The following is a 72,089-nucleotide window of genomic DNA, read 5'->3' on the forward strand; positions in this document are numbered from 1 at the left end:
AACGAGGGGTTGCTGCAGCTGCACAGAGAGGAGCAGGATCTGAAGGAGGAGTTCTGCCCTCTCTGCTGCCGACTGCTGAGACAGGGGGTAGTGGACTGTGGAGATGAGGGGAGTGCTGCAGCTGCAGGAGAGGTGTGAGGGCCACATGAAATGACGTGGAGGGTCCAATTCGGCCCGCGGGCCTTGTGTTTGACACATGTGCTCTACGGTATGAACGTGGAGTGGGATGTTATTGCTTTTTATCAACAATGCTTAACCCTCTACTTTGATGTTTCCCTATCCATAATTGTTAATTTATTTATATGTGAATATTTGGTACATTTTACCCAGCAGGGGGTTCAGATATTTTTATCATATTTTTATCATGTTCTTTTTATTGATATATTTGTTTCATTTTTAATACATTTTTCTCTATTCACATCTTTTTTTTATAAATCATAAACATTCATAATTTTCATCATATATTTTTTAAAGATTGTGGCCGTCTTATAGCCTCCTCATGTTCCATCTTCATATATAATGCTTTTCATTAGGTACTCCTAGATACACATATGCGCGTATAGCCTTTTGCCCAATCATATGTGTGGGCATTGACAATTGCGTCGACTGACCTCCGTTGTTATGATAACAAGGTTTGGTTATGGGCTGGGCGGCCATCTTTTGTTTCCCAATGAGGCCTGGTTTCTTAGTATCAACTATACAAGGCTCCAAAACAAGGCTTGGAGCTTACTGATGGCCATTTTTTATTATGTAATGGTTACAATACATTCTACTTAATACGTTTTTTTTAAAACAAGGTTTGAAGCCCATCGGCGGCCATTTTACCAAAACAGAATTTAGGCTTGATCGCGAACCGGTCAGATGTAACTGAGAGCTGGGCGGTAATGCCCCTGGCTGTATCAGTTGACTCATCTTCATATCGAGGCTTGGTTCTTCAAAGCAGCCATCTTTTGACCACTAGTTTGATAATTACCATTTAAATACAAGTTCTCCCTTGCTAGATGCATATAAATATAGCGTGGCTATTAACGACACGTACATGCCCCTGATGACTGGGTTGGTTAGAGGTTATGATGAGGTTGAGGATTACATCTGGGGTTGCTTAGTCATGTCTACTTCTCTTAACCACTGTGCTCTGACCTTGCCTTCGTTCCTGACCATGTCTCCTGCCTCATCTTGCCAGCTGTTAACTGTCTGCACTCCCCAGAGCATCATCCTGGATCAGCTGCTTCCAGTGCCGGTTTGCACCTGAAGAGGCATTAATACTGCAGATCCATCTGACTACCATACAGCTGGCAACACGTGCTTTGGGCTCAGTATCTCCTTTCGCCATCTCCAGGGGTGTTGTGCACTCAGCTGCAAGGGAAGCCTTATCATCTCAGCCTCAAGACCAGGTACGTTTACCACTTTAGGTTCACCCTATAGCAGTTTTACTGCTAAATGGCAGCACCTGTGCGCCGGATTACTTATATATATGCGTGATTCAAAACTTCCAGCTAGGTGGCAAGCATGTGCATCACCAGCGGCTCGCTTCCACTGTGATTACACACAGCGGAAGCCGATCGGTGGGTGCAGGGTACCCGATGTCCTCCGGCACCCTCTGATCGTCAGGCAGAGAGACAGAACTGAGATCTGCCCATGTAAACAAGGCAGATCACCCTTCTGACAGGGGGGAGGCATGGATCCTGTGTCTCTGCAAAGCAGGCAATAAATTCCACAGTATAGTAAAATACTGACTGGGTGCACATTTAACCCTTCGATCAACCCTGATGTTAACCCCCTTCCCAGCCAGTGTTGTTAGTACAGTGACAGTGCATATTTTTATGACTGATCACTGAATTAGTGTACCTGGTCCCCAAAAAGAGTCAGAGTCAGTAAAGCATGCTTGTTATACTCACTGTGGAATCTAAGGGGTTAATCCTCTGCATTGTGTAAAAAGGCTGTTTGATCCTGTCTTCTCTGATCCTCCCCTTCTTCCACTGTCCCCAATCCATCTGCTGATAGAACACCCGATAGCACATAATCAGTTTGATGTGTATTGCTAGGGAGTTTTTTGTTTTGTTTTTGGAAGCGTGGATGTGATCAGTACAGGGCCAGAAAGTCAGGGGTCCTGCAACCTCATAGGATAGTCAGAGGAGAATGAAAACCCCTCCCACATCTTTAACCAGACACTTATAGACAGGGCTGCTGTTTGAAATCACGAGAGCCCCATCCAGCCTACCTGACAGGGCCTCCTGGCCGAAAGTGACTGAGGTCATAGATTTATCGGTCCCTTTCTCTACAGCCTCAGCTGCAAAGATGAATGAATAGGAAGCACTCTGAGGCTTCCTGCTCATTTACAAGCTGAAGCACAGTAAACAATGTTTACTATGCTTCAGTGATGAATGGACACAGGAGTGATCGGTATCACTGTGTTCATTCTAGCAAGGAAGGAGCCAGTAAATTACATCTCCCTGTGTGCCGGGGGGAGAGAAGGGAAGCCGGTAATGCTCTCGGGGGAAAGAGAGGGGCCCGGGCAGCAGATAGAAGTGGCACTTGTGCTAGAACCAATCCCCTTGTAGTCGGAGGGAGAAAGAGGAGGAGAAACTGGCAGTACTGTCGGGGGAGGCAGAAGAAGATTGGTACAGCCGGCCCTCCTGGTCAGTAGGTGCCCGGGCCCCCCTTTTGAACTGATAGGGCCCGGGCCCAGTACAGGAGGGCTGTCTGTACTGCTTTATCAGTGGCCCTGCTGATAGAAGTCACAAGACTGCTATATACTGCCTATGGGAAAAGGCATTTAGCAGTTTATATTTACAAAAGTAATTGCATTTCCATGTTTTGTGTACTGTTGGAGAGCAGATATAGGGAATGCAGGCTCCTGGGGAGAACAGATATAGTGACTGCAGGCTCCTGGGGAGACCAGATATAGTGAATGCAGGCTCCTGGGGAGACCAGATATAGTGACTGCAGGTTCCTGAGGAGACCAGATATAGTGACTGCAGGCTCCTGGGGAGACCAGATATAGTGACTGTAGGCTCCTGGGGAGACCAGAAATAGTGACTGCAGGCACCTGGGGAGACCAGATATAGTGACTGCAGGCTCCTGGGGAGACCAGATATAGTGACTGCAGGCTCCTGGGGGGACCAGATATAGTGACTGCAGGCTCCTGGGGAGACCAGATATAGTGACTGCAGGATCCTGGGTTTAATAACACTTTAAGATTCATGGATTTCCTCTCACTTCCTGTTTTGGCTATGGGACAGGAAGTAAAGCTAAATCTCTTTTATGGGACACAGATATTAAAAAAATGACAGGGGTTATAACCCTTCCTTTACTCTATCAAAAAAAAAAAAAAAAAAGTTTTGCCTTTAGTTCTACTTTAAGCTAAAATATGCAGAGGGTTTAATATTACTTTACAAGGATCCTAATGTCGCCTATACATCAACTTATATTGTCAAATGTACTTGTTATAATGACAGTGTTATCAATCTATAATGATGTATAGGCAGCATAAAGAAAGTTTTAAAAGTAATAAGAATTTGTAAATGGTTTTAAGTAATTTTAATTGTAAGATTAATACAGCTGTAAATGTTTTTTGAACACAAGCCAGCTTTCCAATCTCTGAAATCTATTAATTATAGGAATAGAGTGTGATAAACAAAGTGAGGAGGAGGAGAAAGAGGAGGAAGGACTCCACAAATCAAATGTATTGTACAAGTGTAGTAAATGGCGATACTTCTGTAACCATTGAGATATACCGCAATATGTTTGCTGCATGTTACATTTTTAGTAGTAAATAGAAAAAAACATTTAATAACATTTTGCATTACATTTTTTTGCATCAGTCGTTGTTGTTCAGTCACATTGCAACATGTAAATTGAAAAATATTCAGCTTGTTCAAATAACCACTTGCTGACTGCCCGCCGCAGATATACTACGCCGGCTGGCTCGGCTGGACGAATCGCCATATCTATACGGCGATCCTGGGGGCGCGCGCCCCCCATTAGCCAGCAGGGAAGCTGAATCATGGGGCCGGCAGCTGCAATTGCCGCCGGGCACCCACGATCGCTCCCCGTGAAGAGAGAATGGCGGTCTGCTGTTGTAAACACAGCAGACCGTTCTCTCAGAAATCAATGCAGAGCTCCTGTGATCCTCCTATATAGGATCACAGGTCTCTGTGTTGATTCCACAAGCCCATCCCCCTCACAGTTAGAAAACACCCCCTAGGCTCACACTCAATCCTTTGATCATCCCTGAGTTAACCCCTTCCCTGCCAGTGTCATTAGTACAGTAACAGTACATGTTTTTAGCACTGATTACTGTAGAAATGTCACTAGTTCCCAAAAAATTTCAAAAATGTCAGTTAGGTGTCCAATCTGTCCGCTGCAATGTCGCAGTCCTGCTAAAAATCGCAGATCGCCGCCATTACTAGTAAAAAGAAAAAAATGACATAAATCTTTCCCATAGTTTGTAGACGTTGGCGAAAACCAATCAAAATACGCTTATTGGGATTTTTTTTTTTTACTAAAAATATGTAGCAGAATAGAAATTGGCCTAAAAGGATGAAAAAATTTGATTTTTACATTTTTTTTAATTGGGAATGTTAGATAGAAGAATGTGAAAAATATAGTTGTTTTTTTTTTTTTTCAGAATTGTCGCTCTTTTTGGTTTATAGTGCAAAAAATAAAAATCGCACAGGTGATGAAATACCACCAAAAGAAAGCTCTGTTTGTGAGAAAAAAAGGACATCAATTTTATTTGGGTACAGCGTTGTATGACCGCGCAATTGTCAGGTAAAGCAACACAGTGCCGAATCGCAAACAATGGCCTGGTTCTTAAGGGGGTAAAACCTTCCGGGGCTAAAGTGCTTAAAGTGTTGGTTGATAAAAAAAAAATATATAGCAATTCGGCCAGTGAAATTGCATTTACTTTGCTCTGCGCTGATTGAATGTTTTGCATTGATTTAATATGAAAAATACCACATTTGGCCACTAGAAGGCATTAAGAACCATAGGAAATTCTTGTGATACTTAGCACTATCTAGAGGCCAAATGTGATATTTTCAGTTATAAATCACTGGAAAACATTTGACCACCATAGGAAATTGTTTAATAATGTTAGTTTTTGAGTATCATTCACACAAAACAAATGTACAAGCCAGGGGTGTAACTACAGGGGTTGCAATTACAACTGGGCCCCATGCTCCAGGGGGCCTGTGCGGCTCCCCTGTACACCTGGATAGGAGGGGTGTAAAGCATGTAGAGAAATCACTGTCCTTCTTTTTCCCTCCTGTAGCTGCAGGAGGAAAATTGAGGAGATTGGTTCCTCTGTATGCAGCCCCCGCCACTCTTCCTATCCAGTTCACTTGTGTTATGATGTCTCTGGGCCCCTGTGTGCTCCCCTGTTCCCCGAACCCCCTACTGTGCTCCCTCCCCTCTCCTGCCATCTGCTGCAGGGGATGTGTCACAATAGAGAACAAGGAAGAGGTCGGTAAATATGTAATTTACCAGCTCCTCCCTTTTCTGAATGGACAGAGTCATAGTCAGTGACATTGTAAAAAAATCATATAAAATGATAAAAAATAATACAATTAAAATAACAAAAAATAAAAAATGCTGACACCAGTGGGTGAACTTCCAGGATTGCAAAAGTCACACTTGCCACCGGCCCTGGCATTCCACCACCGTGGGGAGGCCCCAAGATGGCAGGAAGGGGGCCCACTGCCAAACTAGTGAAAGGGTCCCGCAATGAAAGTAAAGGGCCCCAGGATCAGTGGGAAGAGCCCCAGGCTTGAAGGGAAGGGCCCCGGCCAGGGGTCTGGGAGGGGCCTGAAAGAGTGTATCAACGTGCCTTACTGAAATATTATATTTCATAATACATTTCAGCTCATGCCCACTTTCCAATGGAATGTGGTCCCTTGTAATTACATATTAACGAGGCAGACTAACACACCTCATTCACACACCCTGGACACTTAACAAGTTAGGTTTTGCATATAGACGACAGACAACACCTGAACACAATTGACAATTGCTTACATTAACACATCAAGACAGCTGAACACAGACGGAGCGGCTCTCCCACAAAACACAATTTTGACAGAGATGTATGGGGAACGCAAGGACCTTTTCATGTATTGTTTCTGTGAGATATGTTCTATTGTTAAGTAGGGATGATCGAACTTTTGAAAAGTTCGGTTCGACCAGAACACCCGAATTCTCCAAAAGTTTGGTTCGGATTTCAGAACCCCATTGAAATCAATGGGACCCGAACTTCGGTAATCAAAAAACACAATTTTTAAGCCCTAAAACCCAATAAATGCCCCTAAAAAGTGCCTAGGGTTCTGGGTCATGCCCCATTAACTATTAATCACACAAAAAAAAGTTCTTAAAAATTGTCATTTTTGATAAAACAGCCAATTATTGAAAAAAAAAAAGAGAGATTTTTTAATTTTGACTTTGGATTTAGTATCTGGGGGGTCTAAAAAGTGTACCTGTAAAGTTTCAGCTCTGTAGCATGTCCAGAACCATGAAAAAAAAAAAAAGATAATTTTTCAGTAGAACAGGGATGTGGGACCCTCCTTTAACACCTATATGATCTTTTTTTCTGGTTCTGGACATGCTACAGAGCTGAAACTTCACAGGTACACCTTTTAGACCCCCCAGACACAAAATCACACAAAAAAAGTTCTTAAAAATTGTCATTTTTGATAAAAAAAAAGCCAATTATTGAAAATTAAAAAAAAAAAAAAAAAGAGATTTTTTGATTTTTACTTTGGATTTAGTATCTGGGGGGTCTAAAAACTGTACATGTGAAGTTTCAGCTCTGTAACATGTCCAGAACCATAAAAAAAAGATCATTCGTATTAGAAAACTTTCAGCTCAGGGGGTTGGCTTCGCTGCTGTAACACCTTGCCGGTTTAATAGAAGGCATTTTTTTGGGTTCTTTGCAGTCAGGAAAAACATCTGAACTTGTGTATAGTGGTACTGTGCACAAGTTCAGATGTTTTGCCTGCCTCCAAAACCCCCCAAAAAATGCCAGCAAAAACACACCTGGGCATTTTTTTTTGACGCTAGCGTTTTTTTGGCATTTTTTGGGGTTCTTTTGAGGCAGGCAAAACATCTGAACTTGTGTATAGTGGTATATATACACACATACATATATTTATATACACACCTAGACATATATAGGTGTGATAGTAGCAGAAATATATTACTGTAAATGATTTCATTAGCGCAAGCATATATTTCTGCTACTATCACACCTATATATGTCTAGGTGTGTATATAAATATATGGATGTGTGTATATACACCACTATACACAAGTTCAGATGTTTTGCCTGCCTCCAAAACCCCCCAAAAAATGCCAGCAAAAACACACCTGGACATTTTTTTTTGACGCTAGCGTTTTTTTGGCATTTTTTTGCTTTCTTTTGAGGGAGGCAAAACATCTGAACATGTGTATAGGGGGTATATATACACATATATGTCTGAATATATACCCCTAGACATATATAGGTGTGATAGTAGCAGAAATATATTACTGTAAATGATTTCATTAGCGCAAGCATTTATTTCTGCTACTATCACACCTATATATGTCTAGGGGTATATATTCAGACATATATGTCTATATATACCCCCTATACACATGTTCAGATGTCATGTCTGACATCAAACATGTCCTCAAAAAAGCACTGGCAGTGGCAGCCCCTGCAGCATAAAAAATGCTTGGCTGGTGAGAAGCCATATGGGTGTGCCGAAGCAATTCAGAGAAATTATCATTTCTCTATAGCGGTCACCCTGCTATGGAAGGGTTTTGTCACCCTGCCATAGCAGTCACTGCCAGTTAACCCTACACTACACTACGGTCCCCTTACACTTAACACTTTCCCTACAGAAACTAAATTTTTGAAGCTAACTTAAGTGTAAAGGAGCACTCTAACTACACTAGATATCCCTTTCCTCACACTAATAAATAGCTAAATGACACTTTTAAAGTAAAATTAACAGAACTGCTTCTACTCTCTTCCATGTCCAGTATAACAATGCTAGGAATATGGCGGGGGCGATCTTATATACTGAGGGGCGTATTCACTAATGATTGGTCTAGGGACCCCCTAGTCACTCCAATCACATTCCTAGCATTCTCCTGCCCCCTCAATTGGCTTTTGCTAATGGTTCTGGTCCAATCACGGGCTTTTAAAGCCCATTTCCTGAAGCATTGCATTTTGGGCGGTTCTGGTTGCCGAATTCTGAACTTTTTGGGCAAAAAGTTCTAAATTCGGCCGAACCTCGAACACCCAATGTTCGGGCCGAACCGATGGTCGACCCGAACCGTTCGATCACCCCTATTGTTAAGTTGACCCATGAATTGTAACCGGTTTAAAGCAGTTTTTGCCACTCAAACTTCCTTTAAATGTGAGCGAAACTTGAAATAAAATCAGATGTGTCTACGCTTTGCTTAAGTGCTCTGTGTCGTCGCATCTCCTGGCCAGCGGAAGGAGAATTCACTATACAGGGGGAGTTGGGACTGAAGGGCTGTATATCATCTTGTAATTGCCTCCTGACAAGATTGAGCTAACAGCTTGGTGTCAAGAAGTTGGGATCTGCCATAACACAGTATTGGGTAAGTAATTCTATTTTTTATCTATTATCACCCTATACTGTCAGAGCAGATTAACGGTACCCAGTTACCGCTATTTTTAGCGCCTCCCAGGAATCTGATATTCCTAAAGAAAATAGGGGTCTGAAGCCCCAAAGAAAATAAGGGGTCTGACACCCCAGGGTCTGACACCCGGTTACAAAGCAGTACTGTGTGTGATAGTGAATTCTCCCTCTAAACCTTGTATATTTGCTGTATAGACATTTAAGTGTATTTTTAGTCGTTATATAAGATTGCATGCCATTGTATAGATGTATGTGGAGATTGTATGTGATATTAAGCTGAGCTTGAAGGTATAAACTTGCCCACCAAGGATAGTTAACAGCAAACCATAAATTGGGTGTATATAAATCTGATTATAAAGACACAGGAAAACCACATAAGTTGGAAAACTAGGTTTTCCAATAAAGTCTTAATACTGACCTCACCATCCCTATATATATATATATATATATATATATATATATAAACCTTCAAACTCAGCTAAATCTCACTTTATATTCTGAGCTTAGATAATGGGCAATTCTCAAGGTAAGGAGAATCCCAAAGGAAAAAAATGAAATTTACGTTTAGGAAAATTGTATGAAAATTGTATCGTGTATGGGCAACCTTAGTTGTGTAGAGGTGTGTGAGATCCATGGATCATTATATTGTGTTAGTTTTAATAATGTTCCTAAAAGTGCTGTATCGGCAAAGCATTTGATAACACTGAATGAATACTGGTTGCATAATGATTTGTTTTGTGTTTATTACTTATGTTTTGGGGCAGAGGTCTTCGAACTGTGGCCCTCCAGTTGTTCAGGAACTACAATTTCCATCATGCCTAGTCATCTCTGTGAATGTCAGAGTTTTACAATGCCTCATGGGATGTGTGGTTCCGCAACAGCTGGAGGGCCGTGGTTTGAAGATCCCTGTTTTAAAGTGATGTGACTTTGCCACAAGTACAACTAAAGGTAACAAATCCGTGCTATGCTGGTCATGGCAGCTTTTAGAAGCAAGAAAATATATTTGGTGTGTAAAGTGTGACCTTAAGGACTAAAATTGTATTTCTATCCTTAAAATCGTGAGCAATTTTGAACGTTATCATTGAGGTTTTTGTCACTGACTTTTTATCTTTATCACTGGCTTTTTAAAACAAAAAAAAAATTTGGTGCCTTTTTCAGCACAAACCCCCCCCCCCTTCTCCCGTCGGTGACACAGAAAAAAAACAGTTTTGAAGAATGTTCAAAATGGGTGAAAAATGGTGACGTATAATGTCTTGTAGCCAAATGGGAAATTACTAATGTTTATTTTTGAGCTGCTCATTTTTTAACCATGGTGAACAATCATAATTTTTTCTTTAAAATTATGGTATACCATAACAAAAAAAAAAAAAAATAGAAATCCACGTGGTAATAATTAATTTGACGTCAACAATTTTTGGTATTAGAGAAGTGCACTGTTAGGAAGGAAAATGTTTGACATGCTTAATGTATGCTAAATTCCTCTAACCGTTGGTTTATATTTAGGAGGAAAAGTAAAATGTTTTGTTACTGAATTTTTCTTGATGCTTATTTCTCAGATAAATTTAATTTGAGACTTTTCAGAACGAAGGACGATCACAGCCTTCAACGACAACTCACCAATGGGAGTATTGTTTACAAATTGTTTTTTTCTGATTGATTAGACTGTTTTTATGGGTGTTAGAAAGTTCTTATTTATTGGGTGTCACATATTTGATGTGTTCTAATTTGACATATATGAGCTCTGGCATTAATGAGGTGCTATGCCTTAGATAATTAAGCATCTCTTGTCTTATAAAGTTTTTCATTATATTGTGAGATGGAAGAATAAGATAGAATTGGGTAAATTGTTGCTCTATTATTACACCTATAGTGTGCTAAGAATTATAATGAATTTATGTCAGCGTTACTACTTTGGTATTGTTAAAGATTTAAACTTTAAGCCTGTAACGCTCCTGCGTTTTACGTATGATGTGGATTTTCAGCTGCAGAAATATTCCACTTCAGTAGTCATGTAGAGAAACGCTGAGACACCTATCCCAACTCTCAATGACTCATCATGTGTGGATGATCTCAATTCAGCAAGTAAATACACACACTCAATAAGATGTTTCCTAGAGTGACTTATGTATATAGTAACACAGTGATGATAGGCTGAAGAGACAGGTTGGGTAGAGATGGTAGATGACAGACACTTGAAAGGAAATGTTCTTGAAAGTAAGATAGTAGCAGATGGGATGCAGATAGGTTTACCAATCATGTATGGTAGCAGATGACAGAGTAGCAGGTGGACATACAAGAGAGATCAACCCAGTGCAAGAACAGGTGGTAGTAGGCTCAAGAGCTAGCAATCTTAGATAATGCAGATGTAGTAATAGTCCTTAGTATGCAGAGCTAGATAGTGTAAGCTTTAGTATAAAGGTTATAGAGGTTTCCCCTGTGGGGTACTTATCACTAATAGCAATGTAGCAGAGGAGAGGTTCGGCAAGAGCGGATGATCCGGTAGCGGGATACAGGGATCAGCGCAGCGTGGTTCCGACAGCGAGGTATGCTTGCAAGCATGAGAGCTTCAAGACAGGTTAGCATCAAGGCACAAAGCAGTGTAGTCGTGAGAAGGGTGAAGGTGAAAACAGCATGCCAGGGGTGATCGGGTGGCGAGACACAGGATCCGAAAACAGAGGTTCAGGTAGCGAGATACAGGAACGTGTAGATTTGACATGCTGAACTCAGAGATCAGGACGCTCCAACCATGGCGGTTGAACGAACACATGTGAGTGAGAGCCGGCGATCTAAATAGCCATCCAGTCCGGTGATGACAGCATCAGTCTTAAAGGTGTATGTGCACCTTACCAAAAGAGAATGGTGGGGCGCATACACTTATGAAAGAGTAACTAGGGTACCCAAAGGTACCAGAACATTACAGTACCCCCCCCTTAAGGCCGGCTCCTGAAGGCCTCTGGAGCTGGTTTGTCTGGGTACTTCGCATGAAAATTGCGGATTAATCTAGAGGCATGTATGTCAGAGGTGTTTAGCCAGGTGTCGTCTTGGGGCCCATAGTTCTTCCATCGAACCAAGTACTGAAGTCTTCCTCTGTGGATACGAGAATCCAGAATCTCTTTTATCTCATATTCTTCTCCACCTTCAACTTGTACAGGAGGAGGAGGTGGGATAGTAGGCCTTATTCCTTGGTCAGGAACATGGGGCTTCAGTAGCGACACATGGAAAATGGGATGTATTTTGAGGTCTATTGGCAATGTAAGCTGTACTGCAGCTTTTCCAATAAGTTTCTTGATTGGGAAAGGTCCCAAGAACAGAGGTCCAAGCTTTTTGCTAGGGATTTTCAGTCTTAAATTTTTTGTTGAGAGCCAAACGAGGTCCCCGATAGCATACTGAGGAGAAGGTCTTCTGCGAAGATCATAGTACTTCTTTTGTTGACTATGAGCGTGTGCAATGGTAGTATTAAGCAAACCCAGAGAGTCCTTTATTTGGGTAAGATAGTCTGAAGCTACTGGGTTATTTGAAGGAAGGATGCGTGGTGGAAGAATAGAGGGATGAAACCCATAGTTCAAGTAGAACGGACTCTGCTTGGTCGTACTGTGGGTTGAGTTGTTGTAGGCAAATTCTGCCAGAGGGAGAAGATCCACCCAATCATCCTGTTGGTAAGAAGTGTAACAACGTAAATATTGCTCGATGCATTGGTTGACTCTTTCAGTCTGTCCGTTGGTCTGCGGATGGTAAGGAGAAGTGAGCTGCCGCTCGATCCGTAGTATGTGACATAGTTCCTTCCAGAACTTGGAAATAAATTGTGATCCACGGTCAGACAGAAGAGTTTTTGGGATACCATGTAAAACCTCTTCCTTCAAGGAACGGACAACTCCAATAATTCGTTTGTGAGGTATTATAGGAACGGAAGGGATTTCAAAGTAGTTTTCTTCAGTTAGTCGTGATAGTGCATCCGCCTTTTTGTTCTTATCTGCAGGTGTGTAGGTCACTAGGAAGTTAAACCTTAGAAAGAATAGTGACCATCGTACCTGTCGGTGCGAGAGAGTTTTGTTAGTCTGAAGATATTGGAGATTTTTATGGTCCGTGTATATAAGTATTGGTAATTGGGCGCCTTCGAGTAGATGTCGCCAATTCTCCAGAGCCAATTTTATAGCAAGCAGTTCCTTTTCACCCACGGGGTAATTTATCTCGGGACTGCTTAGGGATTTAGAAAAAAAGGCGACTGGATGAAGTGGTGAAGTGTGAGTTGGTCGTTGGGAGAGTATTGCTCCTACTGCCATGTTTGACGCATCTACTTCCAGAATGTATTGGAGGGATGGGTCTGGATGGCGTAGTATGGTAGCAGAAGTAAACCTTGTCTTTAACAGGTGAAAAGCTTTATTTGCTTCATCTGACCATTTGAATGGTTTTTTAATGCTAGTGAGCTGTGTGAGGGGTCTCACAATGGCAGAGAAGTTTCTAATGAACTTCCTGTAGAAATTCGAAAATCCAAGGAATCGCTGTAGCGCCTTGCGTGTGGTTGGTGTAGGCCAATCCTGAATGCAGGATATCTTACTCATGTCCATCTCGATTCCTGTTTTGGATATGATGTAGCCTAGAAAGAGTACCTCTTCTTTATGAAACAAGCATTTTTTCAGTTTCACATAAAGGTTGTGTGCAAGCAATCTCGATAATACTAGTCTTACATGTCTTATGTGTTCAGACAGGGATCGTGAATATATAAGTATATCGTCCAGATATACCACAACACAGACATCTAGTAAGTCTCTGAAAATATCGTTTATAAATCGTTGAAAAACTTCAGGGGCGTTGCATAGCCCGAATGGCATTACAAGATATTCGAACAATCCGTATCTGGTTCTGAATGCAGTCTTCCACTCGTGTCCATCACGGATTCGAATGAGATTGTATGCTCCTTTCAGGTCCAATTTTGAAAAATAGGTAGCTCCACGCACCTGCTCAATGAGCTCAGGGATAAGCGGTAGAGGATAGCGATCTTTTATTGTAATAGCATTCAATTGCCTATAGTCGATGATAGGCCTGAGACTTGAGTCCTTATTGCGGACAAAAAAGAGTCCTGCTGCTGTGGAAGAAGTGGAAGGTCTAATAAAACCTTTTTCCAAATTCTCATCCAAATAGTCTTTGAGATGGGAAAGTTCATCCTGTGAAAGAGGATAAACATGACCGAACGGCAATTTTCTATTTGGGAGTAGATCAATGCTACAATCATAGTCTCGATGGGGAGGTAGTGCTTGAGCATTTTTCTCAAGAAAAACCTCAGAGAAATCCTGATAACATAGTGGTGCAATCTCATCTGTCACCACAGACAGGATCTTCCCGAAAGACAGGAGGTTACACGTACCCTCGCAATAGCAAGAGAGGAAGGTCAGGGTCCGTTCCTTCCAATCTATGGTTGGTTGATGTGTGTGCAACCAGGGAAGTCCCAAAACAATAGTAAAGTGGGGTGAAGGTATTAGATCGAAGGTAGTGGTCTCCATATGAGACCCGTTAGTAGTGACTAGGAGTGCCGGTGTCTGATCAGTGATCGGACCAGAGGATAAAGGAACACCGTTAATAAGACTCACTGAGACAGGTTTAAGTTTAGAAATAATAGGAACTTTATTTAAAGCAGCAAAACGTATGTCAATATAATTTCCACAAGATCCTGTGTCAATCATGGCCTTAGTAGTAATCCTGTTCTGGTCCCACTGTAATGTTAAGCAAACAGAAAGGTAAGGGTTAGTGATTGAAGTTGTCAATCCCTCTAGGAGGACATGTGAACACCCACCCTTCTTTTTGTAGACTAGGGGACAGACGTTTATCTTGTGATCCGGGGATGCACAGTACAAGCAGAGATTACCAGATCGTCTTCTGGCTCTTTCCATAATTGATAGAGGTGGGCGTATGGTTCCTACCTTCATAGGAACGGAGTCAACGGCCGAAATCCGAGAAGAACTGGATAATGGCATTCCCATTTTCTCAGCCTTTCTTTCTCGTAGTCTTCTATCTATGGTGATACTGAGTTGTATCAATGCATCCAGGGTTTTTGGCAGATCCGCTCGGGCGAGCTCGTCTTTAACGGCCTCTGATAGGCCAAGCCTAAATTGGGTCTTCAGAGATGCATCATTCCATTCTGAATCAAGGGTCCATCTCTTGAATTCTGCGACAAAGTCTTCTACAGGTCTCCCACCTTGTTTCAAGGATCTTAATTGAAGATCGGCAGTACTCTGCCTATTGGGATCATCATATAGGCTAGTGAGTTCTCCTAGGAACAAGGCATAGGAGTTGAGAAGCTGATCGCTTTTCTCAAAAAGAGAGTCTGCCCAGGCCCGAGGATCGCCTGTTAGGTAAGAAATAATAGTACAAACCTTAATGTGATCAGTAAGGTAGGTACGGGGTTTTAGCAAGAAAAGTAACTCACATGCGTTTTTAAATTCGTGAAATTTTTTGCGATCGCCTGTAAATACCAAAGGAGGATTTATTTGGGGTTCAGGGGACTGAGCAGTGGTAAGTTGTGTCAGTCTAATTACCTGCTGCGACAGAGCCTGATTGTCTTCTTTTAATTCAGCAAGTGCGTGTATTAACGCAGTTACTTGCTGTTTTAATTGTGTCATCTGAGTGGTTATTTCTGCTGAATCCATTTGTGGTTCGTTCAATCTGTAACGCTCCTGCGTTTTACGTATGATGTGGATTTTCAGCTGCAGAAATATTCCACTTCAGTAGTCATGTAGAGAAACGCTGAGACACCTATCCCAACTCTCAATGACTCATCATGTGTGGATGATCTCAATTCAGCAAGTAAATACACACACTCAATAAGATGTTTCCTAGAGTGACTTATGTATATATTAACACAGTGATGATAGGCTGAAGAGACAGGTTGGGTAGAGATGGTAGATGACAGACACTTGAAAGGAAATGTTCTTGAAAGTAAGATAGTAGCAGATGGGATGCAGATAGGTTTAGCAATCATGTATGGTAGCAGATGACAGAGTAGCAGGTGGACATACAAAGAGATCAACCCAGTGCAAGAACAGGTGGTAGTAGGCTCAAGAGCTAGCAATCTTAGATAATGCAGATGTAGTAATAGTCCTTAGTATGCAGAGCTAGATAGTGTAAGCTTTAGTATAAAGGTTATAGAGGTTTCCCCTGTGGGGTACTTATCACTAATAGCAATGTAGCAGAGGAGAGGTTCGGCAAGAGCGGATGATCCGGTAGTGGGATACAGGGATCAGAGCAGCGTGGTTCCGACAGCGAGTTATGCTTGCAAGCATGAGAGCTTCAAGACAGGTTAGCATCAAGGCACAAAGCAGTGTAGTCGTGAGAAGGGTGAAGGTGAAAACAGCATGCCAGGGGTGATCGGGTGGCGAGACACAGGATCCGAAAACAGAGGTTCAGGTAGCGAGATACAGGAATGTGTAGATTTGACATGCTGAACTCAGAGATCAGGACGCTCCAACCATGGCGGTTGAACGAACACATGTGAGTGAGAGCCGGCGATCTAAATAGCCATCCAGTCCGGCGCTCAGTGATGACAGCATCAGTCTTAAAGGTGTATGCGCACCTTACCAAAAGAGAATGGTGGGGCGCATACACTTATGAAAGAGTAATTAGGGTACCCAAAGGTACCAGAACATTACAAAGCCAAGGTAACCTCCTGTGGTGAATTCAATTAGTTGCATGGCTAGCCAAGCCACCTCTTTTCATTCTGAGGTGACTCATTGCCCCAGGCTTTGCATATAAATGGTCCTTGAAGTCAGACCCTGTATCTCCAAGGCTATTTGGTTTCAATTTCCTGCTCGGTGTCACTGAGCAACTGTGCAATCCCTTATAAATTTATGTTTGCATGGGTACTCACTTCTAGCTGTTTTGTGTGTCTCTGTGTGTCCATGTACACAAGACAGCTTGAATTTTACTCCCTACTGTTCAGTGATCACAGCATCTTAGCCATGCAAGGGATTCTCAGTTGTCTATTTGCCTTTAGTTCTAGATAGCTGCCTGCTTGGGTGAGTAAGAGGACTGCAAGTTAACCCATCTCCACCTTTGGAGAATACAAGGCAGTTCAACCCCTCCAAGGGCCCTCACCATTGTTGCATGTGTGGACATGCTGTGGCCTCCCAAGATAGTGCCATTAGGTATCCTTCCTGTCTTAGGGTTACCTGCCTTCCTGTAGGCCCTAAACCCCAGTACTGCAAATGGTTCTTACTAGCATTTATTTTGCTGCCTGCCTGTGAGACCAGAAGCCCAGGGCCGCAATATACTCCTGCCATTCTTGTAAAACTTGTATTCTTGTCTCTGTATTTACCTGCTATTCTTGCTGAAGTTAGAATGACTCCAGACCCAAGTACCAAGCTATCTCCCTTTGAAATTTTGATGGGGAGACCCTTCCCAACCCCATGAATCCATTAATTCTCATATCTAGAGATTTGCAGCAGATGCAAGAGGAATAAGTGGCAGAATTAATTGAAAAATTAAACAGTGATTATGGTGATATTTCGCTCTCGTTTCCTTTGCCAACAGGTGTACCAACCCACCCATTCAAGCCTGGAGACAGAGTCCTGGTGAAGGCCCCCCATAAGCTGACGTCGCTAGACCCACCCTACGGACCTCCTGCGACAGTTCAAGCAGTGACCAGAACAGCGGTATTGACAGATGACTCCCCGGTTTGGATCCACGCATCGCGACTGAAGGAAGCCCCACCTCTGGACCCCACGACTGCGGACTCGAGATTGTGACGAGCACCAGACGAATTCCAGTTGGATCCAGACAGACGCATTGATACAATGCCAACGGACACCCCTACTCCTGGAAGACTTCACATTCGTGCAACAGTGGTACTCTTTGTAGCAAGCTTAACACTAGTAGCCACTGTCTGGTTACTTGCAACATGTGCACACCACCCGGAGAACCTCTCCTCATTTTGCCCTTCCTCACCCCAGGAAAGGAGAGAGACACGAGACATTCATGTCTCCACTTTACAGTTGAAGTCAAGCCTATTGGACACAAAGGACATTGTTTAACGTTGTAGCCGCCAGGGATTTAGTCTGACCGCTCTGACGATACGAGGGTCGAAAGGGAATTTTTTCCTCCCATTGAACGGGGGGTTTATTTTTGCCCTTTCCTGGCAAAGGCTTTAGGTGATGTTGAAGATTGACATGCTATAGTCAACAGGTGGTATGTGCTGCCATGGTCTATTTGTAGTGACTTTATTGCCATAATATGGAGTTTAGATTTTTAAGGCCATAGATTCTTGCAAGCTTCCCCATTGAACATGTCTGTTTTTGATTTGATAGAAGTCTAAGAAGTTATATCCCTATGTGCACACAACCAAGTCGCCAGCCTACATACACCTTAGAATATAATGTCACCTGTTTTGTGCAAGTCAGTCACCAATAATATGACATGCACTCATACAATAACACCAGGTATGTTGGACATATATCCCAGGAGGGCACATAGTGCTATTCACAGACTCTAGGTGATCCCACCCTTATGAATAAGGTTGGGATCAAAGGTTGGGTTGAAAGAGTGTATCAACGTGCCTTACTGAAATATTATATTTCATAATACATTTCAGCTCATGCCCACTTTGTCCCCTTGTGGTCCCTTGTAATTACATATTAACGAGGCAGACTAACACACCTCATTCACACACCCTGGACACTTAACAAGTTAGGTTTTGCATATAGACGACAGACAACACCTGAACACAATTGACAATTGCTTACATTAACACATCAAGACAGCTGAACACAGACGGAGCGGCTCTCCCACAAAACACAATTTTGACAGAGATGTATGGGGAACACAAGGGCCTTTTCATGTATTGTTTCTGTGAGATATGTTCTATTGTTAAGTTGACCCATGAATTGTAACCGGTTTAAAGCAGTTTTTGCTGCTCAAACTTCCTTTAAATGTGAGCGAAACTTGAAATAAAATCAGATGTGTCTACGCTTTGCTTAAGTGCTCTGTGTCGTCGCATCTCCTGGCCAGCGGAAGGAGAATTCACTATACAGGGGGAGTTGGGACTGAAGGGCTGTATATCATCTTGTAATTGCCTCCTGACAAGATTGAGCTAACAGGGCCCTTCACAGTTTCTTGCACCGGTGCCCTGAAGGTTCTAGTTACGCCTCTGGTACAAGCACTTTTACTAGGTGAATTGCTATGCAAATTTTTTATAAATACACCATTTATTATTCCCTGGAATCAATCTCAAATTTATTTATTATTTACATGATAATAACACGTAACGTCTCACCAATGATTGTTGAACAGAAAATCTGGAGAAAGGGGGCAAAGATTTGGCATTCCAGAGGTATAACCATTTTCTTGCACCTTGCGCCTTTGGGGAAAAAAAAAAAAAAACACCTACTTGCCATCACCTTGTTTATTTACACTGACAAAATGAAATAAAAGTAACCGCATGATAAAATCTGTGTTCTCTCCCGAATTCAGGACATCAATTTTCATGGGAAACATTTTATTTTTAGTTTCACTCCAGAAAAGTACTTGTATCTTTATTATTGATGTTGTGCAGTTCCACAAAATAAATATTTTTATGCTCCATCGTTATAGGTGATATTCCCAGGTGGGGTTGGTGTTTCATGCCAATTGAGATATGAAAAGCGCAATATAAATGGTAAATATCGGAAAGGAGGTCTGCAGGGAAAACACAAGTCCTAAGCAGAACTATTTACCTGCAGATACATTTTGTTTGAGTTTTTGAGCTTAAAAGGTAATAATCAAAATCAAATTCAGTTAAGTTGCCAGATGTACTTTTGCAGCAGTTACTAGGAGCAGAGATAGTTATTGGTTGCCTTTAACCAATCTTGGTGATTGGGTCCTGGATTATAAATCACCTGACCTTGTTAAGGGTCAAACTATTGATATTTTGGTAACCGGGCAGTCTGTCGGTTTTGGTAGTCTAATAAGAAGAGAACTGTTTTAAGAGTCAGTAGTCATTTATCAATGGTGACCATATCAAAAGTGAAAGGCCACCCCTATGACGTCTTTGACAAAACGCGTAGGTGGGGGGTATCTGATGTGACGTGATTGCGCAATGTTCTACAGGAAGTGAAGGAGTGTCTTATTGATTAGATTATCACAATTGCAGCATTTTAATGATTTATAATGTAAGTGCACACATTTATTTAATAAATTTAGTTGTGTTTTAACTCTATTAACCAATGAGCATTGCTCTTTTATGTGGTATTGTATGGGGGGGGGGGATCTGAGCAAGCTTTCTAGATGTAAAGAGATTATTCTCCCACTTTACAAGACTCTGGTCCGGCCACATCTGAAGTATGCTGTCCAGTTCTGGTCTTCAGGAAGGATGTGCTGGAACTGGAGAGAGTCCAGAGAAGGGCAACAAAAATAATTAGGGGAATGGAGGACATCAGCTATGAGGAAAGACTACAAGCACTGAACTTATTCTCTCTGGAGAAGAGACACTTGAGGGGGATATGATATCAATGTACAAATACTGTACTGGTGACCCTGGCATAAGGAACAAACTTTTCAGAGAAAGTGAATACAATAAGACACGTGGCCACTCACTAAAACTAGAGGAAAAATGGTTTAACCTTAAAGTACGTAAGGGGTTCTTTACTGTCAGAGCAGTAAGGATGTGGAATTCTCTTCCACAAGCAGTGGTATCAGCAGGGAGCATTGATAGTTTCAAAAAACTATTAGATGGGCACCTTAAAGACCACAACATAAAGGGGTATACTATGTTCGGTTAACAGCAAACACACACACACATCATAGGTTGAACTGGATGGACTGATGTCTTTTTTCAACCTCACTAACTATGTAACTATGAGGTCAGCACCTCCTGGATGATGAGAATTTAACCCTACTTACATTGTTTGACCATTTTTTCATAGTGGTCAAACGCATCTGGTAGGGATCCTGTGTGGTACAGGGTGTGAGACACAGACTGCTGGGTGTTTCTTCCATTTATTTACCTTCACAGAAGAGTAGAGTGGGTGAACACAATTTTGGATGTGAAGCTGAATTATTAGCACTTTATTTCTGAATCCACAGATATTTTAAAAGCACTTTGATTTATGGTATTTGTGTTTGCACTATATAATGCTGATTCACAATAGATTTGCATATATATATATATATATATATATATATATATATATATATATATATATATATATATTAATTTGATTTGGTCACATGTATATTTATTTTTGATATTTGCTTTTTGGTAGTGCTGCACTTTTTGTTAAGAAAACCAGAAGATTATCATCCGGTTTTGACATGTTCACCATCCATACTTTAAATGATTATGGACTCTTAAGATGACCCTCTGGTGCACTCACTTCAGTGACCATGAGCTTTTTTCAGAACTGTTCAGCAGACCCTACTGAACAAAACTCTGATCAGCGAATAACAATCTGATGATCAGAGCTATTCTCCCAAAATGGTCTGTCTTTAGTCTCTTTCTCTGTCTACAAAAATAGACATTTGAGGTCTGGTTAGACTCCTAATGTCTCTTCAAAGCCCCCCTGGCCAAAAAAAAAAATGTATACATTTATATATATATATATATATACAGTATATATATATATATATATATATATATATATATATATATATATATATATAAAAATAAAAATCATAGTAAGGGTACATTTTGACATGCGTCTAAATCTCCCTGGCCTCTGAAGCCCAAAGCTACTCTACAGAGGCTACTGACAGGTGGTGGGGAAGCGATGCGATGTCTCCTCACTGCCCTTTTTTTACCACATTTTGGCCGACAAATGCGCCGTAACTGCATTTTATTTCTGCACTGATTGATTTTTTTGGACTGTATTTTTTAGTGCATGTGGCATTTTTGCACATTTACACTCCGTGAACTGGATTGAAGAGCCGTTAGTGGTTCACTCTTCAGAGGACACTTTATTTTATTTCACTGTTATTTGTGAATATTCCTTCGATATTTTTTTCACTTTTTATTAGGATTTGTTTCACTTGTGTGTATTTACACTTATGGAATGATATTGAAGAGTTGACAGCAGTTCACTCTTCAGAGGACACTTTTTACTATTTTTATATTTTTTTACTTGATGTTTATTCTTTGATTTGGATACATCACTTCTAGATTTTTTTCACGTTTAAGATTATATCACTGCATCTTTATTCCACATAGGAAGTTTATTGGTTCACCTTTCAGAGGGCACCTTTCTACTTTAGAAATATTTTGATTTCTTCTATTTTGTCCAATTTTCTGACACTATTCAGAGTGTCTTATTGTGCACAACCTATATCTTCACTACTGCTTGCACTTCCTATCCTTCTATTGGATGCACTGTCACTTCCGTATTTTATTCTACTGTAATCATTTGTGCTAACGTATTAGATGATTGTCTAAGTGATTGACTTAGAGTAATGGACCACCATTCATAGAGTACTTGCGCTGATATTTTTGACTTATATATGCAGGGCACTTGTGGCCCTTCCCCATTAATTTGAATAAGTAGCGCTTGGCAGGAGGCATCGCTACAAGTCAGGTCAGCTTTGCCACAGACGCAAAGCATCACGATCCCAGCATGTAAACACCCCCATCCACTGCCTATTGCAGCTTAAGGGAGTGTGGTTGGAGCAGCTCAATCATGCATTTTTGCCACCCCCCCCAAATGCAAGTCCAAACAAAGCCTAAGGCCTTGTTCACATGGGGCATACTACTAAAGGGCCATGTTTAGCTGTAGAGGGATGCACAGGTCAACCATGCATCTCCATGCAGACACCTATTGATGTAAATTGGGATGCAGTGGCTGCAAGAACACCTCCACTGCTTCCAACTTGACATATGTGTGGGTGCATGTCCCTGAACTCACACTGTCTGCATTTGGGGCCATGCACCTACACCCGCATGGATGTCAGATCTGTCCGTTCAGCTGCTGCGTCCCCATTCACATGAATAGGACTGCTGGCTCAGGGATGTACACAATACCTGTGCATCCCCGTACAGGTAAACACAGGCAAAATCCGGGGGGGGGGGGCTTAAAAATCAGTAGCACCTTCTTTTTATTCTATTGGTCATGTGCTTTCAGAAAATATATGGATTAGGGGGTCTTTTACAAACTCTAAAAGCTGCAAGTGAAAAATGAAAACCACCAGATTTTTGGAGAAATTGGGATATTTATATTTTTGCATACGTTCGATTTTCACCATTTCGCAACCGGAAGTTGCGGTGGAACGCACGCCGGGACCAAGGACCCATCCCGAGCGCACACCGCGGCTAGGAAGCCACATAGGATCCGCATCCACGTATTTTAAAGGCCTGATTTCATCCAACCAAATGTGAGTGTAACTTTATGTCTAACCAATAAATATGATATAACGGAATTACACTATTGTGAGCTTTTTCCCTTTTCTATATGAATGCATACCAGGGCATTATACCTGTTGGGATAATTATATACCAGACTTCCAAGGATTTTTCATCCGGTTCCTTACTGGGACACAAGCTCTTTTGACCCTTATGCTATATTGCCCAGGGGAGATTTTAGTCCGGTAAGTTGAACATCCAAAGGGGGGAAGATTTGCACCAACCACTGCACTGGATTGATGGCATGATTTTGCACTTTTCCATTGACACTAAAGCACTTTTTGGATTCTTTCACTGGACACTTGCTGAGTGCACTTTATATATATATATATATATATATATATATATATATATATATATATATATATATATATTGATTTTGGATTGTCACGTGGAACTTTTTTCACATCATTGTCAGTGTGATACCTTATTGTCGTATTTCATATGATTGAGATTTATTCTCACATCAATTTTTGCACAAATTTTGCACATTGCACATACTATTTATAACTACTTGGTGATATATATATATATTTTTATATTTTAATATTTTTTATCTGATGATATATTTTGTGTTTTATCACATACCTTTTTGCGCTGTGTATTAGCACTTTTCCTATTTTAGGTAAAATACCAGGTTGCCAGTAGGGATGATCGAACTTTTCAAAAGTTCGGTTCGGCCAGCACATCCGAACTTCCCGAAAGTTCGGCCCGGATTTCAGAACCCCATTGAAATCAATGGGACCCGAATTTCGGTAATCAAAAAACACCATTTTGAAGCCCTAAAACCCAATAAATGCCCCTAAAAGGTGCCTAGGGTTCTGGGTCATGCCCCAGGGACTATTAATCACACAAAAAAAAGTTCTTAAAAATTTTCATTTTTGATAGAGAGACAATTATTGAAAAAATTAAAAAAAATAAAAATAAATAAAAAAAATATTTTGATTTAGTGTCTGGGGGGTCTAAAAAGTGTACCTGTGAAGTTTCAGCTCTGTAGCCTGTCCAGAACCAGAAAAAAAAGATTGTTTGTATTAGGTCACTTATAGAACTGGGATATGGCTCCGCTATTTTCACACCTTGCAGGTTCAGTAGCAGGCGTTTATAGGGCATTTTTTGGGGTCTTTGGAGGCAGGCAAAACATCTGAACTTGTGTATAGGGGTATATATTTAATTAGCGCAAGCATAGATTTCTGCTACTTTCACACCTATATATATGTAGGTGTATATATGCATATAAGTATGTGTGTATATATACCCCTATACACAAGTTCAGATGTTTTGCCTGCCTCCAAAGACCCCAAAAAATGCCCAAAAAAAAGCCAGCTACAAAAAGGCCCAGGTGTGTTTTTGCAGCAGGCGTTTTTTTTGGGCATATATAGGTGTGATATACTATCACACCTATATATGTCTAGGTGTATATATACATATAAGTATGCGTGTATATATACCCCTATACACAAGTTCAGATGTCATGCCTGACTCCAAACATGTCCTCAAAAAAGCCCTATAAACGCCTGCAGCCAAAAAGCAGGCTGACAGGCGAGAAGCCATATCCCTGTTCTGTAAATCACCTAATAGAAACAAACTTGTTTCTATTGCGGTCACCCTGACATGGAAGGGTTTGGTCACCCTGCCATAGCAGTCAGAGTCAGTTCACCCTACACTACACTACGGTCACCCTGGCACTTAACACTTTCCCTACAGAAACTAAATTTTTGCATCTAACTAAAGTGTAAAAAAGCACTCTAACTACACTAGATATCCCTTTCCTCACACTAATAATTGCTAAATGACACTTCCGAAGCAGAAGTAACAGAACTGCTTCCACTCTCTTCCATGTCCCTGTATTACAATGCTAGGAATTTGGCGGGGCTATCTTATATACTGGGGGGCGTATTCACTAATGATTGGCCTGTGGACCCCCTAGTCACTCCAATCACATTCCTAGCATTCTTCTGCCCCCTCAATTGGCTTTTACTAATGGTTCTGGTCCAATCACAGGCTTTTAAAGCCCATTTCCTGTCCCATTGCATTTTGGTCGGTTCTTGTTGCCGAATTCCGAACTTTTTCAGCAAAAAGTTCGTAATTCGGCCGAACCTCGAACAGCCAATGTTCGGGTCGAAACGATGGTCGACCCGAACCGTTCGATCATCCCTAGTTGCCAGCAGTGGGGGTAGAAGAGCCGTATTAAAGGTCAACTTTGCCAATGTTGAAGTTGTCCTTTAAGGTACACATATCATGATACAAATACAGAGACTGCCTTAGTCCTTATCTCTAAAATGGACCTGACTAGCTCCTCATTAGCCAGTGCATTGGTGCTGTGGCCCCATTCATCCATGTTGGTAATCATGGTGGCTATACGCAGTATGGCGCACCCATTGGTGCCATGGCCCAAATGCATTGGCTGAAGAGGAGCTGGCTGGGTCTATGTTAGAAAAAAGATTGAGAAATTGTGACTGAAAAAAGAGACCTCCACAATTCCAATGTACTTTAGGTATAAAACCAGGCTGCTGGCATTTAGAGTTTAGGAGGGCCATATCAAAGGTCAACTTCCTTGAAGGCAAACTTGAGTCCTTATCTACATCCTTGATTCAGGGTGGGGGTGTTTCCATTCTTTGCAATTATAGATTTTTATTAACATAAAACAGCCACATAAATATCTGTGTTGCGTAAGAGCAATAATGTCTGGAGGAAGCGCGGTTACAGACGCCCTCCTTGCAGTATAGTGTCACCACCAAGATCTAAGCGTAATATTGTATCTGAATATCAGCTCTGTTTGTATAGGAGCAGCGCAATTATGTTTCAGAGAAAATTCTAAATTAAGTTTATTCACCATTTATGCTTTTGTTTGCTCTCTGTCACCGTTTGTAGGAAGCATTTATTTCCTCCACCCACCATTCCTTGGCCTTTTATGGTCACTTTAATGTTGAGTCTCAGATCTTCATGCTCTCCGTGTTGTATATGAATTGCGTCGTTTGTCTTGCTGGAGGGTCAGGTTGTCTGTTTGCAGCTGCGTGATGGAGAATTTATATATATATTCTGGTCAGGATACGGTCTTCATGAGGGAAAGAAAGGCGTTAATTCCTTAACCCCTCCCAAATAGAACACGACTAGCCTTTTGTACTGAGTTTCTGAAATGTCAAATTTCCATAAAGATGATACACTGGAGCTGTAGAACATGCATTCAATTACTTTGTAGCCGTAACAGGAAATTCGGCCCCCAACTGCCACCTCCTCCAGTCTACCATCTCATTAACTCTTTCATTTTCCTCATGCCAAGAGTGAAATAGTAATATGACCCAATGGACCCCGATGCAGGAATACACCAGGCTGACAATACCACTGAAAATGAAGCCAGCTTGGCAAGTACCACCCAAAACAACTTGACTGGCTTCTTCCTGCAATCAACCCTTCTCTCCTGTTCCTTATACACATACATCACAATAAACCACTTTATGTTCGGACAGGTTTTTAGTACATACTTAGAAATACAAACAGAAATCTGTTCTGGGATGCTGCCCTGGGAGAAAGTAGCCTCAGAAGGATTCTCATTGGTCATTATGGTCTTGTGCCCAACTCTGACCAGAACTTGCCAGTACTTACATTATCCTGTTACACTATAAAATTAGTAACCTCCTGGGCTGTCCTAAGTGAATATCTAGTGATCCTTATACACTGCTCAAAGAAAATTAAAGGAACACTTTGAAAACACATCAAATCTCAATGGGGAAAAATCTCATGCTGGATATCTATAATGATATGGACAGGGGTCGGGGATGTGCTAGGAATAAAAGGATGCCACATGTTTGATGGAAATTAAAATTATCACCCTACAGAGGGCTGAATTCAAAGACACCCTGAAAATCAAAGTGAAAAAATTATGCAGCAGGCTAATCTATTTTGCTGAAATCTCATTGCAGCAACTCAAAATGGTACTTTGTAGTTTGTATGGCCCCCACGTGCTTGTATGCATGCCTGACAACGTCGTATAAGGACGCCTGCCTTTACACGCACATGAACTTTAATGGCATTCCAGTCTTTGTCCGTAGGGTTCAATAATGAGTTGGTCCACCCTTTGCAGCTATGACAGCTTCAACTCTTCTGGGAAGGCTGTCCACAAGGTTTAGGAGTGTCTATGGGAATGTTTGACCATTCTTCCAAAAGCGCATTGGTGAGGTCAGGCACTGATGTTGGATGAGAAGGCCTGACTCGCAGTCTCCGCTGTAATTCATCCCAAAGGTGTTCTATCGGGTTGAGGTCAGGATTGTGCAGGCCGGTCAAGTTCCTCCACCCCAAACTCGTTCAGCCATGTCTTTATGGACCTTGCTTCAAGTCTGGGCTTAAGCTGGGCCACTCAAGGACATCCACAAAGTTTTCCTGTAGCCACTCCTTTGTTATCTTGGCTGTGTGCTTAGAGTCGTTGTCCTGTTGGAAGATGAACCCTCACCCCAGTCTGAGGTCCAGAGCGCTCTGGAGCAGGTTTTCATCAAGGATGTCTCTGTACATTGCTGCATTCATCTTTCCCTCGATCCTGACTAGTCTTCCAGTTCCTCTTAGTGAAAAATATCCCACAGCATGATGCTGCCACCACCATGCTTCACTGTAGGGATGGTATTGGCCAGACGATGAGCGGTGTCTGGTTCCCTTCAGACATGACGCTTGCCATTCAGGCCAAACAGTTCAATCTTTGTTTCATCAAACCGGAAATTTTCTTTCTCATGGTCTGAGAGTCCTTCAGGTGCCTTTTGGCAAACTCCAGGTGGGCTGTGATGTGCCTTTTACTGGGGAGTGGTTTCAGTCTGGCCACTCTACCATACAGGCCTGATTGGTGGAGATCTGCAGAGATGGTTGTTCTTCTGGAAGGTTCTCCTCTCTCCACAGAGAAATGCTGGAGCTCTGTCAGAGTGACCATCAGGTTCTTGGTCACCTCTCTGAATAATGCCCTTCTCCCCCGATCACTGAGTTTGGCCGGGCGTCCTGCTCTTGGAAGAGACCTAGTGGTTCCAAACTTTTTCCATTTATGGATGACGGAGGCCACTGTGCTCATTGGGACCTTCAAAAATGTTTCTGTATCCTTCCCCAGATCTGTGCCTCCAAACAATCCTGTCTCTGAAGTCTACAGACAATTCCTTGGACTTCATGGCTTGGTTTGTTCTCTGACATGCACTGTTAACTGTGGAACTTTATATAGATACAGTAGGTGTGTGCCTTTCCAAATCATATCCAATCAATTGAATTTACCACAGTTGGACTCCAATCAAGTTGTAGAAACATCTCAAGGATGCACTTGAGCTCAATTTTGAGTGTCATGGCAAAGGCTGTGAATACTTATGTACATGGGATTTTTTTCATTTTTTTTTTTTAAATAAATTTGCAAAGATTTCAAACCAACTTCTTTCATGTTGCCATTATGGGGGATTGTTTTTAGAAATTTGAGGAAAATAATGAATTGAATCCATTTTGGAATAAGGCCGTAACATAACAACATGTGGAAAAAGTGAAGTGAATACTTTCCGGAAGCACTGTACTTTATTTCAATAAACATCAATGAAAAAAATAAATAATAAATAGGGTTAGATTTTAGCGAAGAGCATTGACTTTTTTAATGAAGAAGCTTTGATGGTCTGTGAATAGCCCACAGACACCAATGCTGGCTGATTTATATTGTCCCTTTTAAATTCAATTTGTGAGTCTCCAATTGTTATTTAACCAGTTTCTGTCCAATCGATCCAAGCTCATCCTGAACAGATCCAGCTTGGAGAGAGAGGAGCTGCCGAGTGTCGGGGAAAAATCAACAAAGTTAACTCAGTGGACAAAGCCTGGCCTCGGGGTGTGATAGGGCTGGAAGAAAGGATGGCGTCGTTCGGATGGGCCGGGAGGGGGGTGGCGGCCGGCGAGTGCTGAGCCAGGATCTTCTGCTTATAAATTTATCAAACTTGTCCAACGCTTCCATCGCATTTAGTACAGATTACTTTGAAAAGGTGTCATCCCTAATATTAAATAGGCATTTTTTTTTTACGCTATATGCTCTCTCCGGTGTTTTCTTTCAGTTCTAATAGTTAAAAAGCTGAACGTACATTTTTGTTGTGGATGAGACATTAACCACTTAAGCCCTGGAAGATTTTACCCCCTTCCTGATCCGGGCCTATTTTGCGATTCGGCACTGCGTGACTTTAACGGACAATTGCGCGGTCGTGCGACGCTGTACCTAAACTAATTTGGCGTCCTTTTTTTCCCACAAACAGAGCTTTCTTTTGGTGGTATTTGATCACCTGTGCGATTTTTTGATCATGCGCTATAAACAAAAAAAGAGCGTCAATTTTGCAAAAATAAAAATATTTTTCACATTTTTTTATATGAAATTCCCAAAAAAAAATGTAAAAATCTAAATTTTTTAACATTTTAGGCCAATTTTTTTTTTACCATATGTTTGGTAAAAAAAATCGCAAAAAGCATATTTTGAATGGTTTGCGCAAAAGTTATTGCGTTTACTAACAAAGGGAAAGATTTTTGTCATTTTTGTTGTTTTTTTTTTAACGAGTAATGGCGGCGATCTGCGATTTTCTTTGCGGGACTGCGACATTGGGGCGGACAGATCGGACCCTTGACTGACATTTTTGACACTTTTGGGGGTACCAGTGACATTACTACAGTAATCAGTGCTATACATATGCACTGTTACTGTAAAAATGACACTGGCAGGGAAGGGGTTAATTTTATTGGAGAGGGAGGGGTTAATGTATGCCTGGTGCTTACTGACGTGTGTGGGGGGAGGTGACTGAGTGACACAAGGACAGATCGAGGGTTCAGCTATGCTGAACCTTGCAATCTGACCCTGCCTGTCACTTAGGAGATCCGCCCGCTTGTGTTTACACAGGCGGGCGGATCTCCACACTCGATTCCCCGATGATCGGGGAAGAGCAGCGGCGATCGCCGCTGCTCCTCCCCTGGCCCGATTCCCGCTGTGACTGAACACAGCGGGAGCAAGCCTCCGGCGGCGCGCGCGCCGCCAAGAAAGGGGAATGTCTGGTGACGTAGTACTACGTCGCCAGATGTTATCGAGCCACTGTGCCGCAGTACTGCTCTAGTGAGCAGACGGCAAGTGGTTAAATAGGCATTTTTTTTTTTACGCTATATGCTCTCTCCGGTGTTTTCTTTCAGTTCTAATAGTTAAAAAGCTGAACGTATAGTTTTGTTGTGGATGAGACATTAAAGCGGAAGTATACTCAGCACTTCGATATCTGTAAATCCAATCTAAGCCGGTAACATGTAATTTGCAATCAAATAGCATGTAAATAATCTATTACAAATTTTCCTTACATTAGTAATTTTCTCCGTTCCGGTCTGTATTTTCTCGTGTTCGCCGCCGCCATCCTTGCTGTGGTTTACGCCTCCTGAGCATTGCAGTATTTCCGCCCACATTATGTGTAGTGTTTGGAAATCCCGCGCATGCGCAGTAGCCGCCACTGTCGCTCTGCAGTGCCTCCACGCATCTTCTTCTCTCTCCACTAGCACTCCCCTGTGACGTAGCAAGTCACATGGGGTAGTGGAGAATTTTCTGCAGGGGGACGGTCGGAGTCTCTGACGTCCAGCAGAGGAAATGACGCAGCCCCGGCATAGACCCTGCATTATTCCGCCAGCATCATTAGCTTGCCGGAAAATCAGGGTAAAATGAGCATGCGCGGGTGACGTCATTGACCCAAACAAACGAAATATAAAGAGAACGGCAGAAGTGACAGGCAAGAGAAAAGGTTAGAGATGTCATAAGGACAAATATGATTTAGGGCTCTTTCACACGGGGCGGACCGTATTGCGATCCGCTCTGGCACTTTTTTTTTTTTTTTTCACGGACACGCTCCGTGTGCCCGCATATCATCCCATCCGTTTGCGGATGATATACGGACATAATGTATGTCTATGGGCATTCCGATTTTGCATCCGTTCCGTTTTACAAACGGAACAAAAATAGGGTTCTGTTCCATTCCAAAAAACGGAACAGAACTGAAAGGACAAAAATTGGATGTCAGCGGATGGTCATCCGCTGACATCCGCAATCCCATAGACATTCATTATGTCCATATATCACCCGCAAACGGATGGGGTGATTTACGGACATACGGAACGTCCATGTGAAAGAGCCCTTATATTGTGAAAAGTACCGAAAATGAGTATACTACCGCTTTAAATAGTAGATGAGACAAAAAACATAACAACTGTTGGCTACATAGTTTCAGTTTCACAGCCTAAATTTAAAAGAGGAACTCAACTGTATCTGAGCACCACCAATTGAAAACGCTATTTAACCAGTTCTGGAACGGAAGGATTTGCCCCCTTAATGACCAGGCCATATTTTGCGAATTCAGCACTGGGTTACTTTAAAGGACAATTTTGCGGTCGTGCGACGCTGTACCTAAATGAAATTGATGTAATTTTTCCCAACAAACAGAGCTTTCTTTTGGTGGTATTTTATCACATGTGCAGTTTTTATTTTTTGCGCTATAAACAAAAATAGAGCAACAATTATTAAAAAAAAACAATATTTTTCACATTCTGCTATATAACAATCCAAAAAAATAAAAAAATAAAAATCAAATGTTTTCATCCTTGTAGGCTAATTTGTATTCTGCTACATATTTTTGGTTAAAAAAAAAAATCGCAATAAGCGTATTTTGATTGGTTTGCGCAAAATTTACAATCTACATCTATAATCTAGGGGAAAGATTTATGTAATTTTTATGTGATTATTTTTCTTTTACTAGTAATGGCAGCGATCTGCGATTTTTAGCGGGACTGCGACATTGCGGCGGACAGATCAGACACCTAACTGACATTTTTGACACTTTTGGGGGGACCAGTGACATTACTACAGTAATCAGTGCTAAAAAATATGTACTGTTACTGTAATAATGACACTGGCAGGGAAGGGGTTAACCTAGGGGTGATCAAATGGTTATTTGTGAGCCATGGGGAGTGTTTTCTAACTGTGGGGAGAGGGACTTGTGAAATGACCATAGAGACCTGTGATCCTATATAGAAGGATCACAGGCGCCCTGTGATTATTTCAAAGAAAAGAATGGTCGGCTGTGTTTACAACAGCTGACCGTGATTCTCTCTCAGCAGGGAGCGATAGCGGGTGCCCGATGGCAATCCTGTGGATCGGCATCACCACTAGGCAGCGCCCCTAGCACCACTCCCGCAAACCGACGTAACCCTACGTCGATTCGCGCAGCCAAGCCAGCCTGAGGCAGAGAAACTGCGGCGGTGGTTAACTACCTGCCGACCATTCACAGTAAATATACTGCGAGTGGGTGGCAGGTACAGGCACAGTCACATACATCTACGTGACTGGCCTTCTTCCGGGTACATGCGCACCCCCTGCTGACCCATGCTGTGATTGGACACAGCACGAGTTTGGCAGCAAATTTCAGCCAATGAAACCTGCTGATCAGCTGTGTCCTATCATACACAGAGTTCTGTGTTTATAAAAACGCAGAACTCTGTGTGCAGGGAACAGAGATCTGGCTGTTTCTTCTTCCTGAAAAAAATCAGAAAAAATCAGACAGATCAGAAACTAAAAGCAGCATGCATTACACATTGGGGTTCATTTACTAAAGGCAAATAGACTGTGCACTTTGCAAAGTGAAGTTGCTCCAGAGTTTAGTAAATGAGGTAAAACTTCCCTTTGCAAAGAATACCCAATCACATGCAAGGAATATAAAAAAAAAACAGCATTTTTGCTTGCACATGATTGGATGATGGAAGTCAGCAGAGCTTTTACTCATTTACTAAGCTCTGGAGCAACTGCACTTTGCAAAGTGTACAGTCTATTTGCCTTTAGTAAATCAGCCCCATACAGTGTTACATTGTATAATCCCTCAAGTCTTAACCACTTGACCCCTGGATAATTTTACCCCCACTCGCGATGAGGCTACATCACTTTGCCCTCACCCTAAATGTTTTGTCTCACATAGACATCACCAGGTTTGGTCCTTATAGACTTTTTCAGGAGCCAGAAGATCCTGGCTTGGTACTCCCATCATGGCCCATCCGCACAACGCCATCCTAACTTCCAGTCCTACTTCACCCCGAGGCCAGGCTTTGTCCACTGAGTTAGCTTTGTTAATATTTCCTGACACTCGGCGGCTCCTCTCTCTCCAAGCTGTATCTATTTAGGACAAGCCTGAATCCATTGGAGAGAAACTGGTTAAATAACAATTTGAGACACACAAATTGAATTTAAAAGACAGTATAAATCAGCCAGCCGTGGTGTCTGTGGGCTGTTCACAGACCATCAAAGCTTCTTCATTGCCGCCCTTGACTTCTCCAAGCACAGGGAGGGGGCAACCGGCTCCGGCCGTGCAATATCCTCCACCCCTGATTTATACTCTCTCTTTAAGTTTTCTTGAAGTTTTTTCTTCTCCTTCTCTTTTATTTAAATTGATTTTTCTTTAATATTGATTTTTTCTTTGCTCTCTTGCTCTATTTTTTTTCTCTTTTTAGCTTTCTCTACACCTGTGGAGAAGCAAGCGGAATGTGGGTTGATACACAGCAGTACTTAAAAAGAAGAAAAACCTCCACGTGTACAGTGGTCTTAAAGGGGGTCCACACAGTATGCTGAGACTTGTAGAGTCCTGCAGTAAATAGCTCAATCAGACCACAAAGACTTTTCATATTAATCTGCAAACCCCTTAGGCAGCCAGCTAAATACACTTTATAAACAATATGTGGAGTTGTTTTATCTGCTAAGGTATTTGTTATGGTGTTTGACCTCCACTACAGGTAAGCAAAGCTGCCATGCATAGGGCATGCCTTGGTGTGTGATTGGGCAATACAGGAGCAGAACCATATAGAAGAGGTGATCCTTGTGTGCTCTCCTGCTGAATGCATTTGTAGAGAACCAGCAATATGTAGTGAAATGGAGCCCCGCTTGTCTCAGAGTGCTGTCGTGCCTCATTCCTTGTAATAGAAATAGGCACAACAGGACCTCTTTTTTGTGAGATCTGGGGTCAAAAAGTCCCCAGATCTCACAAGTACACTAAAAGATGAAAAAAAATAAATAAAATGAAAAGAAAAAAGGGACCTTTAAACCGGTTGCTAGGCAACGACGATTGCCGTCGCTTTGGTCCTCCAAGACCATAGAGTTGAGTGAGGGCAAGCTTGCCCTCACTCGACATCCTGTCTGTGAGGATCCGGGACCGGATTGTTTTCCCCGCTGCCGGCGGGTCCGGTAAGCGGGGAAAAGCACTGGGACGCAGCGGGAGGGGAAGGGGCACCTCTTCCGCCCCCGTGGAAGGGTGATCCCGCGGCTATCTGCTGCCATAACAACGGTATTTAGGTTTAAACGGCCGACGTAAATTGTCGTTGGGCGGTCATTAAGTGGCTAGGGAAGAGTTATTCTTTAAACACTCAAACATTGATTTGTGGCCACTCTCGTATTACACTTAAATAGTGTATTTTTAAAATTACCAAGCATTAATCCTTCAATATATATATATATGTTAGGATTGTTCTTTTGATCCTGAGTGCTGAATCCTGTTCAGTTATAGGTTGGGGTTTCAGGATCCATTTGATCATAAATGTTCTTGTATTGATTGTTTTATTGGTACTGTTTGTGCATTTTCCTAAACTCAAACTAAAGATTAGTAAACCTGTACTTTATTGAAAACTTTTGTAGCTTTCAATCGTTTACAATGACAGAACCTATAGTGTCCAGTGGGTTGGACAACGTTGAGGGCAATCGAGGTGAGGAGGATGTGTTCAGACTTAGCCACTCCCCAGGGGGCAGGGCTACATGTAAATAAGTACATACCCGGGACAATGTAAATTACCTGGGACAGGCTCCTATTTGCTGGGACTGTCCTGGCAAAAATGGGACAGTTGGCAAGTATGGTATTGGCATTATGGTTGCTCTCCAAGGGTCGGTTGTATCTGTAAGACTGACTGTCCAGAGCAAGCCCTTCCCACCATTAGAAGTCAAGAGTCGCCTATCCTCCCTTACATCACAGTGCACCCCCCCCCCCCCAACCCTTTACCCTTTGCTGCTGCCGGGAAGAACCTGGGGTGGAGCTGGGAAGCAGAAAGTGCGAGGTTTAGAAGAGGACCCAAGGATGGCCTGAGTCCGCTGAATGCTGAGAGCAGGGAGGTGGAGACCAGGTGGTGCTGCGGCTGCACAGGAAGGCGTAGAAACTGTGGGCGGACTCCTGTTGTCCTCTCTGCTGTCAACTGATAAGATGGATGGACGGTGGGGCCACAGGAGAGGAGCGGGGGCCACATCAAATGACCTGTGGGCCTTGTGTTTGACAAATGTGGTCTAAGGGATAGTAAAATCAATTTTACTTACTTGATCCTCCTCTCCCCTGGCAGAAGGCGCTCCCCCATTCTCTGGCAGTAGACTGTCCGTCCCTCAGTGTCCTCATGTCGAATGCCGGGCTACAGACCCTGCATCTGTCTTGATGACATCAGAGGACCTTAAACTGCCAGAGCATGGGGAAAAGAGGCTGCAGCAGCTTGCAGCATTGAGGAGCGTACAAGAGTGGGGGATTTGGTAATTAAATCTACTTTTCCAGCTCCCTGGACCTAAATGAGCAGCTTCACTGCTAGGGAGGCTTTTTACGTTTCCTGGAGTTCAGCTTTAATCATTTGAGAACCTGACCAGGCCAATGTTTGCTGTTTTGCGCTGCGTTACTTTAACTAGTGATTGTGCAGTCATGCAAAGCTGTAACCAAATGAAATTTATATCATTTATTTTTCACACAAATAGAGCTTTTTTTTTTGTGTAAATTGATCGCCAATGGGTTTTTCATTATTTATTATATAAAAGAAAAAAGACTGATAATTTTGAAAAAATACAATATTTTTTTCTTTGCTTGCAGGGATGAGAAACAGAGAGATCATTCCCTCTGTAGAGAGCCCTGCATTGATTGTCAACACAGGTGTCTGGGCTGTGATTGGACACAGCCGATTAGCAAATCCATCATTGGCTGGGACCTGCTGACAAAATCCCACTGTGTTTAATCACAGTGAGCTGGGGAGCGGGTATGTGCATGCACTGAACCTGGAAGAAGGCAGCAACATACGGGTATGCCACTGTGCCTGTAAGGGCTGCACGGTCATGCAACGCTGTACCCAAATTACATTTTTATATTTTTTTTCACACAAATACCACATAGCTTGTGGAATTTGGGAAATATATCAAATTATTCTTTAGAATTTCCAACGGAGCGATGTGCCAGAAAGAGACATCAGAATCGTCGCTGTCGTCACTTTCCGTACCTGATGACGAATTTCCCCACAAATCGCTATCGCTCAGTTCTTCAAGTAACTCCGTTTCGCTGTCGCTGTTTTCCAGTTCATCTAAAAGCGCTTTTGCGCAAAAAGAACGCTTTTTGGACGCCATGGTCGTTCTCAATTTTCCAGGGACAAAGCACTGGAAAAGCACAGACAGGGCACTGGAAAAGTCACCAGGTGAAATCCTGTGGTGAAATGGGATGATACAGTGTAATCCGTTAGGATCACAGCTTTGTATCATCTCATTTGGTGTATTTACATTTTTGAAACTGCCGCCGGTTCTACCCCCCCCCCCGCGTCGCATCGCTCGCAGGGAAGGGAACCAGAAGACAGGTGCCGGCATCTGCCGAGCACAGAGCGGGAGGATGGCAGGAGGACGGCGGGGGATGGCTGGAGAGGACGGCGGGGGAGGGCAGCGAGAGGACGGCTGGAGGACGGCAGGAGAGGACGGCGGGGGAGGACGGTGGGGGGAGGACGACGGGAGGATGGCTGGAGGACAGCGTTAGAGGACGGCAGGGGAGGACGGCGCGGGAGGATGGCTGGAGGACGACTGGAGGACAGCGGGAGAGGACAGCAGGGGAGGACGGCAGGAGAGGACGGCGGGGGATTGCAGTGGAAGGTGAGTTTTAAAATATAAAACAACAGATTTCCATGCAAAACAAAGTACTGCTCTTAGCCCAGAAATCCGGACATAATCAGACCGCCAGGGAGGTTAAACTGCTGTAACTGGTAAAAGGAGAGGTATAACTTTGAAAATGGAGGTTGTTCGTATAATATCAATCTGACTGCATATCTATTTCTGTGACTTCAATGGGGCTCTAACAATGTGAATATCTAGTATAAAGCTCTATTACAGCAGTCAGTTTGAATGTGAAAATAATAATGAGTACCGAGTCCTTATCTAAGGCGACACTCCTGCATTCTTTAGACAGAAGACAATAGGAAATATATTACATGTATACTCCTGTAAGAAGGGTAGGAAGAATGCGACAGAAAATCAGAGAGGTGTTATTTTTTTTTCCAAAAAGAAACCTATGAAAAAAAAAAAAAAGTTTTCCAGTTCTAAGTGTGACTCCATCCAAAACTTTATCTCAGTTTTGGCTAGTGCAGGAAGGGCTGGAACTGTTGTCAGCTTTTTCTTGCTAAATCCCCAGCAGTGTCACCAGAACAGGAAGTGAATGGAAATACACGACATCACCAAAAGTATTGGGACGCCTGCCTTTACACACATGAACTTTAATGGCATCCCAGTCTTAGTCCGTAGGGTCCAATATTGAGTCGGCTAACCCTTTGCAGCTATAACAGCTTCAACTCTTCTGGGAAGGCTGTCCACAAGGTTTAGGAGTGTGTCTATGGGAATGTTTGACCATTCTTCCAGAAGTGAATTTGTGAGGTCAGGTACTGATGTTGGAGAAAGCCTGGCTCACAGTCTCTGCTCTAATTCATCCCAAAGGTGTTCTATTGGGTTATCAGGCCAGTCAAGTTCCTCCACCCCAAACTCCCTCATCCGTGTCTTTATGGACCTTGCGTTGTGCACTGCTGCGCAGTCATGTTGGAACAGGTAAGGGCCATCCCCAAACTGTTCCCACAAGGTTGGGAGCATGAAATTGTCCAAAATGTCTTGGTATGCTGACGCCATGAGAGTTCCCTTCACTGGAACTAGGGGGCCAAGCCCAACTCCTGAAAAACAACCCCAAACCATAATCCCCTCTCCACCAAAGGATTTGGACCAGCGCACAAAACAAAGTCTATAAAGACATGGTTGAGTGAGTTTGGGACAGTGGCGGTCCGCCCATGGGGGCGCAGGGGAGCCACCCCCCCATCCATGCGTCCGGCCCCCTAATCTACATGCGGGGCGCCGGACGCATGGTGTTCAATGGGGCTTTTTTTTTTTTTTAACCATGTGATTAGAGCCAGGATCTCTCACAGGCTAAAAAAAAAGGGTGGGCTCGGGGCGCACTGCTCTGCAGTTGTGTGACAACAGCGAATGAAAATTTGCTATTGTCACACGGATCCTCCTCCTGGCCAATCAGGAAGTGGGTTTTGAGACCCGTTTCCCAATTGGCCAAAAGGAGAAGCCATGCCATTGGGCATGGAGGAGGAGGGAGGAGATGCAGAAGACGGGGAAGAAGCCGAAGCCGCCATCGCCTGCTGCTGCATCCAGGCAGGGTGAGTGAGGGGGGGGGTCCTGTCCTGTCTTCTGTCTCTCCTGTCCTGTCTCTCCAGTAGTGTCTCCTGTCTCTCCTGGCCTGGTGTGGTCCGGGGGGGGGGTATGGTATGGTGACGGTCCGTCTGCCGCCCCCCCCTCCGGCCCATGGAGCACCACCCGCCACTGGTTTGGGGTGGAGGAATTTGACTGTCCTGTCCTGACCTCAACCCGATGGAACACCTTTGGGATAAATTACAGCAGAGACTGCGAGCCAGGCCTTCTCGTCCAACATAAGTTCTGACTACTGACACAGTCCTCTGCCCTACTGACACTGTCAGTATATACACTGTGTTTACAATTATTAGGCAAGTGAGTATTTTGACCAAATCGCATTTTTATGCATATTGTCCAACTCCAAGCTGTATAAACTTGAACACTTATTGGATTTAAGCGTATAAGGGGATATGTATTTGCATAATGAGGGATGGGGTGGCCTAAGGAGATCAACACCCTATATCTAGGTGTGCATAATAAATTATTTTACTCAGGCAAAATGGGCCAAAACAAAAAGATGTAACGGACTCTGAAAAGTCAAATATTGTAAAAAGTCTTGCAGAGGGATGCAGCGCTCTTGAAATTGCTAAGATATTGGGGTAGGTTCACAGAACCATTAAACAATCTGTTGCAACAGGGTCGCAAAAAAACGTGTTAGGAAAGAAAAAGACGCAATTTAACTTAAGATTTGAGAAGAATCAAACGTGAAGCTACCAGGAACCCATTATCCTGCAGTGCTGTCATATTTCAGAACTGCAACCTACCTGGAGTGCCCAGAAGTACAAAGTGTTCTCAGTGCCCAGAGACATGGGAGGCTGGGACCCGACCACCGCTAAACAAGACACATAAGTTGAAACATCAAGTCAGGGCCAATAAATATCTCAAGACAGATTTTTTGAGTTTTTTTGGACTGAAGAAATGAGTGACTCTTGACTAGAGATGGGCTTGGGTGTGTTGCACGCGGCTAATCTCAGGCATTTAGATATTTCCCAATCTGTGAAGCTGCAGACCAGGAAATGTTTCACTCAGGGCAGCCATCAGAAATTTTGGGGCCCCTTACACAGCTTTTGGCCTGGGCCCCTCCGGGCCTGACAACCAATATTCCCCAGGGCCTGCCCTTTGGCTATTCCACCGAATCCGCCCACTGGCAATCCCACCGAGTCCTTCAGTGCACACACTTTTATTTTAACACTCTTACAACTTTATATATGAAAAGGAATTTAATCCAGCAAAGATACAGCCCGAAATTTTCAACAAAGAGACATCCCAATCCAGAAAAAAGAGATGGCCTCAAATATTCAGCAAAGAGAAAGCCCAATCCAGCAAAGAGATGGCCTCAAATATTCAGCAAAGAGAAAGCCCAATCCAGCAAAGAGACATCTCTTTGGCTCCATCGGCTTACTCTGTGGCCGCCCAGCTTTAGCAATTGCTAGTTACTACAACAGCAACAACTCAATCTTGTTGGTTGGGGCCTGGGCCCCCTACATGTGTATGGGTTTTCCCCTCCTGTTGGCAGCCTTGGGCTCACTGCCTGTGATTAGCTGTGTGCAGCAGGGGCGTAACTACAGGGGTTGCAGGGGTTGCAATTGCAACCGGGCCCCATGCTCCAGGGGGCCTGTGCAGCTCCCCTGTACACCTGGAAAGGAGGGGCGGCGGGGGCAACATATAGAGAAATCACTTTCCTCCTTTTTCCTCCTGTAGCTGCAGGAGGAAAATGGAGGAGATTGGTTCCTCTTTATACTGCCCCTTGTGTTCTGCTGTCTCTGGGCCCCTGTGCGCTCCCCTGGTCCCCTGTTCCCTCCCCTCTCCTGCCGGCTGCTGCAGGGGATGTGTCACAATAGAGAACCAGGAAGAGGTTGGTTAATATGTAATTTACCAGCTCCTTCCTTTTCTGAATGGACAGAGTCATAGTCAGTGACATTGTAAAAAAATAAAATAAAATGATAAAAAATAATACAATTAAATTAACAAAAAATAAAAACTACTGACACCAGTGGGTGAACTTCCAGGATCGCAAAGGTCACACTTGCGACCGGGCCCTGGCATTCCACCACCCTGGGGAGGCCCCAAGATGGCAGGAAGGGGGCCCACTGCAGAACTTGTGAAAGGGTCCCGCAATGAGAGTAAAGGGCCCCAGGATCAGTGGGAAGAGCCCCAGGCTTGAAGGGAAGGGCCCTGGCCAGGGGTCCGGGGGGCCCTTCATAGTTTCTTGCACCGGGGCCCTGAAGGTTCTAGTTACGCCTCTGGTGTGCAGTGTCGGCTTCGTGGCAGGATCGGGCAAGTGGGATCCCAAACACGCCAGAGCCCATTCCTACTCTTGATGGACCAGATGGATGGGCCTGTGATTGGATCAGTAATGGGCACAGAGCTCCACTTCGACTCAGAGCTCCACTTTGAGCTAGTTGGACCTTTTCAGGTTGAAGATGGACTCAAAATAAACTCCCAAACCTACTGCCAGTTTTTAGAAGACACTTTCTTCAAGCATTGGTACAGGAAACAGTCTGCATCGTTCAAGAAGACCATGATATTTATGTAGGACAATGCTCCATCGCATGCATCGAAGTACTCCACTGCGTGGCTAGCCAGTAAAGGCATTATAGATGAAAGAAATACATGGCCCACTTCCTCACCTGACCTAAACCCTATTGAGAACTTTTGGGCCTTTCTTAAACAGAACATTTAATGTGAAGGAAATCAGTACACCTCTCTGGGTAGTGTCTGGGAGGCTGTGGTTGCTGCTGCGCAAAAAGTTGATCGTCAACAGATCAAGATGTGTTTACAACAGCTCTCTCTCAGCGGGGAGCGATTGCGGGTGTCAGGCAGCAATCGGAGCCGCCTGACACACGCATCGGGTTCCCCGCTGACGAGCGGGGGCGGGACCGCGCCGGCCGCGGTGCACGCTCGCCCCCTAGCCACTTGAGAGGGAGCGGTGTATACCTACTGTACGTCAGTTTGCCCAGGAGCGGCTGCCTGCCGCAGCATATCTGCGGTGGGCGGTCGTAAAGTGGTTAAAAATAAAAAAAATACAAAAAAAACATGTACATAAGTATTCACAGGCTTTGCCATGACACTCAAAATTGAGCTCAGTTGCATCCTGCTTCCACTGATCATCCTTGAGATGTTTCTACAACTTGATTGATGTCCATGTGTGGTAAATTCAGTTGTTTGGACATGATTTGAAAAGGCACACACCTGTCTATATAAGGTCCCACAGTTACCAATGCATGTCAGAGCACAAACCAAGCCATGAAGTCCAAGGAACTGTCTTCCAAGAGTGGGCTGCCTGGCCAAACTGAGCGATTGGGGGAGAAGGGCCTTAGTCAGGTAGGTGACTAAGAACCCAATGGTCACTCTGACAGAGCTCCAGCATTTCTCTGTGGAGAGAGGAGAACCTTCCAGAAGAACAACCATGTCTGCAGCACTCCACCAATCAGGCTGTATGGTAGAGTCGCCAGACTGAAGCCACTCCTCAGTAAAAGGCACCCGCCTGCACGCTGAATGCCGCCACTGACAGCTCAGCATGGGACCAGACCGGATCGGGTGTAGAATAGGTCAGTACAGCGATTTTTGCTTTACGGGGTTAGATAGATTAGGTTTAGAATGTGGCACAGAGCAGGTTTAGCGTTAGTTTGCCTGGACTTATCCTTTAACCAGTTTACAACCGCCTGCTGCAGTTATACTGCAGCAGGCAGCAGCCCCTGCGCGAACTGCCGTAGTTATACGTCGGTCGCACACAGGCAGCTAAGTGGCAAGGGCGCGCCGCCGGTCTTCAGCGGGGAAGCCAATGCAGCGGGCAGACGGCTTTGATTGCCGCCTGACACCCGCGATCATTCCCTGCTGAGAGAGAAGGACGGTCAGCTGTTGTAAACACAGCCGACCGTTCTTCTCCCTGTAATGATCACAGAGCTCCTGTGATTCTTCTGTGTCATTATTACAGTAACAGTGCATATGTATAGCACTGATTACTGCACTAATGTCACTGGTACTCCCAAAAGTGTCAAAAATGTCCGTCAAGGGTCCCATCTGTCCGCAGCAATGTCGCAGTCCCTCAAAAAAAAATTGCAGATAACCGCCATTACTCGTTAAAAAAAAAAAACAACAAAAATGACAAAAATCTTTCCCTTAGTTAGCAAACGCAATAACTGTTGCGCAAACCAATCAAAATACGCTTATTGCAATTTTTTTACCAAACATATGTAGCAGAAAACAAATTGGCCAAAAATGTTAAAACATTTTGATTTTTACATTTTTTTTTGGGGGGGGGGGCAATTTCATATAAAAAAATGTGAAAAATATTGTTTTTTTGCAAAATTGTCGCTCTTTTTTTTGTTTATAGCGCATGATCAAAAAATCGCAGAGGTGATCAAATACCACCAAAAGAAAGCTCTGTTTGTGGGAAAAAAAGGACGTCAAATTAGTTTAGGTACAGCGTCGCACGTCCGCGCAATTGTCCGTTAAAGTCACGCAGTGCCGAATCGCAAAATAGGGCCTGGTCAGGGGAAGGGGGTAAAATCTTCCGGGGCTTAAGTGGTTAATGCGCCCTTGGTAGGCATTTCCATATGATAGAGGTGACAATGCCTCAGACTGCCGTTATTACTTTTTTTTTTTCTTCTATTGTAATGAGAGTGACATAGAAATCTGCATTACCGCTAACATCACTCCATACATTCTATACAGGTACTGTGCCAACATGAAAGTGACGCCTCTGGCTTCTCAATACCGTATCAACATATATGTTTTCAGCAGTGTCGCTTTGATCACTCCAGCTGAACTGCTGCTGCATATCCACATCAGGAACACTGGGCTCATTAAACAGGTAGGAGACATTCCCTTCCCATTACTTGATACCAAAAATAAAAATGCATTTTCTGAATCTATTGCTGGAAGAAGTTTTCAGTTGCATTTTTACTTCTTGGAAAGTTACCTAAAAAAAAAAATGTATGGAATGGAAATTATTCCAGGAATTGCATGACGTTAAAGTGTATGTAATGGTCAAACTTATTTTAGTTTTGGACAGAAGGGAGGAAGGGTTAGACCAGTGATGGGCAACTTTAAATTTATAAAGAGCCTTAACCCCTTCCCGACCACCCGCCGCCTTTTTACTGCGGCAGGGTGGCTCTCCTGCGCAAACCGACATAGGTCTACTTCGGTCGCGCACGGGAAGCTAGAGGGCGGCAGCGGGAAGCCGATGCACGGGTCAGGCGGCTCCGGCTCTGCCTAACACCCGCGATCGTTCCCCACTGTGAGAGAAGGACGGTCGGCTGTTGTAAACACATCTGACCGTTCTTCTCTCTGAAATGATCACAGAGCTCATGTGATCCTTCTATATAGGATCACATGTCTCTATGGTCATTTCACAAGCCACACCCCCCCACAGTTAGAATCACTCCTCCTACCTAGCACCTACCTACCTAGGAGGGTGCTACAGAACCTTTATTGGTGGTCGGTGGCAGTGCAATTTAAACCCCCCCCCCAACATTGGTGGTTAGTCGCTGTGATAGTTGACTCCCCATTCTTTCCCCCCTCCCTTCTACATTGATTGTCAAGTCAGTAAAGTTAACCCTTACCACCCCTGCATTGGGGGTCCTAGCCAGTGAAAGGAGTGGAGGAACAGTCTGCAAGAAACTTTGCAAACCACTGATCATGGTACCAATGCTTTGCAGGCTCCAAAGCAAAATACTGTATTTTCTGGCGTATAAGACTACTTTTGAACCTCAAAAAAATCCCCCAAAAATGGGGGGTCGTCTTATACGCCGAGTATAATATCTCCAAGGTAACCCAAGTATTATGAGAGATTAGATTACAGTACTAGGGTACCTTGGAGATCTATGATAAATCTGATGTTTTTCAATGGTGTTGCCTTGCTTCGGAATGGGGGTAGTCTTATATGGCGGGTATAGCCCAAAACCTATGTTTTAACTTGAAAATTAGGGGGGTCGTCTTATACGCCCAGTCGTCTTATAAGCCGGAAAATACGGTATATAATTAATTACATTTTTTTTTTTTTTGGTGCATTTATTAAATATTTGCCAAAAGGTGGAATTAGCCTTCAAAGAATAGATGAATTCTCTGATGTAGCGCCCCCAGTGGCAGCGTTAAATAACTCAGCCTGTTGGTTATGTGTTGAAGGCTAGATAAAACCCTGGGATCTCCCAAACAAATGAAGACACATCATTAAGAAATGACAGCTCCTAAGTCTAAATAGATATCAATCTTAGGTGAATGAGGCTTGGCATAGGTTATCAGGGAAAAGTGCCCCCTCTGCTGGATAGAACATGCACAGTAGCATTTTTATACGGCTCATAAAATGCACGCACACGGCCAGCAGCTGTACAGACATTTAATATCGGCATCAGATGAGGTGGGATATTAAGCCAAACACTTATTAGAATTAATAAAGATACAGATATTGAGATCTCACACTTGTTCTATTGACTCACGGGGGAAAATAGCTCCCGCTCATTTCTCTTACATCAGCGTGTAGATATGCAGAGGAGGTTAAAAGGGTTACATTGCAGCCCTTGTTGACCAAAGAGCTAATCTATATCTGTGGAGATGACTTATAGATTCCGAGCGTAGGGGGAGGGCTGTAATAGGGGAAGAATTATTGACTCCTATTGATTTTTCACTGACCCTTTAATGCGGAATCATTGCCAAGAGTCAGGTGAGTGTTGGAATCAGCAGAGAAAGAAGGAGGGTGATGGAAGTGATGGGTGTAAGCGGCACTTTCCGCTTTCATCGGGGTATGAATGAGTTAAAATCTAAGTGGTTGGATAACCTCAATAGACATAAGGGTTGGTTTACTAAAACTGGAGAGTGCAAAATCTGGTGCAGCTCTGCATGGTAGCCAATCAGCTTCTAACTTCCGCTTGTTCAATTAAGCTTTGACATTAAAAAAAACCTGGAAGCTGATTGGTTTCTATACAGAACTGCACCAGATTTTGCACTCTCCAGTTTTAGTAAATCAACCCCATAGTGTGCAGTAAGCTGTAGCAACATATCAGAAATCAGCTTTAAGTAAATCAGGGAATGTACTAATGAATTTGGATTTAATATTTCCTTTTTTTTGCTCTTTGGTAAAGGGGTAGCAGAATGTTACACAATAAAGCAAGTTTAAAGTATACCTCTCAGCAAAAAAGCTTAAAAAATAAGCACAGCCATACATACTATCAGTACAGGTTGTTCTATTCAGTAGGCTTTGGCACCTTCTGGTAGAGTTGAAGCCAAAACCTTCATTGCTTCCCAAACATTCCAGTGTGTTCCTGATTAAGTCCCTGTAGGAATCCAAGGGCCTCATCAACAAATACCATATAGCCAATGTGTTCCTGAATAAAGCCCTCGTGGAATCCAAGGGCTTCACCAACAAATATGTAATATACATGCTCCTGATTAATGCCGTTGTGGGAATCCAAGGGTTGCACCAACAAATACAATGCAGCCAATGTGTTCCTGATTTAAGCCCTTATGGGAATCTAAAGGCCTCACCAACAAATACCATGTAACCAATTGTCTCCTAATTAAGGCCCCCATGGGAATTCAAGGGCCTCACCAACAAATACAAAGTAGACAATGTGTTCATGATTAAAGCCCTCATGGAATCCAAGGGCTTCACCAATAAATATCATGTAGTGTATATGCTCCTGATTAATGTCGTTGTGGGAATCCAAGGGCTGCACCAACAAACACAATGCAGCCAATGTGTTCCTGATTAAAGCCCTTTTGCAGATCCAAAGGCCTCACCAACAAATAGCATGTAATCAATTGTCTCCTGATTAAGGCCCTCATGGGAATTCAAGGGCCTCACCAACAAATACCATGTAGCAAATAAATTCCTGATTAGAACCCTCGTGGGATTCCTAAGGACTTGCCAATAACTACTATGTTATCAATGCGTTCCTGATTAAGGCCTTCATGGAAATCCAAGAGCCTCACTGGCAAATATCATGTAGCCAATGTGTTCCTGATTAAGGCCTTTATGGGAATCCAAGGCCTACACCAACAAATACCATGTAGTCAGTAAGGAGTTTTTCTAAAACTAAAACACATAGAATCTGGTGCAGCTGTGCATAGTAACCAGTCAGCTTCTAACTTTAAATTGTTTAATTAGGCTTTGACAATAAAATGTAGATGCTGATTGGGTATTATGCACAGGTACACTACATTCTGAGCGCTCCAGTTTTAGGAAATCTCCCAGAATGTGTGGCTTCACCAACAAATACAATGTAGTCAATGTGTTCCTAGTTAAAGCCCTTGTGGGAATCCAAGTGCCTCACCAACAAATACCATGTAACCAATGTGTTCCTAATTGAGGCCTTTATGGGAATTCACGGGTCTTACCAACAAATACTATGTAGTTGATGTGCTCCTGATTAGGGCCCATGTGGGAATCCAAGGGCTTTACCAACAAATACCATGTAGTCAATGTGTTCCTGATTAGGGCCTTTATGGAAATCCAAGGGCCTCACCAACAAATACCATGTAGCCAATGTGTTGCTGATTAATGCCTTTTTGGGAATCCAATGGCTTCACTAACAAATATGATGAACCCAATGTTCTCCTGATTAAGGCCCCCTTGGGAATCTAAAGGCCTCAAAAACAAATACCATGTAGCCAATCATTCCTTATTAAGGCCCTTATAGGAATACAAGGGTCTCGTCAACAAATACTATGCAGCCAATGTGCTCCTGATTAAAGCTCTTATGGGAATCCAGGTACCTCACCAACAAATACAATGTAACTAATGTGTTCCTTATTAGGGCCCTCATGGGAATACAAGTGCCTCACCAAGAAATGCCATATAGGCAATGAGCTCCTGATTAAGGCCCTCATGGGAATCCAAAGGCCTCACCAACAAATGCCATGTTGTCAATGTGTTCCTGATTAGGGCCTGTATTGAAATCCAAGGGTCTTACCAATGAATGCCATGTAGCCAATGTGCTCCTGATTAAGGCCCTTGTGTGCATCCAAGGGCCTCATTACCAAGTACCATGTAGCCAATGTGTTCCTGTTTAAGGCCCTCATAAGAATCCAAGGGCCTTATCAACAAGTACCATGTAGCCAATGTGTTCCTGATAAATGCCCTTGTGGGAATCCAAAGGCTTCATCAACAAATACTATGTAGCCTATGTGTTCCTGAATAATCCCCTTGTGGGAATCCAAAGGCTTCACCAACAAATACCATGTAGCCAATGTGTTTCCCCATTAATGCCCTTGTGGGAATCCAAGTGTCTCATCAACAAAATACCTTGTAACCAATGTGCTCCTAATTAAGGCCCTCATGGGAATTCAAGGGCCTCAATAACAAATACCATGTAGCCAACTATTCATGATTAAGGTCCTTGTGGGGATCCCAGGGTCTCACCACCAAATACCATGTAGCCTGTGTGCTCCTAATTAAATCCCTCTTCGGAATCCAAGTGTCTAACATACAATGTAGCCAATGTGTTCCTGATTAAGGCCCTAGTGGAAATCCAAGGGTCTCACCAACAAATACCATGTAGCCAATGAGGTCATAATTAACCCCTCCTGGACCGGCGTCTGCCACGTGTATACTGCGGCAGGGCGCCCAGCTGCGCAAAATCACATACATATACGTGATCTTGTGCATGAGATTTCGGAGACACGCGTGATGGCCACTGGGACCCGCCGATCGTTCTGCGGAATGACAGAACAGCGGTCTGCCTATGTAAACAAGGCTGTTCTGTCAGGGAGGAAAAGAGAGATCTTTTGTTTCAGCTAAGCTAAAACACAGATCTCTCTTTTCTTCTAGTGCATGCACTCCCCCCACAGTTAGAAAGCACTCCCTAGGAGCACACTTGACCCCTTGATTACCCCTAATGTTAACCCCTTCCCTGCCAGTGTCATTTATTCAGTAACAGTGCATTTTATTTAGCACTGATCACTGTATTGGTGTCACTGGTCCCCAAAAAGTGTCACGTTAGTGTCAGATTTGTCTGCCGCAATGTCGCAGTCCCGCTAAAAATCGCTGATCACCGCCATTACTAGTAAAAACAAAAAAAAAAAATTTCCGCCAACCAATCAATATACACTTATTAGGATTTTTTTTACCAAAAATTTGTAGCTAGCAGAACACATATTGGCCTAAATTAAGTAAAAAAATTTGAATTTTTACATTTTTTTGGGTAATTTCATATAAAAAAAAATATTGTTATTTTTGCAAAATTTACGCTCTTTTTTTGTTTATAGCGAATTATCAAAAAATCGCACAGGTGATCAAATACCACCAAAAGAAAGCTCTGTTTGTGGGCAAAAAAGGACGTCAAATTAGTTTAGGTACAGCTTTGCACAACCGCGCAATTGTCCATTAAATTCACGCAGTGCCGAATCGCAAAATAGGCCCTGGTCAGGAAGGGGGTAAAATCTTCCGGGGCTTAAGTGGTTAATGGAGTTGTAAAGTCAGAAGGTTTTTTTTTTTATCTTAATGCATTCTATGTATTAGGATAAAAAGCCTTCTGTGTGTAGCAGCCACCCCAGCATCCCCTTATAATTACCTGAGCCCCATCTCAATGTACAGAAGTCCCTCTCCCTCCTGATTGGCTGAGACACAGCAGAGGTGCCATTGACTCCCGCTGCTGTCAATCAAAGTCGGTTGGTCAATCAGGAGAGAGAGGGGGTGGGGCCAAATGGCAACTCTGTGTCTGAATGGACACATGGAGCTGCAACTCGGCTTGGGTGCCCCCATAGCAAGCTGCTTGATGTGGGGGCACTTAGCAGGAGGGAGGGGCCAGGAGCAGCAAAGAGGGTCCCGAGAAGAGGAGGATCCAGGCTGCCCTGTGAAAACCATTACACACAGCAGGTAAGTACAACATGTTTGTTATTTAAAAGAAAAATATGAGACTTAACAATCACTTTAGGGCCCTCATGCGAATCCAAGGGCTTCACAAAAAAAATTACTATGTAGCCATTGTGTTCCTTTTAAGGCTAATGTGGGAATTCAAGGGACTTCCCAACAAAACCAAGTAGGCAGTCATTCCTAATTTAGATCCTTGTGGGAAGCCACACAAATATCACAAAAATACCATGTTGCCAATGTGTTCCTTATTGGGGCCCTCATGAGAAACCAAGAGCTTAATTAACAAATACCTTGTAGCATACCGGACAACAGCTTTTCCCTCTGGGGAATGCAAGAGTTCCCATTCTCAAGAGTGGGTCAAACCAGGATAGCTGGAGAGCTATTTAAAGTGGTGTAGGCGCATATGTCATATGCCTCAAGGTCTTTGAAAACGCTGTGGAGGACGGCGAAACGCGTTGACGCAACTTCCGGTTACGGACGAGACGGAACGTCACTTCCGGTCAGGCACTTCCTGGTTGCATCGTGGAACGCACGCCAAGCGCTGCTTACACGAGGCATATGACATATGCGCCTATACTAATACATGTTTGTAAGTATGTTTTTGACTTGTTAAGCACAATAAATTGTTCAAACATACTTCACCATGTACGGCCTTTCTATATTTTAATGGTGGATACGGAGGCGGACCTTTTACCTACCCTTATCCAAGGCTATATGGAAAAACATCTCTGAGATCCTGGCAAAGAGGGCTTATGTGCAATATATATCCAAGGCTCAAAAATTCTGGCAATTTGGTGAGTGGGGAACCGATAGGGGTCACCTATCACTTTGGAGCACCTTGAATAATCTTCAGCACCTGAGCACCTTATTTGGATCACGTTTAAGAACTTTTTTATCTACAAAATCTTTTCAGGTTTAAGATTTTTTCATGAATTTTTAATATTTATTTCACATGATGTGCACTATCACTAATGCTAGAGCTGCTTAATTTTGGTTTTTAATACATTTCTAAGATTTGCTTAGTGTTGCAGCTGCTGCCTACATTATAATTTATGCACTTTATATATATATTTATTGACTCACATATTTTTAGCTGATCTACCAGCGCGGGTATTAATTTAGTTTTTTCTCATAATATAAAACACTGTCTTATTTTCGGGAAAACAGGGTATGTGAATCTTCGCTCAGGGGATTCCCGGATGTCCCTAGTGGAATGGGTTCCCGGATGTCCCTAGCAGAATGGGTTCCTAGCGCAGGATCATGCTTTTCAACCACCACTAGGAGGTGCTACATTTTGGCTCACTACGATGAGAGGTTTATTCACTGTTCCGTAGAAAGGTGTGGGAAGAGGTGGACCAGCCTTCAACACTACCAGAATTGTCAACTCATCCCATGAATTAGTCATATGAAATTTTACAGTTGCTGTGGTTAATTAGAGTCAGCTTGTGCCTTACCTCCATGTAATTAGCCACAAACCTTGTGACCTTCATCTGTGTCATTAATTAAAGTAATACTGTCACATATGGAACAGTGCAAAACAGAAATGGGACATAACATGCTTATTAAAATGTTATTCTACTGAGGACATCTGGGGCTCTGGAGGTGAAGGTCCCCATACACATACACACACAAACACACAATTCCTGTGCGTCTTTCTGCAAGACTTGTATAGAGGAGTGTGCAGGCAAAGGGGAGGGATGATGCGTAAAGCGGGGGCCTAAGATCTGGAGGCAATCATGGATTCCCAATCTGGGGGTTCCTTGCAAGAGCTCAGGATGATGGTTTGTCAAGGGCCTGCTTTTGTGTTATCCATCTATAATACAGCAAAGGCAGGAGATGGGGTGTACACATCCCATCACTTAAATAGGTCACATTCACATTCAGCGGGTGTTACTGGCCCAGGGGTTTAGTTCTTGGTGCAGTCGCAATGCAAAGAATTACAGCCATGCAAGAATTTAGTCCCCTGGGCATTCAAGTGAATGGGACTGCCCCGCAACCGTTTCTAATGCATGTGGTTGTGGCGCACTGGTACTGGCCTGGGTTATACAGGCGATGCAGAGGTGACATTATAACACCCTCTCACCACCTACAAAACCCAGAATGTATTTTAAATTAATTTTTGTGCTTTATCAATTTGCAATGCATTTCATTGAGATGCTATTATGGTTATATTTAGAAAAATAGTTTATGTGATAAATGTTTAATTTGATTTTTAAATAAAGTAATACTAAACTTTTGTTTAAAAAATATATATATTTCAATATGTATTCTTAACTCAAATGATGGTATGGTACGGAATTGTGCTAGGAGGGGAATTTTTTTTTGTGTGTGTGTGTGGGGGGGGGGGGGATTAATGCTAGCAGGGGGACTGAGAATTTGGAATGGGGGGAGAAAGATTCATGTGTTTAAGGAGGGGTGGTTTTTAAGAAAAAAAAAGTTTTTTGGGGGGTGGGGGATTTGTGCTAGGAGAGGAATTTTTTTTCTGGGGGAGGGGGGGGGGGGGTTGTGCTAGGAGGGGGGTTTAGGTTGGAATTTTTTTTTTGGGAGGAAGATGCATACTCAGATGGCAAATTTGAGGGGTAGCGGATTTGTTCAAGTAGAGGTGATTTTTTTGAAAAAAATTATGGGGGTGGGGGGATTTGTGCTAGGAGGGGAATTTTTTTTTTTTGGGGGGGGGGGGGGGTTGTGCTGGGAGGTGGGAGGGGGGATTTGGAGTGGGAAGGATGCGTACTCAGATGGGAAATTTATAGGGTAGAGGATTTGTTCTAGGAAAGGTGATTTTTTTTTTTAAATGGGGGGAGGGCATTGGTGTTGGGGGATTATGGGGGATAGGGAGAAATATTTGCGCTGGGAGGGGGGATTTTAGCAAGGGGGTGGATTTCTACTTGGAGTAGGGGGAATAAGAGGGTGTGCTAGGAGTGGTGATTTAGGGGTATTTGGGTTGGGAGGGGGAGGTGGAGGGGGAAGAGGATTTGCGCTAAGAATGAGGATTTCGGGGGTTCAAAGTCCCTTCTATTGATGCCAGCCTCCTCCAAATCTCCAAATTCCTCTTTTAGCTGCTGTGATCTGACTTTTGGTTAGAGGGTGACTACGTCTGTCTCCATGGTCCCACTCTATGTGGGTATGTAGCCGAGTTTTGGAGCTTATGGAAGACTTTACAAGGAGGCAGAAAAACAATTTAGTGAAAAATAGATTACAGGGCCATTAAAGTGATAATAAACGGTATTCATTTTCTTCTAGTTATCATTATTATGAGGGCCCTTTCACACGGGCGCTCCGCTTGTCCGCAAATCATCCTATTTTTTTGCGGATGATTTACTGACATAATGTAAGTCAATGGCATTGCGGATGTCAGCGGAATACCATCCGCTGACATCCGATTTCCTTCCTTTCAGTTCTGTTCCGTTTTTTGGAACGGAACAGAACCCTATTTTTCCTCCGTTAAAAAAACGGAAAGGAAGCAAAATCGGATGTCAGCGGTGTCATCCACTGACATCCGCAATGCCCATAGACTTATCATAGACTTACATTATGTCCGTATATCATCCGCAAACGGATGGGATGATACGCGGACATACGGAGCGGATGACACAAGTGTCACCCGCTCCGTGAAAAAAAAAAAAAAGTGCCGGAGCGGATCGCAATGCGGTCCGCTCCGTGTGAAAGAGCCCTTATACAGGATTTACTGTATATAGCGGCAACAGTTTGCACAGCTCTTCACAAAAATGAAGGCAGACATTACAGTTACAATACAATTTGGTACAAAAGGAACCAAAGAGCCCTTCTTGTTAGAGCTTACAATCTAAGTGGAAGGGTCAAGTGATACAAAAGGTAATAACTGTGGGGGATGAGCTGATGAAGAAACTAAAATGACAGTTGTTAGGCAGGGGCAGGATACGTTTCTCTGATTAGAAGGGTTTTCAGGGATCATCTAAAGATAGATTGATTAGGAGATAGACGGACAGATTGGGGTAGGAGGTTCCAAAGGAAGGGAGAAGCTCTGGAAAAGTCCTGGAGGCGAGCATAGGAGGAGGTGACAAGGGAGCTACAGAGCAGAAGGTCTTGGGAGGAACGGAGAGGACGATTTGGATAATATTTTGAGACGAGGTTAGTGATGTAGCTGGAGGCAGAGTTGTGGATGGCTTTCTAAGTTATTGTTAGTATTTTGAATTTTATCTGTTGGGTGAGTGGCAGCCAATGGAGGGATTGGCAGAGAGGAGTATCAGACACTGAGTGGTTTGTAAGGTGGATGAGTCTGGCAGCAGCATCCATGATGGACTAAAGGGGGATAACCCATGTAAAGGTAATCCAATGAGGAGGGAGTTGCAGTAGTTTAGACGAGAGATAACCAGGGAGTGAATTAGAAGCTGTGTGGTGTCATTGGTTAAAAAGGGGCGTATTCTGGAGATGTTGCGGAGGTTGAGGCGGCATGATTTGGACATGGATTGGATGTGGGCTTGAAAGGACAGTGCAGAGTCCAGGGTAACCCCTAGCACCCTGGCATGTGGGTACGGACTGATAGTTGTGAAATTGATCTTGACCGAGAAGTCAGGAGAAGGGGCACATGGGGGAGAAAAAATGATGAGCTCGGTTTTGGATTTATAAAATATCCATACACATCCATTAATTAATGGTCCTGTAATCAATTTTTTATGAAATTGTGGGGGAAAGGGACCATGTTTCATGCTTTGCTCAAAATATGTCTGGGGTCGACTGATTATCGTCAATGCTGATATATCGGGGGCTGATATGCACTTTCCCCGATATATCGGAATCGGCCCCGGAGGTTACCGATATTGCCGATATTTCGGGAAAGTGCTTTTACCGGAGTGATGCCTGCAGCTAGAGGCATCACCCCGGTACCGGCGTCCATAGCCAACGGTCGGCTGTCTTGTAATGACAACCGATGCGGCTAAGAAGCCGCTCGACTGTCATTACAAGGAGCGGGAGGGAACACCCCCCCTCCCATTGCCTTCCGCAGCTCGCCTGAGTCTCCCGTCCCACCAGGAGACTCGGGCAACCAGCCTGCACGGCCGCCGAAGACCCGATGAAAGCCGCATTCGGCTCTGATCGGGTCTCCATGTAAAAAACCTGGAAGTGATGTCATTAAATCACTTCCGGGTACTCGGCGCCAAATTAAAAAAAAATTACAGCATTCAAAACAGCGAAACTTGGTGTTTTGAATGCTTTTAAGTGCAGAGGAGGGGTTTGGGGTCTTTTAGACTCCCAGGTCCCTCCACAACAGTAACTGTTGTGGAGGGAAAAAAAAAATATATACATTTTTTAAATGTACTAAAATATCAGCCAATATCGGCCGATACCGATATTCAATGGCCAAAGTATCGGTATCGGTATCGGCAATAAAAAAACAATATCGGTCGATCACTACTTGAAACATTGTCAGAAATGTGAACTAAGCTATAAATCCTACATTCACCATTCATATCAGATATAATTTTTCATGGTAAATCCATGCACACTAAGTAAAGTGTAATTGTAATACTTCCAGGTATTTATTACCGTCAACAGAGATCACAATACTCCCTCTGACAATGCCTTCATCTGCTTTTCCCTCCAGAAGGACAATGTCATCTTTGTTCAGATATCATCTAGGGTCACCATCTACTTTGTAAATGGAAATTTGGGCTCAGAGCTGACACTGTAAGAGGGTGTAGCACAAGTTTATTCTTCCTGCCTGGGCCTCCTGGTATTTGCCCACTGGTGTTGTGGGTTTTATAAAATGGGGAGGCGCCCTAGATTGTTTGTCTGAACCAGCCTGCAGGCAGGTACAGTGTGCTTCCTCCACTGTAGGTGGTGCCCTACCAGAGCAGCATCACAGCCTGGAGAGGAAGTTAGGAGAAACTATGGTTTCCTAGTTCCCTGAGGCAGCATTCTGGTTGGCTGCACTGCATACAGGTGATTTTTGGTGGCCATCTTGGGTCAGCAGAGTCTTTTTAAGTCCCTGCTCCCCAGGCTTTGGGACACATTTGGAAGTGGGTAGTGTAGGGACAGGTTATCCGCTTGTCAGGGACAGTATTAGCGGTAGGGAAAGGTTCCAGTCAAAGAGGGTAATCATAGGGTTCGCAACCTCTCTGGACAATTTCCCATTTGGGTACTAAATGGCCAGGCCGCATTCTGCCCTCCAAACAGGCGCTGTCAGTTCGACTGAAACCTGCTCAACTATGTGCTGTTGGAATTTGTGTGTGTTCATGGTTTGGCTTTCTCCCACTGGGTTTGTTGTGAACTTTCTTTGCTTTACTTCAATACAGGTTCTTTACATTGCACTTGGACTGTGTGTTACTGCCACCGCACCAGGCTGCACTCACCCACAAGCCAATGCTTGAGAAACAGTAGATTCATTCTTTTGTTACCTGGACTTTACCAGCAGGGACATTCAATTCTGGTGCCAGCTCACTGTGAGATCCCCTTTGGGAGGAGCACCAGGACTAGCCAAATGGGGAGTGGTAAGACTTGTAGCATCCCTTGTCTTGAGAAATGCAAGGACAAATGTTCTATACTCTACATGGGCACAGGCCTATATCTGCACTTGTTAAAGGCTAAGTTCACCTTTTGTAAAAAAAATAAATAAATAAATTAAAAATAATAATAAATGCACGTGGTTTTGCAGAATAAAAATGTGCATTTATTTATTTTGATAAAAATGATTTGGGTACAGCGTTGCATGACCGCATAATGGTCATTTTAAGTGTGACAGCGCTGAAAGCTGAAAATTGGCCTGGGCAGGAAAAGGGTGAAAGTGCCCTGTAGGCAAGTAAAAAAAAAGAGGCATCCGCTTTGAATACTGTAGCTGCTGACTTTTAATGAAAGGGCACTTACCAGTCTAAGGATCTAGCTCTGCCCACACCTGGGCCGGTTCTTTGTCAGTCTTCGGGTCCCTCATGGCTTCACAACTGGCTTCCCACTGTGCTTTGTGAATGGTCCCGCAGGCCGCAGCATCCTGGGACCTGAGATGTGTCCTTGGATGCTGCAGGCAAAGGGAGAGGGGCGAACTCAAGCTCGGATTACTTAAGTGATCCAAGTGGAAGTGGGAGCTGGTACCTATCAAAAAATAGGTACCTGCTACCCCCCCCCCCCAAAAAAAAAAGTGCCCAAAATTTAAAGGGGGGGGGGAACCAGAACTTGCCCTTGTGGGTGCAATTCCGCTTTAAGTAATGTGCCATCAGCACCCCTTATGACTGAATGTTCTACCACTGTCCTTCAGTTAGGTTGTTACCCTTTCAAAAGAAGCCTGGTGTGGCCTCATATCATTATGTACCAATAGAGGACTGCTCTTGGGCATGGGCGTGGCGGTGGGCTTGTGCTTGGGGAGGAGTGGGGACCATTGTCAGCAGATAGAGCAAGGACAGAAGGTCTGGGTTCCAGTTAGGCCAGGCCCAAGGGTTCCAAGAGGGCGTTCTACTCTGCCAGGCATGGAAAACCTGGGCAGCCCATGCAAAGGAACTGTGGTGTGCCACAAGGCTCATCCAAGCTGAGAAGGACGTGGTTAATGCAACATTACACCTGGTTCCATTATACTACAACACAACCATGTAAATCCTGGAGCCTGTGCAATTCTTAGTTGCTTATACAAATCAACCCCTGCTGTAGCCTCCTACCTTGTGATTTTTTGCAAAGTTAAGCCCCGTACACACGTACCGATTGTCGGCCATAAATATTCGGCCGACGACCGATCGGCCGATTGTAGGCTTGTTAGTATGATGCTTCCGACAGCCGACAGCGCATTTTCGGCCGAAACAGAATCTGTCGTGCAGGCATTAAAATTTTTGTTGGCCAACACCAGAACGGCCGATTGTTCGCCAGTCAGTACAGATTTCGGCCGACAGACAGCAGATTTGCAAGACTGGGCATGCTCAGAAATGAAAAAAGACAAGGAAAGTTAACCATCACATGACATCACTTCTGCAGTCGGCTGTTGTTGGCCGACAAAATTCGTGTGCAGTCTTTTGCACTTTTCAACAGACACGACAGCCCTGGACAAAAGACGGCCGATCGTTCGGCCGACGATCAGTACGTGTGTACGGGGCTTTACAATGTTGCAGTCTGATCACGGGGGAAGAAGAAACTGAGGAAATGCTTTCATCTGTCTGCAGCAAATTGATGACCATCTCAGGATAGGCAAAGTCACTGGACTAGAGCCAAAATATGGCTTTATAATAATAATAAAAGGTAGAGCTCCTTTTTAATGATTTTTTTTATTATACTGTTGCAGTATATTGTGACATGTCGGGAAACTATTGGTGCAGATTTGAGAAGTTACTGAAAGGTTCACCAAAGATACTGGATCTAATCAACCATATGCCGTTTTTAAAAAATATTTAATTAACAGGTTCATTTTAGGGTAAAAGCTCAATAAGCCAATTTTTTTTTTCTTTTTTGCGGGTTGCGCTGTTTACTGGTTTTGCAAAGCCCAATTGACACCAAGACATAAAGAGAGGGGCAAAGATTGTAACCCTTTCACCTTTCAGAAAGTTTTGGCTGGAGTTGCGCTTTAACATTGTGCCCATATTTATTGTATATTGTACTGTAAGAAACTACTGTAAAGAATTTCTACATATATTATTACCGTATATACTCGAGTATAAGCCAAGTTTTTTCAGCACATTTTTTGTGTGCTGAAAACGTCCCCCTCGGCTCATACTTGAGTCATAAAAAAAAAAACATGTCCTCGGCCGGCCTGACGTGCTCCTGAGGCGCCTTCGATTTAAAAATGTCACAGCGCATGCGCCGCCGCTGCTCGGGAAAGGCCGGCGCTATTTTTAAATCTAACGCGCCTTAGGAACAGGTAAGAGAGACTCCTCCACAGCCGCACTACCTGCCATTATGGGGGGCTGTGGGCATACTACAAGAGATGTAGTGCTGCGGGCATGGTACACCTGTACCATGCCCGCAACACTGCATCTCCTGTAGTATGCCCACAGCCCTGCATTTTCCTGTACAATGCCCACAGCCCTGCATTCTCCTGTACAATGCCCACAGCCCTGCATTCTCCTGTACAATGCCCACAGCCCTGTATTCGCCTGTACAATGCCCACAGCCCTGCATTCTCCTGTACAATGCCCACAGCCCTGTATTCGCCTGTACCATGCCTGCAGCCCTGCATTCTCCTGTAATATGTCCGGAGCCCTGCATTCTTCTGTACCATGCCCGCAGCACTGGATTCTCCTGTATCATGCCCACAGCCCTGTATCTCCTGTACCATGCCCGCAACCCTGCATTCTCCTGTACCAAGCCCACAGCCCTGCATTCTCCCGTACAATGCCCACAGCCCTGCATTTTCCTTTACAATGCCCGCAGCCCTGCATTCTCCTGTAATATGTCTGCAGCCCTGCAATCTTCTGTACCATGCCGGCAGCACTGGATTCTCCTGTACTATGCCCACAGCCCTGCATCTCCTGGTCCATGCCCACAGCCCTTCATTCCCCTGCACCATGCCCGCAGCCCTGCATTCTCCTGTACCATGTCCGCAGCCCCTGTTTTGGATCTCGTGGTGGTCCATTTGGGTCCAGTAGCTGCTGCATTTCCCACCCTAGGCTTATACTCGAGTCAATCATTTTTCCCATTTTTTTGTGGTAAAATTAGGGGCCTCGGCTTATATTTGGGTCGGCTTATACTCGAGTATATACGGTAACTATCGCTACCTGCTCCACCTAAGTTCAAAAAAGGACGTGCGGCTTGTCCTCAGTTAAAACCACGGCCCTCTGAAGTGACAACCGTGTTTCACACCCGCATGCCCTGACCCGCTTGACGTCATTTCATCTCCCCCCATCCCAGCGAGCACACTGCATTCAGCCAGACTGCAGAGACAGGGCCACAGAAAAGCAATTTTTAATTATTATTAATTGGACGACGCCCAGGCTTTCTTATCGCCACGGGCGCCACCAGACCTCAGATTCGGAGAAAGGTAGAAACAATATTTATGGGTTTCCCTGCTCCAGTGGCCCTCAGCAAGCCAGAGGTGGAATTTATTTGCATCGAATCAATACTCATAATCAAGACAACATTGTAAAAGCCGTCGCAGAAGAAAGCTGTTACATTGTTACTGGCGGAGAGAGCCGAGGCCGGCGTGATTTTCCTTTATGTGTAATTGTGTTATGGGTTTGCCCAGAAGGGGGAAAACAGATCAGGTTTGAAAGGAAGGAAAAATAGAGAGCAGAGGTAACAGATGTATTAAATCCCAGGCTCCTGTCTTTACAAAACCTCCTTTTGAATGGAAATGTGGTAGGTATGCCAACCTTTTTTTTTTTTTTTTTTTAGAAGTGTTTATTTCTGAGCCGGGCACCAACAAAATAGCATCCAAAACCATGAAACCATGGTAATATAAGCTTTTTTTATTTTTTTTTTTTTTTATTCTTGATGCTAGTATAGCCACACAGAAGGCTACAAATATAAATTATTATTCACTTTCTCTTAAAGAAGAAGCCTCACTTCAGTTTTTATTAACATGTTCTTTTCCCCAGTTTTGGTGTCTCTGCCATGGTGGGGAGCACTGTGCTAGGGGCCACAGGTGGCTCCACAGTATGTTCTCCTCTGGTGGCGGTTGGGGTCAGAGTGTGCCATATCTGTTTTCTTTCTAGATCCTCAGCTGACCAACCAAGCACCCCCTTCCTCAATGGGTGGGGGCTGTTCTAGGGCTTCTCCCCATTCCCACATGCTTGGCAAGAGTGGTGACTACCCAATATTGTTCCTTCAGGGGTGCACAATGTTTGCGGAGTCTGACCTGGTTTCTCTGTGGTTGGGTTTCCTGTTGACAATGAGCATGCTATGGGGCCCTGTGGCACGTGATTTTACATCTGGATTAGGATGAAACTTCTGAGTAGGTACTTGACTTCTGGTTCTGGACACTGGAGCTCAGGGAGGAGAGGAAATTAAATGAGGCCGCAAACCTCAAAAGGACCACATCTCCTCTCCTCCACTTCCTCGCTTCCCCCTGTGACGGAACCGCTTGGGCACCCTGACTAGGCGCTTCCATCCGCCAAACAGTGCCTTCTGCCCTCCAAACCGTTCTAAGCAGATCGAGAGCTGTGCTAATAGCAGCCCCTTTTACCCCAAACATCATACACAGACAAGATGTGAGGTAAACTCCAAAGGAACGTCTGTTTATTGAACAAAAATACAGACTTTAATACACTTGAAAAGTAGGTCAGTCACCACATGAACAATAACCCAAATGTTTATCCAAAACATCACATAATTTTTGGTTATCTTTAAGTAGATGATTTACAAACCTGCAGTATCTGTATGGGATGGGGAAAAATGAATCTCCCAACCTATGCAAGACAACAAATCTATCCCCCTTCCACAAGTATAACCTCTAACAATCATGATATACTGTACAAAAATTTATATACCTCAGACTTCAGAGGTTCTATTGAAAATTCCTTTTTGTCTATGTTGCCTTGTTTAATTGCAAAAAGCCATAAAAAAGGAATCTTACTACACTTCCCGTTGCCCAGTGGCAAACCCATCTTCTGGGCTCTTGATTCTGGAGGACACCATTACAGAGTGGATCAATTCTTTCAATTATATAACAGGATTGGTGGCTTCAGAAGATAATACAAGGCAATAGTTGTGTCAGGGTCTGGATTTGAACCTGCAACCTCTGTGATGTCTGGCTGTGGCTCTTCTCGCTGTACCACCTGAGATCCTGGCCAATTCTTTGTCGTATCCCCTAGGACAATCTTACATTTTCTGTTGTTTCAGGTGAACTTTGAACTCTTTGCTCCGTCCATAAACTTCCAGATTTGAGCCATGTCTCCGCACTTCCTGTTTGTCAGATTATTGTGCTCTCTGCAGCCAATATTTTGCTCTTTTGCATACCTGCAGATGCCCTCATCTCTGCTACCACTCGTTACTGAGCTTTGGCTTGTTCCTTGACTATTCTACCAATTGATCTGAAGCTGAACTCACTTGTTACTGACCTTTGGCTTGTTTACTGACTATGCCTCGGCTTGATCCCTACCTGCGATATCTGCTACTGGACCCCAGCTTGCTTACTTCCTGGTGGGGCAATCCTGATGACCGTGACCTGATATTTACACACAGCAAAACCCATCTCCACCATCATGAGCTCTGGTGAATACCAGTTAGTGCTTAGACCCTGCAGCATCTTGGGTGAGCCTCTGTCATCCACTAGAATGACTAAGTCTGACTCCTGACCGTGACAGGTTGTACTAGGTGTGGTCTCCATAACTTTTAGGAGTTGGTTACCTTTAGGTAGACGATTTACCACCCTCTAGTATCTGTTAGTCTCCCCACTCATGCAACACAACATATCTACTACTCTTCTAGTTTCTAAATTTCTGTATCTTTTTTATTTTTCTTCCAACCCTTTTTATTTTTTTCTTCCCCCTTATTTTCTTTCCCCCACCCTCTACTTTACCTTTACCTCTTGTTTTCAATATAATAAAACTGCCAGAGGCATTATTGATCTTGTATAAGACATTGTATCATTCTTTGTTCAACCAAGAAGACATCATGCTGTTAACCTGCCCTGGTTATCAGTTGTCCATGGATCAATAAAAATTGTTATATTAGTAAACATATAACCTTAAAGCGTAGTTCCACTTTTGCAGTCAAGCGTGAGAAAACTCCATTATATGTTTTTTATTTGTTCCCATTAACACAGCATACTTAAAAAAGTGAAATAAAAATAATATATTTCTCGCTCTTTAGATGTGTGATGGTTAATTCCAAGAATTTCTAGACAGTCTCACAGTGTCTTTGTCCCCACAGAGACGGGGTTACCCCTCTTTAACATACAATGCAGGGGGGCAGTTTTTAAATTTTTAAGCCTAATGCTGGCCACACACATACAGAGTTTCGGCCATTTGCAGACTGAACGATCATTCGTCGTTCGAAAGCGAATTGTCAACTAACTGATAGAATAAACTCGTGTAGCACTGCCCCCTAGGGAGCTGCTGAGATTGGATTCCCCTGGGCTACCCATAGCAACAGTCTGCAAAACTTATCACTTTATCACTTGGCTCAGACAATGAACAGTCCAGGGGATTTGTTTTTTGTGTTTTATTTTAGATCTTGGAATGGAGAAGGGATGAGAGGGATACTCCAACTTGAACCATGCACAATTTCTGAGGACAACTGACTGTAGTGTGTGCGGCAAGGCCCCTTGCCACTGAAGTGAAGTAGAAGTTGGGTTCACTAACGATGCAAATGTCGAACGATCTTTCCGAAAAATCAGCTCCTGCCCACACACCATAACCCCTGCCCCCGGACCACACCAGCTCCAGCACGCTATACCCCCCGGACCACACCAGCTCCAGCACGCACACTATACCCCCCGGACCACACCAGCTCCAGCCCGCAAACCATAACCCCCCCCCCCGGAAGAAACCAGCTCCATCCCACACACCATACCCCCCCCCCCCGACCACACCAGCTCCAGCCCGCACACCATAACCAACCCCCCCCCCCGGAACAAAGCAGCTCCAGCCCGCACTCCATACCCCCGCCCCCGGACCACACCAGCTCCAGCACGCACGCTATACCCCCCGGACCACACCAGCTCCAGCCCGCACACCATAACCCCCCCCCCCCCGGAACAAACCAGCTCCAGCCCGCACACCATACCCCCTCCCCCCGACCACAGCGGCTCCAGCCTGTACAACATACTAAACCCCCCCCCCCCCCGACCACACCAGCTCCAGCCCGCACACCATAACCAAACCCCCCCCCCCCTCGGAACAAACCAGCTCCAGCCCGCACACCATATCCCCCCTCCGACCACACCGGCTCCAGCCTGTACACCATACCCCCCCCCCCGACCACACCAGCTCCAGCCCGCTCACCATACCCCCCCAGACCACAACAGCTCCAGCCCGCACACCATTCACCCCCCTGGACCACACCAGCACCAGCGCGCACACCATACCCCCCGGACCACACCAGCTCCAGCCCGCACACCATACCCCCCGACCACACTGGCTCCAGCCTGCACACAATACTACCCCCCCCTCACCCTGGACTGTGGAGGACAGGCAGCGACGGCGGTAGCTTCCCCCGCAGTCTCCTCCGTGGGTCGAGCTTCCCCTGTGTCTCCTCCCTCCTCCTCCTCCTTGGCCAATAGCATGGCTTCTCCTTTCGGCCAATCGGGAAACAGGTCTCAGGACCCAGGAGGAGAATCCGTGTGACAATAGTGATTTTTAATTTTTTTTTTTTTGGGAATGTTATATGGCAGAATGTGAAAAATATTGTTTTTTTTTTTTCAAAATTGTCGCTCTTTTTTTGTTTATAGCACAAAAAAAAAAAAAATTTGCACAGATGATCAAATACCACCAAAAGAAAGCTCTATTTGTGGGAACATCAAGTTTATGAAATAACATTTTTTTATTTGGGTACAGCGTCGCACAACTGCGCTATTGTCCATTAAAGTAACGCAGTGCCGAATCGCAAAATAGGGCCTGGTCATTAAGGGGGCAAATCCTTCCGGTCTTAATGTGGTTAAAGGAGAAATATACAAAAAAAAAAAAAGATTAGCTAAACCCACAAGTGCTATTTTTTTTTACCACTATTATTCCTTTATATTGGCTTTTCACATTTTTTACAAATGCAGCCGTTTATAAATTGTATGAAAAAGTGTAGCACTGGGAAACACTTTTTGAAAGATAAAAAGTGCATTTTATATACAGCTATATAGATCAGACCAAAATAAGGGACAAATGAGGTGGGACTGTGTTCTCCAAATCAAGGACAGTCCCTCCAAATCAGGGACAGTCCCTCCAATCAGGGACAGTCCCTCCAAATCAGGGACAGTCCCTCCAAATCAGGGACAGTCCCTCCAAATCAGGGGCAGTCCCTCCAATCAGGGATAGTCCCTCAAAATCTGGGACAGTCCCTCCAAATCTGGGACAGTCCCTCCAAATCAGGGACAGACCCTCCAATCAGGGACAGTCCCTCCAAATCAGGGACAGTCCCTCCAAATCAGGGACAGTTGGGAGCGATAGGTAGGTTATATACACGGCAGCTGCCAGCTGGTGCACTCATCTTACTTGATGCATGTTTGCAGCCAACATATCTGATATGATTACACAGCTGCGAGAACACGGGAAATCAATACACGTTATTAATGGTGACGTCAGCCAGATGACCCCTTTGGTGTCACGGTTGGCGCTTATCTGTGGGTTACCGGGTCAGTCGAAAGCAATCTCTCACTTGAGATGGAGGAACGCAGGACGTAAAATGACTTTGTGTGCAATTGATGTGAGTATAGACATGTCCTATTGTGATGCAGGGACTTGTATGATTGCAGATGGAGCCGGGAGGGGTATTCAGGTGCCTCTTCCCCAGTTTCAAGGTGAACGCCGACTATAGATAGTCCGGGCGGCTGTGAAGAAGACTCATGGAGCGTATACCGCAGTCAGCGGCTGCAGCTTCGGCTCGGACTCTGATGAGCTTCTTTTTTTCCATCCATACAGATCTGATTTTCCTACGCTAAAAGGAATTTGCAGAAGGAGATGCTCTTACCCTAGGAGTATCAGCCAATCAATATAATTAGATTGATAGGTTCACCATTTCCTGTGCTGGTGATCGTCCTGACACTTCCGACACTTTACCGGAAAAAAAGGCAACTGGTCTTTAACCAGTTCTGTACTGGAAGATTTTCCCCCTTAATGACCAGGCTATTTTTTGCGATACGGCACTGCGTTACTTTTAATCAAAGCCGCCTGCCCTGTGTATCAGAGCCCCCGCTGCCCTACATTGGTTCGGGCAGGAGGGCCAGCCTGTCGCAGTATATATGCGGTGGGCGGTCCGGAACTGGTTAATTAACCACTTGACCTCTGGAAGGTTTGCCCCCTTAATGACCACGCCTTTTTTTGCGATTCGGCACTGCGTCACTTTAACTGACAATTGCGCGGTCGTACCACGCTGTACTCAAATAAAATTGATGTCCTTTTTTTCCCACGAACAGAGCTTTCTTTTGGTGGTATTTGATCACCTCTGCGATTTTTAATTTTTTTGCGCTATAAACAAAAAAAGAGCAACAATTTTGAAAAAAAAAAAAAATTTTTCACTTTCTGCTATATAACATTCCCAAAAAATATATAAAAAAAAATTAAAATTCCAATTTTTTTATTATTTTAGGCCAATTTATATACATATTTTTTGGTAAGAAAAAACCCCATTAAGCGTATTTTGATTGGTGTGCACGTCTACAAACTACGGGAAAGATTTATGTCATTTTTATTTGTTTTATTTTTTTTTTATTTTTTTTTACTAGTAATGGCGGTGATCAGCGATTTTTAGTAGGACTGCGATATTGCAGCGGACAGATCGGACCCCTAACTGACATTTTTGACACTTTTGGGGGGACCAGTGACATTACTACAGTAATCAGTGCTAAAAATATGCACTGTTACTGTAATAATGACACTGGCAGGGAAGGGGGTTAACCCAGGGGTGATCAAAGGGTTAAGTGTGAGCCTAGGGGGGTGTTTTCTAACTGTGGGGGGGAGAGACTTGTAATATCAACACAGAAATCTGTGTTCCTAAATAGGAGGAACACAGGGGCTCTGTGTTGATAGCTGAGAGAACAACGGTCTGCTGTGTTTACAACAGCAGACCGCCGTTCTCTCTTCACAGGGAGTGATGGCAAGTGCCCGGCAGCAATCGCGGCCGCCGGCCCCACGATTCGGCTTCCCCACTGGTGAGTGGCATGTGCCCACGGGTTCGCTCCCACAAAACCGCCGTATAGGTATGGCAATTCGCGGGAACCTGCCGACCTGCCGCCGCATAACTGCGGGGGCTGGTCAGGAAGTGGTTATCCAGTTCTGGACCGCCCCACTTAGCTATACTGCGGCGCGGCAGCCCTCCTGCGCGGAACGACATACCTGTACATGATTTTGTGCACCAGGTCTTGGGCACGCGCGCCACCGGCCACCCGCTTCCACTGTGATTGGACACAGCGGGAGCCAATCAGCAGGTCTGGTGGACCCGTTGTTCGCCGTCACACCCCGATCGTTCATGAGAGAGGCAGACTGCCATTCTGTGAGATAGGAAGATGGAGATCTTGTGTACTTCCTAAGCAGGAACACAGATCTCAGTCTTTCTTCAGTCAAAGCATCTCCCCCACACAGTAAGAAAGCACTCCCAGGGAACATATTTAACCCTTTGATCGCCCTTGGTGTTAACCCCATCCCTGCAAGTGTTATTAGTACAGTAACAGTGCATATTTTTAGCACTGTATTGGTGTCACTGGTCCCCAACAAGTGTCATTTAGTGTCGGATTTGTCCACCGCATTGTCGCAGTATTGCTAAAAAACGCTGATCGCCGCCATTACTAGTAAAATATAAAAATAAAAATTCCATAAATCTATCCCCTAGTTTGTAGACGCAATAAATTTTGCGCAAATCAATATACGCTTTTTATGATTTTTTTTTTTTTTTTTTTACCAAAAACGTGTAGCAGAATACAAATTGACCTAAATTGATGAAGAAATTAGATTTTTTATGATTTTTTTTTTTTTTTAATTGGATGTGTTTTAAAGCAGAAATATTGTTTTTATTTTTTTTCTAAATCGTCGCTCTTTTTTTGTTCATAGCGCAAAAAATAAAAATCGCAGAGGAGATCAAATACCACCAAAAGAAAGCTCTATTTGTGGGGGAAAAAGGACATCAATTTTATTTGGGTACAGCGTCGCACGACCGCGCAATTTTCAGTTAAATTAACGCAGTGCCGAATTGCAAAATAGGGCCTGGTCATTAAGGAGGGTAAAACCTTCAGGGGCTGAAGTGGTTAAAGGATCAGTCTACCCAAAATTGTTATTTAACCACTTGCCGACCACTCACTGTGTTGCTGCTGCAGCACAGCGGCTTCCCTGGGTTCAGCGACGTAGAGCTACATCGCTGGGCTCCTAGTGGTCTCGTTTTTAGACACAGTGGGAGTCGTCCGGAGGAGGAGAGGCAGCGATGTCACTGGTCCCCCCAAAAGTGTCAAAAATGTCAGTTAGCGGTCTGATCTGTCGGCCGCATTGTCGCAGTCCTGCAAAAAAATCGCAAATCACCGCCATTACTAGTAAAGAAAAAAAAAACAATAAAAATTACAAATCTTTCCCGTAGTTAGTAAATGCGATAACTTTTGCGTAAACCAATCAAAATACGCTTATTGCGATTTTTTTACCAAAAATATGTAGCAGAAAACAAATTGGCCTAAAATGTTAAAAAGAAAATTATTTTTAATTTTTTTTGGGGGGTGGGGGGGGGGGGTTGGGGGAAAATGTTATATATCAGAATGTGAAAAATATTGTTTTTTTTTTTTCAAAATTGTCGCTCTTTTTTTCAAAAATTTAAAATCGCACAGGTGATCAAATACCATCAAAAGAAAAATATGGTAAACAATGTAGCGCTACTCCTAAAAACATCTCAAAGTGACTGAATGTAAAAAAGTCTATGAAATGTCCAAAGCTGTCAGATAGATCAAACTGTGAATCCAGGAAACCACCACTAGGGATGATCGAACCGTTCGGGTCGACCATCGGTTCGGCCCGAACATTGGGTGTTCGAGGTTCGGCCGAATTTAGAACTTTTTGTCCAAAAAGTTCGGAATTCGGCAACCAGAACCGCCCAAAATGCAATGCTTCAGGAAATTGGCTTTAAAAGCCCGTGATTGGACCAGAACCATTAGCAAAAGCCAATTGAGGGGGCAGGAGAATGCTAGGAATGTGATTGGAGTGACTAGGGGGTCCCTAGACCAATCATTAGTGAATACGCCCCCCAGTATATAAGATCGCCCCCGCCATATTCCTAGCATTGTTATACTGGACATGGAAGAGAGTGGAAGCAGTTCTGTTAATTTTACTTTAAAAGTGTCATTTAGCTATTTTTAGTGTGAGGAAAGGGATATCTAGTGTAGTTAGAGTGCTCCTTTACACTTTAGTTAGCTTCAAAAATTGAGTTTCTGTAGGGAAAGTGTTAAGTGTAAGGGGACCATAGTGTAGTGTAGGGTTAACTGGCAGTGACTGCTATGGCAGGGTGACAAAACCCTTCCATAGCAGGGTGACCGCTATAGAGAAATGATCATTTCTCTGAGTTGCTTCGGCACACCCATATGGCTTCTCACCAGCCAAGCATTTTTTATGCTGCAGGGGCTGCCACTGCCAGTGCTTTTTTGAGGACATGTTTGATGTCAAACATGACATCTGAACATGTGTATAGGGGGTATATATACACATATATGTCTGAATATATACCCCTAGACATATATAGGTTTGATAGTAGCAGAAATAAATGCTTGCGCTAATGAAATCATTAACAGTAATATATTTCTGCTACTATCACACCTATATATGTCTAGGGGTATATATTCAGACATATATGTGTATATATACCCCCCTATACACATGTTCAGATGTTTTGCCTGCCTCAAAAGAACCCAAAAAAATGCCAAAAAAACGCTAGCGTCAAAAAAAAAAAATGCCCAGGTGTGTTTTTGCTGGCATTTTTTGGGGGGTTTTGGAGGCAGGCAAAACATCTGAACTTGTGTATAGTGGTGTATATACACACATACATATATTTATATACACACCTAGACATATATAGGTGTGATAGTAGCAGAAATATATGCTTGCGCTAATTAAATCATTTACAGTAATATATTTCTGCTACTATCACACCTATATATGTCTAGATGTGTATATAAATATATGGATGTGTGTATATATACCACTATACACAAGTTCAGATGTTTTGCCTGCCTCAAAAGAACCTCAAAAAATGCCAAAAAAAACGCTAGCGTCAAAAAAAAAATGCCCAGGTGTGTTTTTGCTGGCATTTTTTGGGGGTTTTTGGAGGCAGGCAAAACATCAGAACTTGTGAACAGTACCACTATACACAAGTTCAGATGTTTTTCCTGACTGCAAAGAACCCAAAAAAATGCCTTCTATTAAACCGGCAAGGTGTTACAGCAGCGAAGCCAACCTCCTGTGCTGAAAGTTTTCTAATACAAACAATATTTTTTTTCATGGTTCTGGACATGCTACAGACCTGAAACTTCACATGTACACTTTTTAGACCCCCCAGATCTGAAATCCAAAGTAAAAATCAAAAAATCTCTTTTTTTTTTTTTTAAATTTTTAAATAATTGGCTTTTTTATCAAAAATGACAATTTTTAAGAACTTTTTTTGTGTGATTTTGTGTCTGGGGGGTCTAAAAGGTGTACCTGTGAAGTTTCAGCTCTGTAGCATGTCCAGAACCAGAAAAAAAGATCATATAGGTGTTAAAGTTAAAGGAGGGTCCCGACCCACATCCCTGTTCTACTGAAAAATTATCTTTTTTTTTTTCATGGTTCTGGACATGCTACAGAGCTGAAACTTCACATGCACACTTTTTAGACCCCCCAGATACTAAATCCAAAGTAAAAATCAAAAGATCTCTCTCTTTTTTTTTTTTTTTTCAATAATTGGCTTTTTTATCAAAAATGACAATTTTTAAGAACTTTTTTTGTGTGATTTTGTGTCGGGGGGGGGGGGGTCTAAAAGGTGTACCTGTGAAGTTTCAGCTCTGTAGCATGTCCAGAACCAGAAAAAAAGATCATATAGGTGTTAAAGGAGGGTCCCGACCCACATCCCTGTTCTACTGAAAAATTATCTTTTTTTTTTTCATGGTTCTGGACATGCTACAGAGCTGAAACTTCACATGCACACCTTTTAGACCCCCCAGATACTAAATCCAAAATAAAATAAAAATCAAAAAATCTCTCTTTTTTTTTTTTTTTTAATTTTTTCAATAATTTGCTTTTTTATCAAAAATGACAATTTTTAAGAACTTTTTTTGTGTGATTAATAGTTAATTGGGCATGACCCAGAACCCTAGGCACTTTTTAGGGGCATTTATTGGGTTTTAGGGATTAAAAATTGTGTTTTTTGATTACCGAAGTCCCATTGATTTCAATGGGGTTCTGAAATCCGGGCCGAACTTTCGGGAAGTTCGGATGTTCTGGCCGAACCGAACTTTTCAAAAGTTGGATCATCCTTAACCACCACCAGACACCCTGTTCACACTGTCTCTTACCGGATGGAGATGATCCCCATAACAGGGATCCAAAGCGCCCAAATCTATAGAGCCCAAGGCGATCCTCCTCATATCCAGCAGTATCCAAACATATAATCCTGGGTAGTATGAAACAAAGAACAAGGCACCATCATAGCGCAGACCGTTTGATTTATTCAAAACTATAATGGATTAAGAACACTTACACAAGGCAGGATAAAACGAGCATCTCAGTCATATACAATGTTCCATTCAGTATATTCCGCTTGGCTTCAGCAGTGAACCACCCAAAAGATGGCCGCCGCATCTCCTCTGTGTGGGCGTGCGTGACCGCAAGCACCGCCCGACGTACGTTTCGTCGTAAACAGACGTCTTCCAGGGGCCCGGTCTCAAGGCACTCTTCGCTATATATAGCGATGGAGGAGAGCGGAAATCATTATGTGAGATAGAGCCCGTCTCATTTCCTGGCTGGAGGACGTCCAGCATCATCTAGTCTTTTCTCCCTAATCCGACTGCCCCTTCCATTCATCAAATTTTAGTTCTTTTACTCATGGAGATCCAGTATTACATGTGGGTGTTACCCAGGGCGGTTTGTATGCAAATGCAGCCTGCTTAGGAACACCCACTCCTCCTAAAATCCACCTTCCAATGCATTTTGAAATTTGCATAACTCCTCCCAAGAGTCAGCCCACTTCTTGCATTAGGGGTGATGGCTCTTGAGGGAAGTACTGAGGCAGGTGATATTTTGAGGAAGCTATGTACAGCGCACTGCTGGCCCCTCCCACCAGCCATGATATGCCTGCATTGCATAGAGAAGCACAGAGACCCAGAGATGACATTCCTCGGTCCAAAATAAAGTATATCTACAAAATAGAAAGTGTGACAGACCCAACCAGGACAGGTGCTTTTGGAGGGGACTGCAGGGTAGCGTCTTTCCTACTAACTATGGGCCCTGGCTTTTAAGAGGGCCCTATTCTTGGGAGGTGTGTGCCTGGCGACCCTTGAAGTGATCTTGCTTTAGGTTTGGGTTCATGCCTTCCCAAAACACACAAACCCTGGGAATCTAGGAGCGGGATACTGATTTGGGGCCTTTGTGCCGAAACCAGCAATGACTGGTTTAGACTGTGAGACTCAGAGTAGATGCTAATATAATCAGAATTTTAGAAATATCCGTGACATATGTGGCCGGCCATCATCCAAAATTATATATAAGTGAGAAAAGAGAAAAAATCGGACTGTGCAGTCCAAATAGGGGATGTTAATCGTTCAATAAAATCCATGTTTTATTTGTATCAAAAAATAATAATAAAAACAATACAAACGATACAAAATGAACGAGTATATAAAAACAGTCCCTGAAAGGGAAAGAAGTATATGGTGACTACTTTGATTTGCATTATATGATGGGGGTCTTCAGTGCCAACGCGTTTCACCAATCGCTTCCTCAGGGCTACAGAGACCCTACAGTGCTCATCTATAGATAAAAACAACATCATTTACACATAAGTGTTGATACATATATTACATACTTTGTATATTCAAATATTGTATAGTGGTGCTGAAAGCCAAAAGAAAGACGAACCACCGGTGGTAGACATACAAGGAATGCTCCCTGGGTGGGAGCGCCGGGACCATATTGAAGGACAACCATCCTATAAAAGTTAATAGACATAATTGTCAAATCATTTGAGGTGCTCAGTAATTCATAGGGCCCTCCCAAATATAAACTTACTGATATTAGTCTTTTGATGTTCTACTATGCGTGT

The sequence above is a fragment of the Pelophylax lessonae genome (genome assembly GCF_965119305.1).
Source record: "Pelophylax lessonae genome assembly, chromosome: 6".
In the NCBI taxonomy this organism is placed as follows: domain Eukaryota; kingdom Metazoa; phylum Chordata; class Amphibia; order Anura; family Ranidae; genus Pelophylax; species Pelophylax lessonae.